The sequence below is a fragment of the Marmota marmota genome, unplaced genomic scaffold (genome assembly GCF_001458135.2).
Source record: "Marmota marmota marmota unplaced genomic scaffold, marMar, whole genome shotgun sequence".
Classification (NCBI taxonomy): domain Eukaryota; kingdom Metazoa; phylum Chordata; class Mammalia; order Rodentia; family Sciuridae; genus Marmota; species Marmota marmota.
This window is the reverse complement of record NW_026000000.1, coordinates 7,698,336-7,770,424: the sequence shown is the minus strand read 5'-3', so window position 1 is coordinate 7,770,424 and position 72,089 is coordinate 7,698,336. Positions and strand designations below refer to the sequence as shown.

At 44.9% G+C, this 72,089-nt stretch overlaps 1 protein-coding gene and 1 pseudogene across 1 annotated transcript; one reads left to right on the top strand and one right to left on the bottom strand.

Annotated features, from left to right (window-relative positions):
• Window positions 1-14,988: 14,988 nt before the first annotated feature.
• Drgx (dorsal root ganglia homeobox) lies at window positions 14,989-44,601 on the bottom strand. Its single transcript, XM_048807591.1, has 6 exons — window positions 44,523-44,601; window positions 40,873-40,970; window positions 39,866-39,967; window positions 36,777-36,955; window positions 36,582-36,694; window positions 14,989-17,277 (listed from the first exon to the last, which is right to left on the bottom strand). Exons 1-6 carry the CDS (start codon window positions 44,599-44,601, stop codon window positions 17,012-17,014), a joined length of 837 nt encoding a protein of 278 aa, XP_048663548.1. The 3' UTR covers window positions 14,989-17,011.
• A 26,224-nt stretch (window positions 44,602-70,825) lies between these two features.
• The window catches only part of LOC107153427, a 2,200-nt pseudogene continuing 936 nt past the window's right edge, over window positions 70,826-72,089 (top strand).

The window sequence follows — 72,089 nt, the reverse complement described above, 5'->3', positions numbered from 1 at the left end:
ATCTTGTTGGGTTGTATTATAGTAGAAATACGGGATCAGAAATTAGTAAAAAACAAACTGAAAGAGTGTTAAGTAAATTGTTAGAGGAAGGAGGCATCTCAGTAAAATCAAGAACAATCAGGGCATACGTTGATACAATACAAAAATGTAGCCCATGGCTTTTTAAGGAGGAGTTGTTAAATATATCACAATGGAACCATCATGGTGAAGATTTAAAAAGAATAGAAAAGAAAAGCCCAGGGACTCTGCCAGTTGGCACATTGCCATTGTGGACGTTCATATCTTGTTTGCTTAGTCCAAAGCCTTCAGTTCAGACAATGGTAGAGGAAGAAGAAGACATAATGATTCAAGTAAAAGAGAAGGTCTCTCAAGTTAGTCAGACAGAGGAAAAGATTCAAGTAAAAGAGAAGGCCTCTCAAGCTAGTCAGACAGAGAAAGAAAGTGTAAAACAGAAAAAGCCATCAGGGGGAAAGTTACAACAGGAGACTGCTACTAACACCTTTCTATCACCAGAGGACGTAAGTGTCCAACTAACAAGGCCACCTCCATATGCTGGGAGGTCCCCAACCCCCGCAGTTGATAGTTGGGATCCTGAGACAAGATCTCAAATATTAACATGCCCTGTATTTGAGGCAGGAGGGCAGCGATTTTACCAAGTTTTAAATTTCAAAACAGTGAAGCAGCTAAAAGAGGCTGTAACAACCTATGGTCCTCAAGCACCCTTCACTGTAAGCATGGTCGAATCCATTAACAACTTGAACATGACGCCAGCAGATTGGGCTAATATGTGTAAAGCTGTGCTAAATGGAGGACAATACCTGTTATGGAAGGTTGCCAATGAGGAATTTTGCAAGGAGACGGCTAGGCGAAATGCAGCAGCTGGTTATCCTCAGAGAAATCTAGATATGTTGTTAGGAAAGGGACCTTATGAGGATCAGCAGCAACAAATTGCATATGATCCTGGTGTATACGCACAAATTGCTGCAGATGCAATTAAGGCATGGAAGACTTTACAAGGACATGGAGGTTTACAAGGTCAATTATCTAAGGTAATACAAGGAGCTAATGAACCTTATGCTGAATTTGTAGATAGGCTTATTCAAACAGCTACCAGAGTTTTTGGGAATACAGAACAAGCAATGCCATTACTAAAACACCTGGCTTATGAGCAAGCGAATCGTTGGTGCAGAGATATCATTAGACCATGGAAACATGAAGATTTAAACACATATATTAAATTATGTAGAGACATTAATGAACAAGAGCAAGTCGTGGCAGCTGCAGTAAAACAGGCTTTAGATGCCAGAGACATTAATGAACAAGGGCAAATTGTGGCAGCTGCAGTAAAACAGGCTTTAGATGCCAGGCCAAGAACATGCTACAATTGTGAACAAACAGGACATTTTAAAAGGAATTGCCCCATTGGAGGAGGGTTTAACAAAACTAGGTATCAAAGGAGTAGAATACCAGGTATTTGCCCACGATGCCGTAGAGGGAGACATTGGGCTAATGAATGCCGTTCTCAAACCACCATAGAGGGTACTCCATTATCAAAAAACGAACAAGGACCAGGTGTTTATCCACGATATCGTGGAGAAAGGCATCGGGCTCCATTGCCAAAAAATGGACAGGGGGGCCCAATGCTCCGGGGCCCAAAACCACAAATATACGGAGCACTGGAGGAACCCAGCAACCCCATCAGGGTAGTGCCCAGGACACATTGTCCATCAGATCCCTCATCAGACAAACCAGAGGGAGCGCAGGGTTGGACATCTGCGCCTCCGCCAGAGCAGTACTAACTCCAGAGATGGGAGTTCAAATCATTCCCACAGGGGTGAAAGGACCTCTTCCCAAAGGAACAGTAGGCTTATTATTGGGACGCAGCTCTTCTACTCTAAAAGGACTTATGATAAGTCCTGGGGTAATTGATCCCGATTATGAAGGTGAAATAAAAATTATAGCCAGTTCTCCAAAGGGTATATCAGTAATTTCACCAGGAGATAGAATAGCACAGTTACTAATAATACCCAGCCTACATGATAAATTTTCCAGTCGTACTGTAGAAAGAGGTTCCAAGGGATTAGGCTCCACAGGTGTAGATTGGGCTATGCTTTCTTTAAATTTAGATTCTCGCCCCATGCTAAAACTAAATATTCAAGGACATGAATTTAATGGGCTACTGGATACAGGTGCAGACCTTAGCATCATCTCTCGTCAAGAATGGCCAAAACATTGGCCATTACAACAAGCCACTCAAACGCTTCGAGGCCTAGGAGTGGCGACTAATCCCCATAGAAGTGCAATGGTATTAGATTGGAAGGATCCTGAAGGATGTGAAGGAACTATACAGCCATATGTATTGGATCATCTTCCCGTAAATTTATGGGGACGAGATGTCCTAGATCAATTAGGTTTGACATTAACAAATAACATCAACCAAAATGCACCCACTATTATGACTAGACAAGGTTTTAGGAAAGGAAAAAGATTAGAAAAACAAGAACAAGGTATAGCAGCACCAATACAAATAGATCAAGGAACAGACAGACATGGGTTGGATTTTCAGAAAGGGCCACTGAGACAATAAAAATTACTTGGAAATCAGAAAGACCAGTATGGGTTCCTCAGTGGCCCCTGACTAAAGAAAAGATACAAGCAGCCCATGACCTGGTCAAACAACAATTAGCAGAAGGACATATACAACCTTCTGTATCTCCCCATAATACTCCCATTTTTGTCATCAAAAAGAAATCTGGTAAATGGAGATTATTGCAAGATTTAAGAGCCATTAATAATGAGATGGTTATTATGGGACCTGCTCAATCAGGGATTCCTCAATTGTCTGCTTTGCCAAAAACCTGGTATGTTTTAGTTATAGATATTAAAGATTGTTTTTTTTCAATTCCAATTCATCCTGAGGATAGTCCACGTTTTGCATTTACTATCCCTGCACTGAATCATGAAGGTCCTGATCAGAGATATGAATGGAAAGTACTCCCTCAAGGGATGGCTAACAGCCCAACTATGTGTCAAATTTATGTTAACAAAGTAATCCAGCCACTTAGAAATCAAAATCCTGAACTACAAATATTTCACTATATGGATGATGTATTATTAGCACACAAAGATAAAAACACATTGCTAGAATGTTATGCCACACTTACAAACTTATTAAAAAATTATAATCTAGAGATAGCAATAGATAAAGTACAATTAAATTTTCCAATTAATTATTTAGGAGTTCTATTATCCTCAACCATGGTCCGTCCACCAAAAATTCAAATACGAGTAGATCAACTCAAATCACTTAATGACTTTCAAAAGTTATTAGGAGACATAAATTGGATAAGGCCTTATTTAGGTATACCAACAGGAGAGTTGGGACCTTTATTTGATATCCTAAAAGGTCCATCAGATCCAAATTCACCCCGAATGTTAACGCCTGAAGCAAGAAAGGCATTAAAAATCATTGAAACATATATGGAAAATATGCATTTGGATAGAATTGATATAAGTTTGCCTTTATTATTTATTGTACTACCAACAAAAAATATTCCTACAGGAGTATTTTGGCAAGAAGGTCCATTATTATGGATACATTTATCTTATTCTCCTAACACTATTCTTACTAGGTATCCTGAGGCTGTAGGACAATTAATACTCAAAGGAATAAAAGCAGCAAAGGGAGTGTTTGGAATTTCTCCCAATAAAATTATTACTCCATATACTATGAATCAAATTGATGAGTTAGCTAATGAGTTAAATACTTGGGCAATAATCATGTGCAAATCTAATGTTTCATTTGATAACCACTTACCATCTAATCCTTTATTGTCTTTTTGGTCATTGCATCCTGTAATTTTTCCAAAAATGACAAGAAAAACACCTATCATGAATGCTCCAAATATATTCACTGATGGGTCAAATAATGGTACAGCAGCAGTAGTTACCCCTGATCAAACTTTTACATTTTTAGTACCCAAACAATCAGCTCAAAAGGTAGAGCTTAATGCAGTTTTACAAGCTTTTGTGATGTTTAAAGATTCTGTATTTAATTTATTTTCTGATAGTCAGTATGTAGTTAATGCTATAGTATCTCTTGAAGATGCTGGTAGGATTTCCCCTTCTTCTACTGTTTTCTCTTTGCTTTCCACTATACAAAGTCTAATCTGGGACAGAAAAGATCCATTCTTTATAGGACATATCAGGGCACATACAGGATTGCCTGGAGCCCTTAGTTTGGGCAATGATTTAGCAGATAAAACTACACATGACATACATATTTTCTCTACACTAGAAGAAGCTATAAATTTTCATAAAAAGTTCCATGTCAATGCTAATACTTTACAAAAGCGTTTTAAAATAACTAAGGAACAAGCTAGACAAATAATAAAACAATGTCAAAATTGTGTGACCTTTTTACCACAAGTTAATCTTGGAGTCAATCCTAGAGGATTGATACCTAACCATATTTGGCAGATGGACGTCACACACTTGCCAGAATTTGGAAAATTAAAATATTTGCATGTTACAGTTGATACTTCTTCTGGATTTTTGATGGGCTCCCTTCATGCCGGAGAAAAAACTAAAGATGTTATAGCTCATTGCTTACAAAATTTTGCCACTGTGGGTGTTCCAAAACAGTTAAAAACAGATAATGCCCCTGGTTATACTTCTACCTCTTTTAAACAATTTTGCTCAACATTTGGCATTACTCATATAACAGGAATCCCATACAATCCACAGGGACAAGGCATAGTTGAAAGAGCTCATCAAACTATTAAAATGTACTTATTAAAGCAAAAAGAAGGAATTGGGAAGGGGTATATATTCCCCAAAGATAAACTTAAAATAACCCTTTTTACTCTAAACTTTTTAAATTTGGATTCATCAGGACTTAGTGCTGCGGAAAGGCATATGTGTCCAAAAAATGTACATAAGCCCAAGGTACTTTGGAAGGATATTCTAACAGGACAATGGAAAGGTCCTGACCCAGTAATTGTCTGGAGTCGGGGGTCTGTTTGTGTGTTTCCACAGGGAGAACAGCAGCCGATTTGGATTCCAGAGAGATTAACCAAGGTCCTGACCCAGTGATTGTCTGGAGTCGGGGGTCTGTTTATGTGTTTCCACAGGGAGAACAGCAGCCGATTTGGATTCCAGAAAGATTAACTAAAGCGATTTCTACAGACCAAAAAGAAGATGATTTGGCTCAAATCCATAACAACTGATATCCAAAACTCCAGTTTGGCTATTCTTACATCTGCAACAGAACCAGGATGCTTTTTTCAATATCTATTTTATTATTGCCCTTTGCCATATCATGAAGTTCTATTTTGTTTTTTGAGCTCATACAGACCTAGGTTAATGTTTTGCTGATCAGTTCTATTTTTTGACTATAGAGTTTTTAAACATTGCAATGGAGATTTCACCTGTAAAAAGTTATAAGGCCTTTACTATAATGTTATGTGTTGTATGTATTATATTATGTGTGCACACTTGTGTTTTGTGTTATATGTTTGAATGTATGTATGTCCATATATCATATATGATGAGCGCTCATGATAAAATGGATCCAAATATTTTTTTTTAATTCACGTGATTTAAATGGTTTAATTTAATTGGGTAAACAGCTGTTAAAGATTGTTTTAATATGTGAACACAAAAGAAGGTTAACAGATCTGTTTGTTTACTTTCACCTTTCCTTTTCATTATATTTAATAATTCTCTTAAAGATAATGTAAATTGTTAAGAAAATTGTTTTCTTTTAGTGCCTTCTGTAATGTTACATAATTTTTTCTTTAGCCATTATTGCCAGAATTCCTATCTTCATCCCAGTGCTGGTGAAGTCAAAGATAAAACCAATCTACAGCTTCTACAATAGCCATCACTGAACTGCTTGCAGAACTTGCCTGGACACATTGTGAGCTCACCTGTATGCATTGTGAACTATCTGTTGGTGCAGCGACTTGTGGTAGTGTTGGGGTATTTTTGCTGATGATGTCATCGGTGGTACAATTTTTCCAAAAGGAGCCGTCAATTGGCTTGGTGTATCTTCCTCCCTTCTGCTTGTCATGATCGTCCAGCTAAAATTTGGGGGCCAACAGAGGTGAGGCAAAGAACCTCACCCCCCCGCTGGTACAAAGACCTCTCCACAGGTGTGGCTGTATACTGGACCGGTAGTCAGTGACGGGTAAGATCCAATTGCAATGGTACCAACCTAACGGGTAAGGACCATATGTACTATTGGACAACCTAAGGCAGGCACGGTCCCTAAGCCACATGCTTTTTGTTTAAACAGAGAGGGGGAGATGTTGAGAGCCACAGCCGAAGGGGCCCCAGCAAACTTCCAGCTGCCGGCTGATGATTGGCTCACAGCGGCCCCAGCAACATCTAGCTGATTGGCTCCTCTGCGGTGATGCTCATTGGGCTGTTTCCCTGCCCTTTCAGACCACAGAGCTGCTCATTGGGGGACTTTTTTGGCTCCGCCCACGTGACCCAGCCAATCGGCCTCAAGAGCAGGAGGATTGTGGGTGGGAGAGAGAGGCTTGTGGAAAGCTGGTGGTGGCAGTTGGGGCTCTGAGGGTTTTTCCTGAGAGGCTGTTTTGTTTGGTGTGTGTGGTTCTAAAAATAAAGTTAGTTTCTTTTGACAAGTGGCTCCTGATTGTGCCCAGCCAGACTGCGGCAACAGTACTTGTGTTATATAAGACTAATGGAACTTACATTATTTTTTGAAAAAAAAAGAAAAGTAGAAAGAGGGATGTTAAGTTCCTAACTAAACTAAAGCAGAAAAAAAATGAAAAATCATTAAGTACAGTGCTACCATGAATCTCTGCTTTCACTGTATGTTCACTGGACAGCCTGGGCACTGGGTGTTCATCGTATGTGGAATGAACCAACTGAAGAGCACCGGTCAAATGCTGGGAGGAAAGAGGAAGTTTCTAGAAGCTAGGTGCATTGACAGAGGGAGGGGAGACACAAGCATTGAGAATGAGCTTCAAAAGGACATTACAGAAGCATATCCATATGCCCTGAGAAGGAAAGCTCCCCAAAATATTATTTAAGAGGAAAACAGAAAAGACCAAACAGCGTGCGTGGCTTGCTACCATCTGTTTGAAAGAGAGATATGACTACGTGTGCATCACAGAACCCTGTAGCAGTGAGTGGGCAATGAGAGAGAGAGAGAGAGAGAGAGGCCAGAGGAGGGAGGGTCAACAATGTTTTTTCTTACCATGTGGGAAGGTTGTAGTACAAGGATCCAAGTGAGGAGAACATTGACGAGCCCATATGTTATGCTCATGTCTTGCCACAGATTCCTTTGCCCAGACAAGCCGGCTGGCATCCCATCGCCTCTTGATAAATTGTTTCAAAAAGTTAATAAGACATCACCAAAGTCAATTTTGCATTATCCTTCTCATCTCTGGCAGAATCCCCATCAGCAAAGCTTTTTCCACATTGAAAATAATTTCCTCTAATAAGCACATGAAAAGATGCTTGGCATCACTAATCATTAGGGAAATACAAATCAAAGCCACAATGAGACACCGCCTCACACCCATTAGAACGGTCACTTAAAAAACAAACAGAAACGTTGGTGAGGATGCAGAGAAACTGGAAATTGTGCACTACTGGAGAGAATGAAAAATGGTGTCGCCAATATGGAAAATGGTATAAAGATTCCTCAAAACAATAAAAATAGAACTGCCATATGGTCTAGTATTCCCACATCTGGGTATATATACCAAACAACTGAAGCAGAGACTTGAACAGGTATTTGCACACCCCTGCTCATATTAGCACTGTCCACAGTAGCCAAAAGGTATAAGCAACCATGTCCCTTGAAAGGTAAGTATATAAACAAAATGAGGTAGATAGGTACAACTGAATTTTATTCATCCTTTAAAAGGAAGGAAATTCCAACACATGCAATCACATGAATTTACTTTAAAGTAAATTATACTAAGTGAAATAAGCCAGTTTATACTAAGTGAAATAAGCCACATTGTACTAAGTGAAATAAGCCAGTTACAAGGGCCAAGTACTATATGTTTCCACTTTCATGAGGTACCTCAAGCAGACAAATGTGTGGAAACAAAGTAAGAACGGTAGTTTCCGAGAATACAGAGAGAAAAAAATGGAGGGTCATAGATTAATAGGCATAGAGTTTCGGTTTTATAACATGGAAAGTCCTGGAGATGGGTAGTGGTGATAGATGCACAACATGGATATATGGAACACTGCTAAACTGTACACTCAGAATTAATTAAAATCACAAATTTTATGTTATATGCATTATACCACAATGTTTAAAGTTCAAAAATAAACAATTTCCTCTGTCTCCTAATCTTCATTGTATGTTATCCAACAGAACTAGATTCAGGGGTAAGAAAAAGATACATTGCGTCATGTTGAGGTTGAGGTTTAGACTGTGGTGAAATCTTTCAGGTTAAGCTAACTTTCGTGTGCCCCCAAAGTTCTCATGTGCAATCCCTAACCCCCAGAATAGCTCTATTTAAAGCTGACACCTCTACAGAAGAAATTAACATCAAATGAGGTCATAAAGGTGGGATGCTGATCCGACAGGATTAGTGTTCTTATAAGATGACACAGTGGAGGTATTTCTCTCTCCTCACACGCTCCCCTCCCCTCACCCATGCCTCTGTGCACACAGGAGGAAAGGCTATGGGAGGACATAAAAAGAAGACAGCTACCAGCAAGCTACAAAGAGAGCCCTCACCAGGAACCAACCCTGCCGGCACACTAATCTTAAACTTCACGACTCCAAACCAAGAAAAGATAAATTTCTCTTGTTTAAGTCATGCAGCCTGTGGTACTCTGTAATGTCAGTCTGAGCTGAATAATACACACTGTACATAGTTGGTGCTTACTCTCTGTATTTAATTTNAGCAAATCAGGGAGACCCTGTCTTAAAATAAACACTGTGGCTCAGTGGTTAAGAATCCCTGGGGCGGGCGTTGTATAGTTGTTTGGTTCTGTGATTTGAACCCAGCCCAGGGATTCTTAACCACTGAGCCACAGTGTTTATTTTAAGACAGGGTCTCCCTGATTTGCTTAGGGCCTCGAGAAGTTGCTAAAACTGGCCTTGAACTTGTGACCCTCCTGCCTCAGCCTTCTAAATCACTAGGATTACAGGCGTGCACCATCGTGCCCAGCTGTATTTAATGTTTTAAACGATCACAAATAACAAATCATGTTTAACACTCTTAAAAAAAAAAAAAAAAGTCTATAGCCCCTGCATGGTCCCATGTAGGGATCCTTAATTGTCTTAAAACAATTCATTTTTAATCATAGTGATGGAGAACAGATCTGTTAGGGTCAAGGTAGGCTATGACTATACAGGGGAGCATAAGAGTCTCCTGGGACAGAGAGGGTAGGGTGAGACATTCTGGACCCTGACTGAGGGATGGTTTGGGGCACAACGATGCTCACCATCTCATCCCACCTAATCCTCATTGCTTCCACCTTATTGAAGCTGAGGATCAGAGAGGGTAGGGGCCTTGCCAAGATCCTACAGCCATGGGGTGGAACAGGATCCCAGAATCAAGGCCAGGTCTGGTGCCGCCCCAGCTGAGCTCCTGTTCTTTCCCTGTGGGGCACCTTGGGCTGCCACCTGCAGGCTGGCCCCTGGAAGCAGGTGTGAGGCAAGCCAATGGGGACACGGTGCCAACTCCAGGCCGCAGGCAGAGCAGCTGTTCTCTGAGTGCCAGCAGCCTGGGGCCTTGTTACTCTTCTGTTCCCGGGTAAATAAAGTGCCCCACTTAGGGAAGCTCTCTCCAGGCTGCAGGGCCATTAGCTCACAGGCTCCTGGAAAAACCATTTGGCCAGTACTGACAGATGTGGCCATTACACAATCACTTAGCCCTGCTCCCTGCCTCGTCCAGACCTTGGGAGGGGAGGATCCATGAGGCTCACAAAGCCTGGGGGAGGGCCTACACCACTCACTTCCCGGTGCTGCCTCCTCTCCAACCTTAGGCTGCATTTTTCAAGGCCACACTGAAGCAACAGGAGGCAGTTTCAGACAGCAACGATGTGCTGCCACGACCTTGCTCTTGAGAGTTGTTCACAAACTGCCCTTACTTGCACCATCTCCTTTGCTCATCACAACAACCCTATGCCCTCAAAATTAAGATTATTAGATCCACTATACAGATAAAGAAGAGGCACAGAGAGGTTAAGTGGCTCGCTAGAGGTTACACAGCTAATACCATCAAACTTCTGATTTTCCAGACTTGTGCTCCTTCCCCAGAACCATGCAATCATGTTGGGGTGTTACCATGTGTGGAGAATGCAATCTCAAAGCAAGGACAAGAGCAAGAGCTCCTCTCTCCTGAATAAAGGCATAAAGCTACCAAAAGCTACAGCCTTCCCCTGAAGAAACACCTGGTCTGTCCATTGGCAGCTGCCGGGTAATCCTTGAACTGGCAGGCCACTGCCAGGTCATTTCCTCCTACAGCCCTCCCTGTGTTCTCTGGTTCCTTTGCTCAGGTGGATCAGCACTCCCAGCCATGTGGTAAGACAGGGTTCTAGGCCATCTGGCAAGTCTCTCCCATCCTAAGATGGGGCACTATGGCACCTGGACACCCTGCTGCTCCAGGTCAGGACTTGGCAGCCACAGCCCTCGCCTAGATCTGAACAAAATTCCCAGGGCCTTGTCCCCGCACCAGAGCCCTGTTGCACCCAGCACAGAGGGAGGGACCATGCCCCAGTCCTAAGAGAAATAGCCTGTCCCCCACACACAGCCAGGCTCAAAATGAAGCAGATGAACCCAGTAGAGGCTGTCCTCTCAGCTGAGCAGCCTGAGAGCAGAGGGCAGGCAGCAAGAAGAGAAGGCTTAACTTCCAGGCCCAGTCTCCTTCTGTCCGTCAGAGTAAAAAAGAAGACCTTGGATATTTCTCGCATGCCCCAGTAAGTACATTCTGCTTTCCACCAAGATGCCTTGCTTTGACTTGAGGTGACTCTGAAAGAGGTGGTTTAAGAGTCCATGTTTGAGATAGAGTTGGAGAACATCATGCTAAGATAATGTAAGCCAATCCCAAAAAACCAAAGGCCAAATGTTTTCTCTGGTAAGGTGGGGGGGGGGCGGCATTGGATTGGGCAGAGGAGAGGGACATTATTACCCTCTGTATGGGTATGATTGCACAAATGGTGTGACTCTACATCTTATTCAACCAGAGAAATGACAAGTTGTGCGCCATTTGTATAAAAAATAAAAATTTTAAAAGTCCGTGGTTGTGTAGGGCACAGCCCCTTCTTTTTAATGGCCTTTGGGAGTGAGGAGGATGGATCCTGGTTTACCCAAACCCATCATTCTGTCTCCTGCCAGGAGACTTGAGAGAGCCAGCGGGGCTGGCTTTGCAGCCACCCCTAATCTTGGACAGAGATGGCAAACCCTCAATGCTTGAAGGCCCAGCACGTTGTACATTGTCCCCCTCAGACAGCGTTGGTAGTGCTGGGACCCCGTGAGTCCAAACTCAGCATCAAGAACTTTTTTTGTTGTCATTGAATGGGCAACTAATGATAGCTCAGGGGTATTACCCAGCCCTGGGGTTCAAAAGCCAACTGAGTGCAGGGCTTGGGCTGCTCACATTTCATGCTTGTACACTGGTTCATAGGAGTTGCTATAGAAAGTGTTTGGCTAACTCTGAAGAGCAAAAAAAAAAAAAAAGGATGAGTTTTCCAGAAGTAGATTGACTGTATCCTGGAATAGAGCTCAGAATAGAGCTGTACTGCCATTTTTTTCATTACAAGTTCTTTTCAGTCTCTGTCCTTAAGAAACACAGCATCCTTGATCTTGGCCTGCCCCAGCAGGACCTAGCTCTTCGGCATCTCTGCCCCTCTCGGTCTCTGGTGCAGCCTTCCACGAGTGGGCGTACTCTGGGTGTCTGCCCACATCCTTGAGGAAGACATCTGTTTTCGTCAGCTTTTGCATTGCTGTGACCAATATACCTGACAAGAACAATGTCGAGAAGGAAAAGTTTATTTTGGCTCAGGGTTTCAGAGGCTCCATCCATGACTGGCCAACTCCATAGCTCTGGGCCTGGGGTAAGGCAGAGCATCACTATGGAAGGGCAAAGCAGAGGAAAGCCGCTCAGGACATGGCCACCGGGCAGAAAAGACAGAGCTCCACTTACCGAGGACAAAATATAAACCCCAAAGGCACCCCCCCACCTGCTTCCTCCAACCACACCCTACCTGCCTACAATTAATCCATATTGGTGGTTACACCTTTCATCATCTAATCATTTCACCTCTGAAATTTTTACATTGTTTCAACACATGAGCTCTTGGAGGACCCAGGCAGGGCAGAGCCAGAGGAGCCATGATTGGACACACCCTGTTGGACCAGAGATGTTTACCCGACCCAAGGTGGGACCAACCACATTCACTGTAGTAGGAGTGTGGCAGGGGCTCCAAACCACAGCGAACCAACCAAGGTCTGGGCTAAAACTGAGTGAAGCTCTGGAGAGATAAAGGGGAGGGGACACCCCTGCAGGGGAACAAACAGAGGGGAGGGCCAGAGAGCACTGGGAAGGAGGCAGAGTGTCAACCTCCTTCGTGATGCCTGTCCCACTAAAGCCCCAGTTACCTGGAGCTCCGTGGGATCATCCAGTATCCTTCTGACTTACACTGGTTTTAATTTTACTTACAACTAAAAGAGCCTTTACTTTCTTTTCCCTGCCAGCACCCCTCCCTCCACCCTTACACCCGCCTCTGGGTTCCACAGGTTCCCATTCAAGTTCTCAGGTGCTGTCTACATCCTTGGAGCCTGGGCACACACCCGCTCCTGGAAGTCTTGCCCTTCTGAGCCCAGTGACTTGCTTAGGGACTGGGTGTGGCCATTCCAACTCCCTCTGGAAGCCCACCCATCCTGTTGCCTTCTTGAGAACATTAAGGTTTTTCACCAGAAAAACATCTTCAAGCCTTTGATATGTGTGGGACTTGGTAGGACAAGAGCTAGGCTTCATATTGCACTTCCTCTGTGCCAGGCACCATGAGCTTCTGACTCATTTAATCTTCAAAGAACCCTAGGAGGTTGCTGCCATTATTAGTAAGAGAATCAAAGCACAGAGAGGTTCCAAGACTTGCCCAGAGTCACACATCCTTAAGAGCTGGGGTTTCACACAGGCAGAATGTGCCCTTCACTGCTTCAGCCAAGCTCTGGGTTTGTCAGTTTCATTTTGGGGGCTGAAAATGTAGCTCAGTGGTAGAGGGCTTGCCAAGTATGAGCAAGGACCTAGATTCCATCCCCAGCACTGCAAGAAGAACAAACCCCAAAACAACAAATGTTTCACTTTTTCTGGTGAAGTTAGAAATTTAAGAAGAGTGTCCATTATGTGGATTGATTCAGTCTCCAGCCGCTTCTTGGTGACCTCTTTAGAAAACCACTGGAGAGGCCCATGAGTTCTGGGCACCATCCACATTGGGAATCCCCACTGGGCCTGCTCTGGGACAGACTGAAACACACGGTAAGGTCAGATACACTGGTCCAGAGGCAGATCAAATGGGGGAAGCTGAGCTCTGCCCCTGCCAAGCCAGACTAAGAGATGTTGAGTGGGGTCTGACAAGGCCCTGGGGTGGGCCATCCTTCCTTTCCACAAACCCACTCAGGACAGAACCCACAAACAGCAAGCAAAAGCAAAGAAAGTTACCCACTATTCACAGTCTGTCAAACATGCCTGATTCAACAGGCCTTCATAAGTTTCCATTATCCTTTGGAGCTTTAAAGACTCCACCTAGTTAATTTCATCAATTCATCTATTAAGCACTCACTGTGTGACAGGGAAAGGGACTGAGCTCTCCCTCTTCCTTATTGGAGGCTACCACCCATTTCACTTTGGAGAAGTTGCCCAACCCTCCTGTGCCTTGGTTTCTGTATCTATGAAATGGGAAGAGTAATCTTATCCAAAATACTTGGAACCAGAAGTGTTTCAGATTTTTGCTTTGGGCTTTTTTCCTTCAAATTTTGAAATATTTGCATAAACATGACAGTTATCTTGGGGAGAGGACCCAAGTCTAACCACAAAATTTATATGTTTAATATACTCTTTACACAAAGAGACTGAAAGTAATTTCATACAATATTTTTAATAATTTTGTGCATGAAACAAAGTTTCATGTAGTGAAATTTTCCAATTATGGTGTCATGTTGGTACCCAAAAAGCCTTAGGTTTTGGAGAATTTTGGACTTTGGATTTTCAGATTAGTGATGCTCCCAGGCAAAGTTCCCAGGCAATGAGGCAGTAGCAGAGTCTAGGGAAGCTCTTTCCACCCAGTAGAGAAGCCAAGTGCTGGCTATTCCTAAATAAAGCACCAACCAAGGAATGCAGAAGGGATCCCGCGAGTCCTGCAGTGTCCTGTGTCACGACCACTCACCCTCGCACCCTGTCACCCCCACCTTTGTGTCTCCTCTCAGAGCCATCATCCTGCAGGAGGAAGCTGCTGCCCCTGTCGTGACTTCAGTGGTTTCTAGGCTCCATTCCCATAACCTGGAGTGCATTAAGGCATGCTCTTCAGAGTGTTTCAACCAATAAATGAATAATAATAATTAATCAATCAGTCAATCCCTGGGGCCTGCACCTCCTTCCCAGACTGAAGCCTGACTGCCTTTTTATGGTCACATTATGAACTTTTGCAGACAGGGTGAACTACTGAGGCTCCAGAGATGACTGTCCAAAAGGTTACTTCACCAAGGACAACCATAAAGGGGATCCGGCAGGCTATGTCCACCCATCCTGGGACAGAAGGACTGACTTCTGCATGCTTGGGCACCTGGGGAGTGCTCTTGGCTTTCACTGAGACCTCTGTCTTGTGGCTGCATCTGCTAAAGCTTTCAGCGAAGGCCTCAAAGCTCTCCTGGAAGTTTCTAAAAGGTTTCCATTTGCACAACGACCAAAGTGGAGAATTGGAAAGAAAAGACTCCACCCATCCCTGCAGCCCCAGGGCCAGGAGGAACAAAGAGAGGACCTGAGTTTTTCGGTTTTTCTTTTAACTCTTCTAAATTTATTTCGGTATTTAAACAAACAGAAACTACATCATGCATCGGTTACTTTTTTGCCTCTGTACAACAAAACTAAGTACTCAATATCTCTGCAGAGGTTTGGCGCTTGCTTCTTTCCTTTCTTTCCGTAACGTCAGGCAGACTTTTCGATGTTATCCAGTTTTGCACAGTCACTAGAGTGTCTCGTCATGAATTATTAAATCAGTGCTTCGTGGTAATACATAATTTCTTATCAATTATTCATGCTAATGTGTGTGTAGTTTACTTAATTGTGTTATTGACGATCAAAAGTAATTTCCTGAAAGTCCTCAAGGACACAAAATTTAATCAGCGTAACTACTTTTCGGATGCAATGCTGTTAAGTATTCTTAATTTGCCCAACAGTTCACTTATTTATGTACCTTTCTGGAGGAAATACGAGTTTAATCAAACAATTAGATTGAAGAGTTAGTGTGCGTAAGGGCTTGAGCTTACATCGCTCAACCCAACATTCGTAATTACAGGGAAACGGAAGCGACTTTGCCGCTTTTTGGCAAATCGTTTCATTTTTGTACTCAACAAGCAAAATACAGCAGGAAGAAGGATTTGATTTTTTTTTTCTTTAAAGGAGACAGTATGTTTTGTCAAATGCTTTGCAGTAATCATAGACAGGCACGATACACTCAGGGTTTGGGGGTTCCGGGGGAGGCTAAAAAGGGGGGATCTGAAAGTATAACGTTTTGATTACAACTGAAATGAAAGTAATCATCATAAAAACAATGACAGTTTGCATGGGAACACCATCAGCAAAAGCCACCAAAAACCCATAACCTTTCAGGTATGGGGCAAGGGGCGGGGCTCATGCTATTGCACAATTCCCCTTCAATCTCTTCGAGGTTACCATCCACACGAGAGAAATGGCCACTCTGGACAGAAACAGAAATCTCCATGATATTTGGCCCTTTGGAATTAATTCTCTTCACACCACAAGGAAGCCGTCTTCCCCAAGCTTCATCTCAGCACATGTGCCATTTCTGTCTCATTTCCTACATTTGATTTCCCCAGTTTAAAAGAAAAAAACAAAAAAAAGCATCACCACTGGAGATCCCCTCCAGGTGCCAGGGATTTGAGGAAGGTGGTTCATCCAGATATGTAGTATTTTTTTCAGAGGTGTTCCTAGGGGCTTCTTCCCCTCCAAGGGCTCTCACCTTTTCCTGGGCAAGAGAGCTGCCTTCCAGTTGATCAACTTCTCCACCAACCTCCAGGTCTTTCCAGGAGAGAGGCAGAACCCGCAGGTAGATGATTCAGTTGTGGGGACCCCCACTTGCTCCCAGTGTCAAGATGGTGGCCCCCAGTTCATGGAACCCATGGCCAGCCTGATTAGCCCAGCCAGATGTGCCCAAGTGAGATCTGCTAGGAGAGAGCACCATGTACCCCTGGAGCAGGCTATGTCCTATCAGCCCTTTCCCACCCCACGTGTTCTCCCCTTCTAACCAAGCCTACAACCAATACCCCCCCAATAAGAGAAAAGGGTTTACTGCTAGTCTAGCCTGAGCCAAGAGTTGTTTGAGATTCTACCAGTTCTGTGGTTCTTAACCAATGCCATGGGGACAGTCCCATTTCATATCATAAGACGTCAGCCCTGGATGTCTCTCAAGGATGACCCTGCCATAGTTCTTGGGGTTGAGAAGACCTGCAACGGTGGCCCTGGAATGGGACAGGAAAGGTGATGGGCAAGCAAATCTGCCTCCCCTCCAAGACTTGTAGGTCTGGATGAGAACTCAGGGGTCTCATCACAGAAGGGACTCCGATGCTACAAGTGCCATCAGGACCTGTCACCCAAGAAGCCAGCCCCACTGTCAGACTCCCCAGGCACCAAGGGAGCTTGATAGCCTTTCCTGGGTCCACGAGCCCCAGGCAGCAGGCTTCTCCTTGCTATCAGAGTTTGCAGGGCTGAGGCTGGGAGAAGCAGGAGGGCAGGGAGGAGGACACGGCAGGCGGGGGCACTCTGGACCCTCATACACTCTTCTCTCCCTCGCTCTGTTCCTTGGTGGGAGGGGTCTTGTCCTGGCTGCTGTCGGAGGGAGCTGGCTTGGCAGCAGGGCTGGGACTGCTGCTGGTGGATGGCAGGAGGTTGGCCGACTGCAGGACGGCTTCCGAGTGCTCACGGGCTTTCATGCGCAGGGCAGCCACACTGGCTGTGCGGTTACTCTGGCAGCCATAGGTGGGGAGGAAGGAGAGCCCCATGGGATCTGGGACACAGCAAGAACACAGTGGACCCCCTGGAGGAAGGAAAAACAACAGGCTCATTGTCCAAACTCTGTCTCCTGGGGGGCTTGAAGGGAGGGAAGGGTCTGGGGCCTAAAAGAGGCAAATTGAATCCATTTGGCTTCAGACATCACAGGGAGGACAAGTGCTCAAGGCCCCAAGATGTATAACTCAAGAGATCTGTTAATATTCCAAAGGATTATCAGAGTACCAGAGAGGCCTAGTCTCCCCCAAAATCCAGCTGTGCGGCCTTATGCCAAGATCTTGGCTACTCTGAGCCTTGACTTCTATAAACTGGGATAATACCCACATTACAGATCATTAATCAGATCCAATGCAGATCCACACTCCCAAACTATGTGCCAGGACACCCCTAAGAACTCACTTTAAGGCAGTGCAAGGATGTTTTAAATACCGGAGGGAAACCAGCCACATCGGTCAGCTGCCATTCAAGCAGCTCACACTTCAACATGAGACCATGCTGCATTCCTTTTCAGGGTGTCATATCTTTATGAAATGGGATTTTGCAAGCACCACATGAAATTCCATGCAGAATATAAAATGAGGGCGGTGGCATCCAGTATGACTCCAAGACTAGAGACACTGAATGAAGACCATCAGCTACACAATCCCATTACAAAGGAATGGTAGCTACTTAGAAATGAAAAAGAAATGTTTTTTTCCCTTCAAAAAGTGTACTTTTTAAATGGGCATAAAGTTCTAGGGACATAAATACTTACTGAGGTATTTGGATCTAACGATTCCATCAGCAGAACTGTTAGATATTATTTATCACTCAAAGATATGGAGAACTGGGCTTTAAAAGTCTCTGAGGCAGTTGGTTTGCAGAGCACCTAGTGTAGGTCCAGGCCCAGGTTTGTCCCTCTCACCCATGGTTGCCTCTTGGCTGATGGTGGTGGCAGACATGGCATGCTGTGCTAGAATTTCTGAAGGAATCTCAAGCAAGAGCTGAGGGCCACACCAAGAAGAGTACCCCTGTGTCCCCAATTCCCCTGCTGTCTTGGGCATGCCTGCAGGTTGCAGATGAGCTTTGTGCTGTCATCCTGCCATTCTAGCATGGTCTGGAATCCTTCCACAGGCCACCTGGGGACAGTGATCATGAGAGACGAGGTCCATGCCCACCAGGGCCTTCAAAGTCCCTCAGACTTGGCACCCACCTAGAGATCAGCTTTCAGAACATCAGCTATGCTGACTGGAATGTCCCCACCCTCATTCTCCAGGGCCAGGCTTCCCAGTGCCAGGGTCAGGCCTCTTTTTGACCTCTCAAGCACATTTGAGGGTCTTTCCCCTCCTTGACCATCTTTCTCAGAGACAAAAAGAAGCTCACCTTGACCATGACCCACCAACACCTGTCTTTACCATTATGGCCCCCCTGAGGGGTGGGCATTACTCATCTCCACCCTCCACATCAAGAAACTGAGCTCCAAATTTGCACAGTTCATTGCAGAAGTAGGACCAGCCTTAGTACAAGGGAAGGTTTAAATGCAGCCATCCTTCCTGCTTCCGTTTTGACAGAGCAGCTCATACAGCAGGTAAGCAGATCTAAGATGAATGTAAGATACATCACCAAGGCCAAGTGTACAAGGAATTTTGAAAACCACTTCCCCTGCCCTGTGAACTGTCTGGCTTCTAGCCTACTGTGCATTCAGTGGAATCTCAAATTCTGACTGTTCCACTGCTCCTAGTGGCTCCTTCACAGACATGCACTGACACCAGGCACAGAGAGAGGCCCCTATGGGGAGTCACAATTTTGCTAGGAAGGATGGTTGTGCTGGCACCATGAGCGAAGAGTCTTCCTGAGGACCTGGCCCCACATTTCTGGAAAGGCCTATCCCCCTCGCCCCCGCCGCCCTAGTATTCCTCCCCAAAGGGCACTCACTGACAAAGAGAACCTAAGGTGTGACAAGACCAAAATTAAGAATGATGGTCCCTTTTTGGAGGAGGATGCTAATGATTTGTATTTTTCTGCCTGTTTCAGATTTTGCTCACTTTTCTACAATAGACATGAATTTCTTTTAAACTCGGAAATGCAAGTTTAATTTTAAATGAAAATTAGAAAGAAGACTGGAGAAAGTGCCTGACATGTCTGACAAGGGTGTTACCAATGGCTGGGAGCTGAGAACCACACATGTTGAAGATCCCAGGGAAGAGTGGCCAGGGACAGGTTTGATAGAAACCTGGAAGGGGACATGGCCTCAGGCTCAGCCCTGGACAGGATGCCTAAGATAGGTTTTGCTCTCAGCCTAGGTCTTGCTCCAATGTAAGCATCAAATGGTATAAGTTAAATGCTCTGTGACTCAGTAGTGACAATGACTGAGGTGGCAAGATGCACAGGTGACAGAGCTCCTTTCCCTGGACCACGGTCTACACCTGCTAGGTCATACCTGTGGTGGCTACCAAGAAAGTCACTGATAACTCTACTCCTGGTCCTTAAAACCCAGATTTGGAGGTTAAGATAAACAAATTAATTCACAGAACCAAAGCTGTGGCCAAAAGAAAGGTCTCTACACATGGCCTGGTTCATTTCCTACCTCTAAACACTAGACAGATGGGAAAAACAAAGACCAAAAGAAGCAAGGATTCTGTCGTTAAAAACTCAGTGGCACAGTGGTGCATGCTTATAATCTCAGCCTCTCGGGAGGCTGAGGCAGGAGGATTGTGAGTTCAAAGCCAGCCTCAGAAAAAGTGAGGTGCTAAGCAACTCAGTGAGACCCTGTCTCTAAATAATACAAAATAGGGCTGGGGATGTGGCTCAGTCCAAAGTCTATGATCTACACCCAAGAACCCACTGTCCAAAGAGAGACATGGCTCAGCAGTGAACATGGAGTCAATATGACTTTATAGGAAGCTCACTATGACCCCACATAGTCACAGATTGCCTTAATAGAAGGAGAATCTGCAGGAAAGGGGAAGATAAAGTCTTCCATTTCTCTGTGGTATTCAGATCATGCCCTAAGTCTCCCATCAACAGACACCTCTGTCACCATCCTAGGGAAAAGGAGGGAAAGTGAACTCTAGTGATCTGGACACATACATATATTAATTTCAATTGTCCAACAAGCAACATCTATCTCCCTTAAATCCTATAAACATTTTTTTTACCATTTTTCACCTTTTTATTGGTGCATTATAATTATAGATAATGGTGGGATTTTTTGTTAAATACATTCACACAATATAACAGTATAATTTGGCCAATATAACTCCCAGCACTTCTTCCCCCTACCCTCCTCCATCCTTGGGCTCTTTCCTCTATTCTATTAATCTCCCTTAGATTTTCATGAATTCCCCCCCCACCCATACACACCTTTCTTTTTCCTCTTTCTTCTCTAGAAAACATAGGACCACTGACCTTCTGGGTTTGGCTTATTTCACTTAGCATAGTAGCTCTAGTTCTATCCATTTTCCTACAAATGACATAATTTTATCTTCTTTATGGCTGAATAAAACTCCATTCATTGTGAATATATACCTCCTTTTCTTTGTCCACCCATTTATTCATGGACACCTAGGCTGATTACATAGTTTGGCTATTGTGAATTGTGCTGCTATAAACATGCATAGTCACCACAGTATGATGACTTTAATTCTTTAGTATTTATTGAGAAGTAGTGTAGCTGGGTCATATGGTGGTTCCATCTATAGTCTTTTGAGGAACCTTCATGCTGATTTCCATAGATGTTGTACTAATTTATAATTTCACCAACAATGTAGAAGTGTTCCTTGTTCTCCATAACCTCTCCAGCCTTTATTATTGTTTGTATTCTTGATGACAGTCATTCTGACTTGTGTGAGATGAGATGTCAGTGTAGGTTTGATTTGCATTTCCCTAAATTGCTAATGATGTTGAACATTTTTTTTCATAGATTTACTTACAACTACTTTTTAACAAAGAAAAACATGACTTCCACAAATAGGATTCTTTTAAAACTAACTTTGATTTCTCTGTAATCTCACAGTACCAATAGCTCACCAGAGAATTTTGAGGAGCGAACCAACTAATTCAATGTCCCATGTCCTAATTACCAGATTTCCAGACTCGGGGATCTAGAAGGGAGTAGCAGGGGATGCTATTTGTTTTTGTTTTATTTTTGGTTTTTGGTTTGGTTTTGGTTTATGTCAAAAATCTATAATCATGAGTGGACTAAAATTAAATTAACTACAAAGGAAGTTATCCCAGAGTAGCATATAGTGATAAAAACTATAAATAGCCTAATGACCCAATAATAGGAAATTGAATAAGTGACCTAGATAGAAGATGCTGTATCTATGACAAAACTATATTGTGGAAGATGTTTAGTGCCATGTAAAAGATACCAATAATACACTAGTTTAAAAAGCAGGGTAAGAAACATAAGTCAACATAATCCAATTTTGATATACATATGTCTGCATATATACATACATACTGTGGACTGAAATGTATGTACCTCCAAAATTCATATGTTGGGTATCTAATCTCAAGGTGATGGTCTGGAGAGGGAAGACTCTGGAGGTCATTAGATTGTGAGGGCAGAGTCCTCATGGATTAGTGCCCTTATAGAGAGTTGCCTTGTCTCTTCCACCAGGTGAGAACACACAAGGAAGAGGCTCCCTGTGAGCCAGGAAGCAGGTCCTCACCAGACACCCAATCTGCCAGCACCTTGATCCTGGAGAACAATGACTCAAGAACTATGAGAAATAAAGCTTTGTTGTTTAAAGCCACTCCATTTACAGTGTTTTGTTATAGTAGCCCAAGATTTTTGTGTGTGGCAGGGGAAAAAGAGCAGATTGGTTCTAGGATCCCCTGAGGATACCCAAATTCGTGGACATTCAAGGACTTATATAAAATGGCATAGTTTGTGCACATTATCCCATATACTTCAGATGCTCTCTATATGACTTATAATATCTAATATAATGTAAATATTATGTAACTAACTATACTGTATTTTTAGGAAGTAATGACAAGAACAAAAGTCTGTTCATGTTCAGTAAATACACAATTTTTTTCAAATATTTTTGATCTACCGTTGCTTGAATCCATGGAGGCAGAAGCCTGATTCATACACACAGTTTGTATGTGTATATATATATATATCCATCCATATACCATGTTAATTTAAAATTATAGATGTATGTACATTTATTTCACATACAAATATATTTTAGAAATAGAAAATATTTGTAAGTTTAAATTTGTTTAATTTATCAGTAAGTTATAAAATATGTTTATCAGAAATATAAATGTGAATACATGTATTTACAAGTAGAATTTTTAAAAAATGTACCAATGCCAAAATATAGTGGTTGATTATGGGTTGTAAGACTATAAGTGATTTTCCATTTGCATCCTACTGTATTTTCTGCCTTTTCTAAAGTGACCAGGAATTTTTTTAATGTTTCATTTTTTAGTTGTAGTTGGACACAATACCTTTATTTATTTATTTATTTATTTTTATGTGGTGCTGAGGATTGAACCCAGGGACTTGCACATGCTAGGCGAGTGCTCTACCGCTGAGCCACAACCTCAGCCCCATGACCAGGTATTTACTCTCACAAAAAGTATGTCCTTTTTGAGGTGTATGATTTCCTGTCTCTCTTCAGATAATGGGGACAGATGTTCTCCTGGGGAACAGAGACTCACCCAGATGCTAGAAATAAAGACTCTATGTCAGCACCCAGCAAAGACTAAGACAACTACAGGCCTCAGGCTGCATTTGAAGTATTAATACCAACACTGAGCTGAAGATCCACCATGAAATCCACCCAAGAGTAATCCATCCTTCTCCCATTCTGTGGGAACTTAAGCCAACTAGTCCCTTTGAATGGAACCCAACAAACAACCCCACTTGTGAACCCCACAAAAGGCCACCACTCCATTTTCCCACCCAGACAACTCATGCCATCACCAAACTTATGCAAGAGCCATCTGATCCTTAAACACAGACTGAGAATTGTTTTGTTTGGAGATCATACTACCTCCTGAACACTAAATTAAAACACACAATTAGATTTCCATTAAGTTACAGAAAATTCTGCTGAATTGATCTAATCGGCCTCCATCCCTCTATGACATCATGCTTTAAAGGCTTGACTTGAACATAAATACTTAATGTAATAAATACAGTCTGAAATATTTGATCTCCTTGGCAGTTTAATTGATCTACTACAGAGACTGACAGGAAAAATTAAGTTAGTTCTGTCTCGTCTCTGCCAATAGCACATTTTCATCATAAAGGTATGTGAGATTTGATGTGGGTGGCAGGCAGGGCTTTGGAGCACTTTTCTTGTTGAATATTCAGGTTAAATGAACAAGAACATGAATATATGGATTTACGGGACATTGAACACCAATATGCAGTTCATGTCTTTTTGCCTTATGATAAAATAAATAAATGAATGTACCTCTTTGGGGAGTCACAATACCAGTTTCTTACAGTTCATAAGGAGAGTTTAAGTGGAACTACTGGCAGATGTCCACCACAGTTAAGCATATTCTTAGTGGTTGTGGCTAACTAAGCATGCTCATAATAATCAAATGCACTACAAGGACAAATCTATACCTGGATGCATTGTCTTCTACCACAGAACCATGGAAGTGCTTTTTCTTGTTCTTATGAACTCCCTTCCCCAACACTATACTCATGCCCCTGATCCCAGAACCAGTCTGGCCCATCTTGGTACAAAGTTAAAATTCAGGGAATTTTGAGCAAGAGAGAAGGGGAAAGAATCTGACCCTTCTGACAAAGCTGGCGTGTTCCAAGCCTCATCAATACCCCATAAAAAGAAAAGTTATGTCAGGACAGAATTCCCCAATCCGATTAATGCCAAAATCCTTGAGCTAATTTGCAGGTTCTTTTGGTGGAATCAATCCTAACTCCGACCCCTGTCTTAATTCCACCTACTACAGATAAGATCACCTTCTCAATATTCCCTTATTAACCCAGCAACCACTCATTGACTGGGAGCCAATTCCACTGACCATCCAGCCACAGCCTTGTGCTATGACATAGTCTCAGGACACAAACAAGTGTCCTATTTCTGTTTGAATGTATTTGCAGGGTCAAACAAGTAATGCAGGCAGCCCCCAGATCCAAGGATCCCTGGAACAGCCACAGAAGCTGCAGTGACACATGTTCTGAGCATTCAGATGCCAGTAAGCATTGCCCTCCCTCCCAGTGACAGCCAGAATATGCAGGGGGCAGGGTATTTCTCCTACTGCATCCTGTGCCACTGGCACTAGCCTAAAGCCTTCTGCTCATCTCCCTGTACTCCAGAGCCCTGTTGATTAACAGGAAGGGCAAACTCATCAGCACACATAAGACATGACTTCCAGAAAATGAACTATAGTTTTTCAAGCCAGAGGATGACAGCAGTGCCTGTCAAAGGAATAGAATCAATATTGGGGGCTCAGAGGGGGCCACCTAGGTCTTGACTTGCCCTGCCTCTGATAGACATGCTATGTGACCTTGGACGTTCCTACATCTTCTCTAGGCTTTAGTGTCCCCCACTGCATCCTGGAGAGACATTCTTCAAGGAGATTCCTTATGAATCCTAAGTGTTTGATTCTCCAGCCTTGCCTTGGTTTAGATTTGGAATGTCTCCCAAGGCCCTGGTACTAAGGCTTGGTCTCTAATTTTGGTGCTGTTGGGAGGTGTTAGAACCTTTAAGAGGTGGGGCCTATTGGGAGGAAGTTAGGTCATTGGGAACATGCCCTTGAAAGGGATATTACAACCCTAGTTCCTCCTCTTCTTCTTTCTTTGTTTCTTAGCTACTATGAGGTGAACAGGCTTCCTCCACCACATGCTCCCACCATGAAGTATTGTCCAGCCACAGGCCCAAAGCAATCGAGCCAAGTGGCCATGGACTGAGACTTCTAAAACCATGGGCCAAAATGAACCTTCCCTCCTTTTGAGTTAAGAATCTCAGGTATTCTGTCACAATAACAGAAACTTGATTAACCTAACCCCTGTCTTCCTAACATCAGATAGGCATAGAGGGGGTTGAGGCTGCGCCATCCACTTTCCCCATGAAGAATGACCATGTTCTGTCCCTCTGAATCTCTGCTTTCCAAAGCACCTGTACCCTCAGAAATAATCCAGGGGGCCCTTGTGTGGTTGTGCTGCTTTCCTGGAACAGTAGGAATGACCCATATACCACAGACCTCAGTCACTGTGTCCTGGATGCTGGAGGGCCCTTCCCTTAGGAAGCAAATGTTTTGCAAGATGCTGGTCCTCTTGCCAAACCCAATTTCTAATCAGAAGGAATGAGTGACCTCTCATCCTTGACTTGACCCTAACAATAACTGTCAGCACTTACTGGACATGTGGATGGACCAGGCAGAGGTACATGTCCTACCACTATACAGGGCCATTATGACCCTCATTTCATAGACAAGGAGTCTGGAAAAGGGCCCTAGGTGACCAGGTGATGAAAGGCAGAAAGCACTACCAGGCTCCATGCTATTCTCATGCCTTCTCTCTCCCAGAGAGCCCCCACCCACTGGGCAACTCCTATGCTTCCTTTTAGCCCAACTCAAGCATCTCTGGAAGGCCTGCCTCATTCTTATGCAGAAAGAATCCCCTCTTCCTCTGGGCTTCCTCACACTTCTCAGGCCCTTGTCTGCCTCCATGAGAGCACATTATTGTGTCACCTGGCAGGATTCATGTTTGACCTGTCTCTGTAAATCCACCCCCAGACTGCCAGTTCCTTAGGGTAGGAACGTGTCTTATCATTAATGGGTGGTGAGTCCTTGGTGCAGTCCATAGATACTCAGTGGATAGTAAATGATAAAAGAAGAGATTAGGCTTCAGGGGTCCAGCAGATGATCAGCTGTGCAGACTCAAGGACAGGGTCTCTTTTTTTGCAGAGGAAGGAGTGGTACCAGGGATTGTACTCAGGGGCACTCAACCACTGAGCCACATCCCCAGTCCTACTTTGTATTTTATTTAGAGATGGTCTCACTGAGTTGCTTAGCACCTCGTTTTTTGCTGAAGCTGGCTTTGAACTCGTGATCCTCCTGCTCAGTCTCCTGAGCCACTGGGATTGCAGGCATGTACCACTGTGCCCGGCTGCCAGGTTCTCTTTTAAGAGACACATTCAAGGGAAAAAAAACATTGCTTCTGTATTGAACATGTACAAATATTTTCTTGTTATTATTCCCTAAACAATACAGTATATCAAATATTTACCTGACATTTACAGTATATTAGGTATTATAAGTAATCAAGAAACTAAGTATACTGAAGGCTGTGCATAGGGTATATGAAAAATCTATACCATTTCATATAAGGGACTCTAGTAATCATGAATTTTGGTGTTCTGATGGGATAAAGGAATCTATCCCCTTTGGATACCAAAGGACAGCTGTATTAATATTTGGATCGATCACAATTAAGTAAAACTATACCAAAATCAGGATTGGAGGTTATAAGAAAAGAAAATCAGAGCCCAATCTCCTCATGATCATAAATGCAAAAATCCTAAAGGAAAATATTAGCCAACCAAATCCAAAAACCTATAAAAAAGATAACATGTCACATCTAATTTGGGTTTATCTTAGGACCATGCACTTGGCTTAACATTTTTTTAAAAAATCAATCAATATAATTCATCATATTAATGTGTTGAGAAAGAAAAATCATGCAGTCATCTCAACAGCTGCAGAAAAAAGTATGTGATGCAAGTCAACATCCATTCATATTCATGATTTTTATCAGGACAAGAAGAAACTATCTTCACTTGATAAAGGGTATCTTAAAAAAATAAATACAACTGTAATACCCTGAGAGTTTCCCCAGGGGAGCAAGCTTAAGGCAAGGACAGGTTGGATCCATGTGTACTGAAGACAGGGTGCTCTATGCTTCCATTCATATAAAATGGCCATGACAGCAAGAGCAAAATGCCCACCATCTAGAGAGACAGGGAGATGATATGTGGTTGCTCAGGACTGAGGAAGTTTGGCAGTAATGAGAAATGACTGTCGATGGGTACAGGGTGATGAAAATATTCTAAAACTGATTGGAGTGATGCTTGCAAAAGTCAGTGAGCCATTGAATTTGTGTAATTTTGAGAATGAATTACAAATGATATACTAATTATACCTCAATAAACTTTTTGAAAAATAAAATAAGGCAAAGATGCCTGTTATCATCATTTATATTCAAGACTAGTTGGGAGGCTGATTCAGGAGAATCCTTTGAGCCCAGGAGATCAAGGCCAGTCTGAGAAACATAAAGAGAGAGAGCCCTGCAATCATTATATATTTTAAACCCTGTTTCAAAAATATAAGATGAATAAATTTTTTTTAAAAAAGTAAGAATAGATGACTACTAGGCATTCAAACCAGCACAGCAAGGCCAATAAAAGAAAAAAAATGGATAAGATGATTTTTAAAAAGGAGCAAACTGTCTTTATTTACAGATAACCTGCTCCCATACATGAAGATAAATCTCACTAACATAATGCCGGGCCAAAGAACCCAGACACAAAAATAAATATACACTGTATGATTCCACTTGTATACAATCATGTATCATTTAGCAACAGGATATGTTCTGAGAAAAGCATCCTCAGGCAAGTTCGTCTTTGTGTGAACATCGTAGGATGTATTTACATAAACTGTCGCTAAGATGCCACCAGGAAATATCATCTTATGGAACCACGGTCCTATATTGGGTCTTTGATCAAAACGTCATTATATGAAGCATGAATGTATAAATATAAATATAGATTTTCTTTTTAAAAAAAGAGTTGAGACTCTAGTGGTTCAGAATGCCCATGGTGAGTGACAAAACCATCTCACCATGAAAATCAGCAGGTTAGTTGCATTTAGATAGCAACAAGGTGACTTGAGTGGAATGAAGCCCATAGAGTCCAGGCCTCTGGTGTGCAAGCAAGGTGGTAACATAGGTAAGATTTCTCATTAAACTCCAGATGCATGCTTTATGAATTTTCCAATGAATATTCTATTTCACAAGAAAACTAGTGCATGTTGGCACACACCTGTAATCCCAGGTGCTCCAGAGGCCAAGGCAGGAGGATCACAAGTTCAAAGCCAGCCTCAGAAACTTAGCAAAACCCTAAGCAACTTGATGTGAACTTATCCCTAAATAAATGGGCTGGGATTTTTATTGTATGTGGCTCAGTGATTAAATACCTCTGGGTTAAATTCCTGCTACCAAAAAAAAAAAAAAAGAAGAAAAGAAAACTACTATAGAAATTGTGAGGTTTTTTTTAAAATCTCGTGATTTTTTTTTTTTTAAATCACAACACAAAGGGAAAAGCAACTGAAGATAAATGGGGGGAAATGTTTTTAGGGGCTCAGAGGAGAAAGAGGCCACCTCTGACTCTGAGTTCAGCCTTCCTGGGCAAATGTTCTCTGACAATACAGTCCTTGCCATCTCAGAAGCTGGGCGCTTTGGCCTGGTCTGGAAGCCAAAGGCAGGGAGGTCATGTTCTTGGCTCTTTGCCCTTGGGGAGGACATGATCTAACCTTTCCTAGGACTGCCCACTGTCTTTCTCACCCTCACATACTCCATCAGGACCAAGACTGTTATTCCAATTGCTAGCATCTGTTGAGTGACCACTGAGAGCAGGCACATTGGAGACACCGTATCTACAGCGTTTCCTCCATCCTCACTGCCTCCCAAGCCTCAGCCAGGAAGTGAGGCCAGATTCCAACTGCAGCCTGTCTGCCTGTAGACTTCTCCCAGCCAGTGGGCCTCTGCTGGGTCAGCTGAGGGCATTTCACCTCTCCAGGAAGGCATGGGGAGTGGTGCAAGAAGGAGTCAGATTAACCCCATTGCTCTGCTGCAGTCCTCTGGCCTCAGGCCTGACTTTGGGGAACCACACCAGAGACTGAGGGCCCCCATCATGTCAGCCTTGCCCAGCAGGCAGCTTCCTCCCTTGGGGGAAGATCAGCTGTGATCCCTCCACCCTGCAGGCTGCTCAGCCCAGTACAGCAGAGTGGGCGTGACTACCGCGGGTGAGCATGCAGTGAGTTATAAAAGCTCTCGCCTGGCAGCTGTAATTATTCTCCAACTCACACCCAGCGCAGAGAATCACAGGTTAGAGTCAGCCTGGCTAAGTGCATGAACCCATGGCTCTCCGGTCCCCAGCCACGCCTGCCGGCCTGTGGCCAGCACTTCCCCAGAACAAACCCAAGCACCTCCTTAGCCATTAATAACCTCCTCTGCATTAATGAATTGTGATCATAAGGCTAGCCATTAAGACTGCACGGGAAAATTCTTTGTGTTGCTTCTCTGGACACCCATTATTGTTGTAAAAACCTTCCCTGTGCCTTTGAATTCTCACAAAACACTCAATCGTGAAACATGCTAATTGGGAGCCCCGCCAGCCTGCCTGGTCAGGGTGAGTCTTCTCTGAGCAACTTACAGTGCAAAGCACATCACCATGTGAAGCCCCAGTCAGCCTCAACAAGGAAATTCTACCAAAAAAAAAAATAATAATAAAGAAGGAACCCAAACATTGCCAAGAGTTGAAATAGTGGGGTATACAAGGAATGAATAAATATCAGGAAAAATAAAGTTCAGGAAAATGGGAGAAGTTTGAGAGGAGCAGACATTTCCACAGGTCCTTAAAAGACGAGTTTGACACAGAGACTGCCACCAGGGTGTTAAAGCAGGCTTCCAGTTAATACTGATGGTTAGGACTCACTGACTATATCCGTGTGCTCAGGTACTTCAAATGTTCTAATTTTCTTTTCGTTCTGTCTTATGAATTGAGTCCTACTGGAATCAAGATGCCCATTTGACAGATGAGCAAGTAAAGGCCCAGAAGAGTGTTAGTATTTGACTCAGGACTTACATGGTTAGAAAATGGAAAAACTAACGTTCCCATCAGGCAAGCTGTCCCAGAGCTCTGGCCTGGAACGACCAGGCTCATAGGCTACTTGCTAATTAAAGAAGGAAGTCCCACAAATGCCTGATTTCCAATTATCAGGCTCTAGTGGGCAGTTTCTTAGCCTGAGGTAGCCAGCAGCCTCCATTCTGATGGGGGCAGCCCCCTCCTTGTCCAGGGGCCTGCCCAATGAGCCTGGAAGCTGGTCTGTCACACCTGCACCTGTGCATGCTCCAGCTGGCTACTGCACTGGAAGGGCCATAATCTCCTGTCCATCAAGGGCTGCAACTCCCCCACCTTCTATCCATCCCCTGCTCCCCATTACCTAAGCTCCCAACTGCCCTGCAGAGTCACATCCTTCCCAAGCGCACACCTTCCAGCACACTCTAACAGCCTCCTATGTAAGGATCCCCAGGAGTACAGCCCCCAAATTGCCTCTCAGCCACTCTTATGAAGCCCAGAAACCTGGCTAGCCACAGAGCAGAACCTCTAGCACAAGACTATGGTGCTGTAACAGAAGGCAAAGCACAGGAAGGTTTGGGCCCTTATTCTCCTGACCTGAGGATGAGTCACGAAGTCAAGCCTCTGTGTGTGCATGGCAATGCTGAGCTGTGGGGATTTTCCAGAGAGAGTAAGAGGTGACCTCCAGCTGGACCTTGGCTTCCCCAGCTCTCAAGCTGCCCTGAACCCCAGACCCTGCCTTTAGTGGGTATTTCCAAGGAATGAAAATCAGTCTAATTTCCTAAGAAAACCACCATCCAGAGTTTTCTGATGACGACTTTCCAGTCTGTGTATCACAGCTCGGCAAGTGACTGAGACATGAGACATGATCACCTTCATATTTTCTGGGACACTCTTCCACCCAGTGATCTAAATGTAAGAGTACAAAGTCTAGATGCTCCATGGAATTTTTCAAAAATATTCATCTTGGATGGAAGAGTCAGCTCACAGGAAAATACTGGGCCACAGACTCTGAGCCGCTGGGGCCTAACCTGTCCACCCCACTCACATTAGAAGTGGGTTTGGTGGTCACCAACCTGTGCTGAGCCCTGAGAGTCCAGTGGGCTGAGGAGGGTGGGCAGAGTGCATCTCTCTGTTCTATTGATGGCCTCTACTTCCCCTTTTCATCACTCTAGTGCCATTTGTTCAGGAAACTGACAGCCAATACCATCAGCCCTTCATATCCTCGGGTTCCACATTCATGGATTCAACTGGGCATGAATGGAAAACATTTGAGGACGAAAATTGCATCTGTTCTGAACATGCACAGACCCTTTTTGTCTTATCATTATTCTCAAGAACAACTACTTATGCAGAATTTACATTGTATTAGGTATCATGAGAAATCTAGAAGTGATTAAAGTATATGCATCAGTTATGTATAAATGCTAAACCATTCTATATAAGGGAAGTGACCTTCTGCAGATTTTGGTATATGAGGGGGTTCTGGAACAAATTCCCTGAAGATACCAAGGGACCACTATAAGATCCAAGAGCATTCTCGTTTTCAGAAGACTTTCAAAGCCAAAGAACTTCTAGGCAAGTGAAGACCCTCAAAACTAACTTAAAATATCTAAGGACTTCAGGGACCACTGCTTAAAGGTACTCGGCAATCTCAGCAAGCACTAAGCTATCTCACAAACACTCCAGGGGGCTTTCTTGATGTTTATAAGGCAAGGACCTCATACCATCACAATGCCTAGAACCAAAAGACGTACCCCCAATCCAGAGTCCGTGGCTCTATAACTATACACAATGATCTTTGGGCAGTTAGCCCTGAGACTATTAGTCCAGGTGCTCCAGGTACTCACTGGAAGAACAGATCTTGTCCTGGGTGTTGGGAGCCCTGTGTTTGCTCTCACTTTGACTAGGGGGCTGATGTAGCCAGGCAGCCGTAGCTCAGATCCTCAATCACAGAAGAGAGCAACACCCAGAGTGGTGTCTACTACTAAGCCAGAATTCAGGTGCCTACCTAGTTACATATGCTTTCTGGGCTATGTGAACCATGTAGGACACATCCTAGGGAAAGACACAGGTACCATTTTTGGTGTAGGAGCTGAAATTAGCTTAGATTCACTGCTTCTGGCTCTGTCGCCAGTTGCCACAGGCCTGGAGAAGCAGGTTGGATCTTTGAACTGGAAAGGGCCAAGGGGCTCCGCTCTCACTGATCCTGATCTCTAGTGGGCCTGAGTCCAGACAACCTTCCTCTAGAGGACTCAGCTGTCCTCATGTGCTGCAAAAACAGGGTAAATGTCAAGGCTTCTCATTACTCCCCCTACAAGCAGGTGCTCACTTAGAGGAACAAAAAAATAAGTGGTGTCTGTAAAAAAAGGGCACATCAGGATGATAAGGAGAGCATCAGTGAGGTCTGAGCAAGTGTATTCCCTGACCTGAACCTCAATTTCTCATGTTTTAAGAGAGCACCAGCCTGCATGATGCTCCACCCATGGAGCTGAAGCAGTTTTCTCACTGGTCAGCAGCTCCTAGAAGCAGAGTTCAGGCCCAAGAAAAGCACAGCTTGACCCAATAGTTCTGCCCAGCATTTGGGGGTACAGGCAGGGTGAGGGAGCCTGGGTTTCAGCTTGGAGCCTGGGTGTCAGCTCCGAGCTCCTGGGACTGAGCCAGGCCCTAGAAAATTGGGCTGACTCCTCTCCTGGGCCCAGGTAGGACTGTTCACTTAATTTCTGGAGCTTGGTGAAAAGAAAAGGACATAGGACATAAGGTGCAAGGGTCAGGAAGCTGTTCTGGTACCAAAGTCCTTAATATGTGACCCTCAAAACAATTAAGCATCAAACCCCGGGGGTGTTCAGAAGCCAAGCAGGTGTACGTCTCTCAGCCTGTGTCCTGTAATTTTCTCCAAACATACCTTCTGAGGCTACAGCACCACCTGGCTTAGAGAGAAGTAGAGCCAACGAGCTGACTCAGACCTAGCTCCAGGATTTCCAGATCAGAACATCTCATTTCCAGAAGGGCCCCCACAGTGGGGTCAGGTGATTTTAGAAAGCAAAGATACCCCAACCCATATCAGCTATCATCTCAGGACTATCTTAGCTCTATTCTCTAGCCATCTGACTATAGGTCCCCTCCTAGCACGATGATGACTGTGTCACCATGAGAATCAAGTGAGTTTAAGACACAAGATTGCCTGGCAGAACAAGAGAGAGTTTTCTGTGATTGTTCTTTTCCCTCCTTTCCATCATGGCTTAGCTGTCTGGAGATGAAAAGCCAGCTGTCCTGGAAAGCCAGGGGACAGAGCCACAGAGTGTCAGGATGAGCCCAGAGAAAAGCTTTGCTGGAGGGAGGAGGTGAGGAGGAGGTAGGTGTGCACAGAGAAGAGCTCAGAAAGCAGAGATGGGAGGGATGGAAGAAATCCCCACCCCCAGCCCAGCCCTGTGCCTCTCAAAAATGGGAAAAGGACCCTGTGTTTCCAGAAAAATGAGCAAGAACTCTTTTGTATTGGGGAAGGCAAAGACCACACCTACACACAAAGACAATGCCTGAGATGTGTGAAGGCCTGGGTTCAATCTGAAAGAAAGAAAGAAAGAGTAGGAGAGAAGCAGGGAGAAAGAAAAAGAAAAGTAAATTTTTGACCCAATTCTCACCTGCCTCCATGGGCAGGAACCAGGGAAAAATGTATACATAGGGAACTGGGAGATAAATGGATGAGTCCAGGTCTCTACCAGCTCATGGCTCACTTTACTCATGGCTTGCCTGGTTCTGGAAACATCTCAGCCCGTTGACAGCCCCAACAAACCTTGTTGTCCCCTGACTGTAGTCAGGAAGGGTGCCTCAATGGGATTCAGCAGGCTGCCCAAACAGGACCCTTAAAAATGCACAAAGATGTGCCCAATTCTGGTGAGCACCCCGTGATTTCTGCCACTTCTGTATGGCCCACACACCCCCAGGCTGGCAGCAACCAAGGAGTGTCCATTTCGAAAGGCAGGCACAGGGCAGGTTCCAGGGTCACAGCCCAGACAAAAGGGCTTCAGGAAGGGAAGCTGGGGAGAAGGGAGAATGGATGGATGTGTAAACGGCTGGTCCAGTTCTGCAGTAGCGCCCCCACTAACCTTGTTTCTGCCCTGTGTTGATGCCGAGCGAGGGGCTCCCACAAGACAGGGGAGACGTAAGTCCCACTCTGTCTCCCTCTCACTTGCTGCCCTTGGCTTCTCCCAACCTCCCTGCCCTGAAGTCTAGCCCTCAAGACCCACCTCCAGACACGATGGGCTTCCACCAGGGCCTCAGTTTGACTTAGCAGAGATGCCCCAAGGGATACCAGGACAAGCAAACATGTGAATCACCTCCTACTTGTGGGGTCAGAGTGGGGCAGGCAAAAACTATGTATTAAAAAGTGTTGCCCTGAGCTGGCCCTCACCAAAGCAGACAGGTTTTGTTGTTTTTTTCATTTTTGGTTTGGAGGATAGCTGGAGACGGTGGACAGTGAAGGTGAAGTGGTAATTGAATCCACGGGCTATTTACCACTGAGCTGCATCCCCAGCCCATTTTATTTTTTATTTTGAGACAAGGCCTCACTAAGTTCCTGAGGTTGGCCGCAAACTTGCAATCCTCCTGTTTCAGCCTCCTGAATAGCTGGTCAGGCAGCTGGGTAAATCCCAGGCATGGGCCACCACGATAAGCTCAGAAAACAAGGTTTGTTAGATGCACAGCTATAGAATTGCTCCTTTGCTAAGACCAGCCCTCAGATAATTCCCAAATCCCACGGGTAATCAATCTCCTTCTGGGACTCCCTTCCAATTGGTCAACCCCACCTCTGCACAGTTTGAGTATTCCTTATCTAAAATGCTTGGCACCAAAAGTGTTTGGATTTAAGATATTTTTCAGATTTTGGAATATTTACATACATATGTATGTATGTAAATGATATATATTGGGGACAGGACAAGACCCAAGTCTAAACACAAAATTCATTTATGTTATACCTCATGCACTTGGCCTAAAGGTAACATTACACAATGTTTTTATTGTGTCTGTGTTTTTACCACAACCCATCATATGAGTCAAGTGTGGAATTTTTTACTTGTGGTGACATGATGACAACGTGTTTCAGATTTGAAAGCATGTGGGATTTCAGATTTTTAAATTAGGGATCTTAACCTATAGTTCCAAAGCAGACTACTGTGTCCTGTGAACATGTTCTGAGGCTGCAGAGGAGGGAGGTTGTGCATAGCCCCAGGAGCAGTGGGCCCTGAAGCAGAAGGAAGTGCTGGCGGGAGGGGTCTGGATTTGAGCTTCAGCCACCCACACCAGTAAACTAAGGGAGGGGATTCACCCAGCTGCCTGACCACTACAAAGTGTCTCCAGGCCTCAGGACTCCACCTCCAAGAACGGAAAGCCCAGACCTAGGGCTGGCATTCAGGGCCTTTGAGCCCTAGCCCTTGCCAGGCACCCTCCACCTTATCTCTGGGCACCCAGGATAGCAGCCATTCTCCAGGCAAGCCTGGTTCTCCTCCCCACACCTGGTAACCTTTGCACATGCTGCTCCCTATGCCTACAATGCCCCTCTCTCCTTCTCACAGACTCCCTAGGGAGATTTCATCACGTTCTCCTTTGGCCTCCATATTGCAATGCAGAATGCCACACTCTGTGGTGTCTGGCAATGAAAAGTCATCTCTAGCACATGACAAGCAGCAGACACCTTAAGGAGGCCTCTCCCACTGCCCATCATCAGGGAAAAACCTAGAGGGAGTCAGGGCTTGTTCGTCACTGGGAATTTAGGAGGTGGGGTGCAGGTACTCATACTCCCCCCAAAAGCCACTGGGGCTCAACATTTTCCTGGACAGTGTAGCTCTCCAGCCTGATCATTGGACAAATAAGTTTGTGACAAGGAATTAAGAGCCACTGATGGGTCTTTTCATCAGGAAAGGTACCCCAAAAATCCCCAAGGGACAGTCCTGCAGGGATTTCTCTCTCTGGGCCTGAAAAACAACCCTAATGATTTTCAGCCTTCATATAACAACAGTCACTGAGAAGAGAGCAAATCTTGGAAAGCCACAAATCCTAAGACTTTGGACCTCTGGTCTCAGGAGTCCCAAGGGAAAGCAAGTGGACTAGCTGCACATATGAGAAAGGGTCCTGAGAAATAGAGATGGTTTCCTTCCCCAGGCTTCCCCCATAAGTTGCAGGCCAGCACCTAAAAATGCTGCCAGAGGGAATGGGGAAGTTATAAATATGAAATGGTCACTTTTGAAGTAATCACCTCTAGGACAAGCCCTCTGTCGTTGACCCTTAACAGCAACATCCACATGCATGTAGAACTCTATGTAGAAACAAGCAAGATAGCAAGTATGGACCTGTGTCTGTGTCCCCAGCTGTGATTGACAGGAGAAGACGGGAGCCCAGTGGGTTTGGGTGTGAGGATAAGCAGAGCCAAAACAATGGGCCAGTCAGACTCCACCCTCCCCATGAGACCATACCCGCCAAGCAGAGCCAAACTCACCCTTCAGGGAGGCCACGTGTGACAAGGCCTGAGCGTAGGTGGCTGTGTTCAGGAGGGTCCCTGGTAAGCAGGAGGGGAAGAAAGGACCAGCAGGACCCACAGTTCGCCCCAGGCTGGCAACGATAGAAATTTTCATTGAGTACCCTCGTGTGTCTGGGCCTGAGCTCCCTGGGCCCCAGGTCCAGCCAGTCTCACCTCTGCTGGGCCTCCAGCGCCTCTTTCTTGTTCCGGCCCTGGTCCCCAGGGGGCGGGGAGTTGATGTTTCTCACAGGTGGTGGCGTCACCTCTGCCATGGGTTCCTTGGCACCTGGTTCCTGGTCGGAGGCCCCTCTCTCTGTTTTCCTCCACTTGGCTCTTCGGTTCTGGAACCAAACCTAAATCAGAATGGGAAACACACACCCAAGGGAAGCATAAAATCAGAAAAGAGGGAGGAGCCAGAACCCCAACGTGAAGGTCTAGACCCCGGGCAGGTGCCCACGGCTCACCCTGCAGCCCCTGCCTACTTTGTACTCTCTGAACTGAGCTTCTGTACCACGGATGGGTTGGATCATCTTCCAAGCTTATGACAGGCATGTTTCAAGAATGAATGTTGAATAATAGAAAGTATTTAAATGCATTGCCCACAGGAAGGGTAAAAGTATTGCCTTGTGGAGATTCTCAGAGCTGCATTGCCCGGAGTCCATTTATTTGATGTGAAACATATTTACTGCTGGGGGATCATTGTCAAAGCAGCTTAGAAAACACCACTCCAGGCCTTCTCATCAAAAAGACTCATTCAGTCATCCAACAGGCTGAGGCCTGGGTGTATCTGGTCTCATACCTGTCGTCTAACTTCGAAATCATCACAAGTTCATGACCAGCTCAGTGCACCTAATAGAATCCCTGACTCTGGAGTCGGCTATGATTTAGAATTCTGGGCCTCGATTTAGACCCACTGCAACCCTATGAGGTAAGTAGTCCTGCTGTCCCCATTTTACAGATAGGGAATTAAACACAGAGAGGTTAATTAACATGCCCAAGGTTGTCCAGATGGCAAATGACAAATCCACAATGTGAAGCCCAATGACGTGGCTCAGGACCATGATTCAAACTATTTCGGGGACAATGATAACAGCAACCCCAAGCATCGTTAGGAAGGTTGACACGCATGTAAAACACTGAACACAGTACCAGGCACATAACAATCAATCACTCAATGAATATTAGCTAGTGTCATCATCTCTATTATCCTCAAGTCAGCAGGAGGCTTGTGATTCACCTTGACTTAAGCACCTTCTTAGAGAGGGGTGTCAGATTTTTTAAGCCTTAAAAACCAAACTACTTTTGCAGAAGGACAGGCTGCATAGAAGCTGGTAAATCCAAACTCAAGGTATACCCTAAGGTACCAAAATCCCACTGTCTTTAGTGCATCAAGCAAAACCTCTGCTCTCCTCTCCTCTCCTGGGAGACAATCCTTGACTTTATTTAAAAAAAAAATGGCTAGGCCTCCCTCTGATTTAGGGCTGGGGTTGGAGGCCTCCTCTCCTTCTGCCCCGGCCAGCACACTGGCCAGGAAGACAGCCTGGGTCCTCAAGGCTGAGCCCTCTGCCAACCCGCCCTATCTCTTCATTTTCATTCTCCTTTAACTGGGTTTCTTTCTTTCTTTTTTTAATCAAGTTGGCTTTTAATTGCACATATCAGCAACCATTGAATAATGATTTTATCTATATTCTAAATTTAGGGCAGTTAAATGCAAAGCAAAATGCAGACACTTTCTTGCGTCTTAATTGAATGAAGGTCACAGCTATAACAACATTTAATTGAGCTATTTTTCATTATCATATTTTAATGACTTTGCACTGACAGTTCGCCTGCTTCTGAGGAAAGAGCATGATGGAGTCGTTTATTTCCCTATTTAGTTATTGTTTGACAACATCAGCTTCGATTAAGACCCTGCTTTATAGAACATTAATCATATTTGAATGAGCAAGGGGTATAAATGTAAACACATCTCCCTTCCCGCCACCAAAGCCCGTGTCCCCACACGGAAGCTCACTAAACAAATGCTTCGCAGCCATTGTCTGGCTGCATAATAGCCAACAACAGCCTGGACAACAATTCCCAGCTTTAATTGTCACCACCCCTATCTTACCCTTGCACCTTTCAGGGAGAAGTTATGATCTTCCACTTCTGAATGTTCAATAATTGTGTCATTTATCTCAATTTGCAGTTCAGTCTTTAGGCAGCTATTGGCAAGCTAGCATTAAAAAAAGAAACGATAGACGGTATCCTGGCCAAAGAAGATTTTCATTTCCAAATAATAATCAGTTTAATTTGCCCGCATATGACCAATGATTCATGTTCAGATTTAATAATCAGGATCACATAATCTGATTATAGGGGAAATAATTTGTTTACAACCCCCAATTTACTGCTCAGAATTCCATTATCTCTCTTCAGCCATTGGTTTTTAAGAGATACTAACATGACCCAGGGGAAACGAAAGCAAACTATTATATTTCCTACAATTAGATCTTTGCATAGTCTTAACCCCAAGCCCCTACATAAAAAAGAACAGAAACAGCATGGAGGAAACCCCATAAATAAAATGAATATATAATTGTGCTCAAAGAATAGCTCGCCCGGAGAGGCGGCACTGTGAATCTGTTCTTCTCGCACTCGGGCACATCTGCTGGGCTCGGCGGGTTTGTGCGCTTAAACATAATCACTGTGTAGCTTCGAAAAAGAAATCCTGCTTAGAGGCGCTTCACGCAGGCTGTGCTCATCTCGGCTCAGCCCTTTCACTGCACTGTTTAAAGATTTTTAAATTGCACGCATTCTTCGGATCCACATTGCTGAAAGAGTCCACGTGCAGGGGAAAAGTTGGATATGATGCAATTTCTGGAAAGCAGATCCTATCCTGCTTCCCATCTGAAAACGCCGGTTCTCTGCAATTGACCGGCCTCACCCCAGAGCGGTCAGATCTGCTTTGAGAATAGCATCTCAGCTTTTTTTTTTTTTTTTCCAAAGCAAGGAAATGGATGTGCATTGATGTAATTTAGTACCTTAGAGACGCGGACAAATTAGTGTAGAACATTATCACTAGTTAATTATGAATGACCGATTAATCAACCTAATCTAATATTCCACATTATGTTGATGTTATTAAAGTGCATCATGAAAATGACAGATAGTCTTCATTTGCTTTCTTTGGCCAAATGTGCACTCTGCAGTCATGATGTCAAAAAAAAAAAAGTTTGCCAGTTTTAATATTAGAGAGTTAAATAATTAAAAAGAAGGTTTACCTGCACTCTGGCTTCTGTGAGGTTTATTTTCATGGCTAGCTCTTCTCTGGTGAAGACATCTGGGTAGTGTGTTTGGGCAAAGACTGCCTCAAGAGCTTCCAGCTGGTAAAAGGGAAAAAATATTTACTGGTGAGAGGCTGCGGCTAGGTGGGGGGAAGCAGATGCACATTTCAAAGCTGCTACGAGCAGTGAGGAAGCAGTTTCACAGATCCAATGAAGGAAGGAGATAGAGAAAAGAGCTCCTTGAATGGATTCCGCAGAATGAGAATTTCAATCCCAGATGACTTAGGAATTCAGACTTAATGACAACCTCAATGCTCTCCCAAGAAGTGGAAATGAGAGAAGTAGGAATATTTCTTGCATTTACATTTAAATATTGTCATAGGAATTAAAAATCCAGGGGTGGCTTTACAAACAGAGTAACTTGCGTAGCTTTCACCATGGGACACAGAGAATGAAATCTATTTGTAGAAGCCCTCCCCGGGCCAATCCCACAGAAACCTCACAGAGGTTTGTGGGTCACCTTCACAACTGCTCCACTTTGTTCAGGAGCAGAACAGAGACCCATCTCAGGGGAAAAACTCAACCCTTGGAAATACAAAACCAAGATTCCGGTGGTAGCCCTCCCACCTGTGGCGACAATACCATCTATGAGACAGTCAACTTCATGGGTCCCAGTTTTTCCATCTGTCTACTTGGGGTCAGAAGGTGTGACCTGCCTTCCTCAAAGGGTTATTGTGTGTTGACCTGGGATATGCCCCACGCCATCAATTTAAGACCAATGGTAGAGATCACTGTGACCTCTTCATTAGGCTTCCTGGAATCACAAGACAAAGTCAGCTACCCTCCCCTGGACATATTTCTTGATTCATAAATTGTTCAAGAAAATAAAAAGATCCATTAACGTAATCAGTTGGCCTTATTTTGAATGACAAGAAGTTGCTCAGCTCTGACTTCACAGAGGCAGGAGGTAACTGACTCTGAGAATTGGGGATGGATCTTGTTACCTGCTGAAGGGTGAAGGTCGTCCGGTTCCTTCGCTGTTTTCTTCGCAGAAACCCATCATCAAAATCCCCTGTAGAGTGGTTGCCAAAGGGTGCAGTGCCTACTGGGAACAAACTGAATCAGCCTGAGCAGAGGGCCCCTTGGTCCTCAGAGAGCCCCCTCTCTCTACAGAGGCCAGCATTGCAAGCTCACTCAGGACACCTGCCCACCCCTTCCAGAAAGGGTCCATCTATCCCAAAGTGTTTTTCTCTGCTTCTCTTAAGAGAATAATATCTCTTTCTACTCTCTTTTCCACTCTCTCCTATTCTCTCTCTCTTCAAAAAACCTTTGACTTTAGGCCCAGCTGTCTCTATTGCATGGGGTGGCAGTGACCTTAATCCCCAAGATGGCCAAGTGCACTCTGGATTCTGATCCAGGAGATGTCATTGGCTTGAGGCAGAGCCTTTATCTGCCCTCCAGCCCCCAGCTGCACCTTGTCCGATGTGCCTTCATCTCACCCGCCCACCTCAGACCCTTTAATAGGAGGCTGTACGTCTGTCTGTCTTTTGCTCGCCTGTTAGTCACTTTCCCCTGTATCTATATCCAACAAGGGTTAAAGGCTGAGGAGGGGGGAAGATGAGGGAAGAAAGAAAGCACCAAGCGCTTTTCACAGCACTTTTCTCCTAGAAGTGCAAAATGCAAGGAGTAAGAAGTTTATAAATGAATATTAATTACCATTCGTCACAGCTCATCAGCACCATAGTGGATCTGTTATATAAGATGTCAGTTAACAAAAGACCTGTACCAATAGTGACTGCTTTGAATGCCAAGCAGACACAAACAGGGCCACTCTCAAAAGACACTCACTCTCCGGTCAGGCCTTATAAAGCACCTACTGCTCTCACTTCCCTAGAAAAGAAAGACATTGTCCTGCCCAGAAGCCTCCGAAGCTCATGATAAAGCCAGAACAGAGTTTGGCCCCAAATGTGCACTCAGATCATTTTCCAAATGTGCGCTATTTACTTGATAGTCCACAATGGCTTCTTAGGAAAACAAATGAGCAAGTTTCCATTAACCAGTGAACACATTACCTGCCACGGGCCCCGTGCTCAGAGTCACTGCACATTCAGCATCAGGAGCTCCCAAGCCCAGACAACATCCCTCAGAAGGACCTCCATCCCGAGGAAGCCAAGTCCCCTGGACTTTTTAAAATTCCATCTACTAAAGGAGGTCCCTCTAGGTATTATTTTACCCTCCAGGGCCACATCCTTTGCCAGAATACATCCTTTCTCTCCCCCACTAAATCTTCCTGCCCAAACTGCATTCTTTCTCAAAACCCTAGTTAGAAATATTTCTTTCCAGCTCATTGGAAATTGAAAGGGGGCAGTCTCAAATCAGTCTTTTTTCCATTACTTTGCAAAAAGCTCAATTGTCTCCTTTTGGAACAAAGCACTTGACTGGGAAAGACAGAATGCAGCCTCTGAGGTCTCCAATTAGAATCTTTCCCAGTCTTCTAATTTATACCTTGTTGTCTATTATTTCACAATTATACATGTAACATCGTATTGTGAAATGTTGCATTGAATCCTAAAAAAAGTACAACTTCATCAATTTAATAATGAAAAATTGACAACCTACTAGAAAAGAAGAAGGGATGTGAACGGGCTTTTTACTTAAAAATACACAGAATGGTTGACAATGTTGTGAAAATGTTAAACCTCACATATACTTAAAATGCAACAAAAAAATGAAATACTATTTTCATGATTTAGGCAAAAAAAATGTAAATAAGGTACATAATAATACCCAATACAGACAAAAAGTAATAAGTTGGTTACACTCACTCATCATTTAGAAACATCAATTGTTTTGGCCTTATTAGAAGGTAATTTGACAAGAGCCATCAAAAGTTTAAGAGTATATACAGGTATTAATCTACTAATATACTTTAAAAGTGTGCCAAAAAAGGACAGACAAGAATGTGCCTGGAAACACTGTAACTGAGAAAAAAAAAGAAAGAAACAGCCAAAGCACCCATCAGTAAACATTTTGTTCACAACATATAATGGAATATTATACAGCTGTCTAAAATAAATCAGTAGATTCACATACATTGGCATGGAAAAATCCTCAACATACATTATGAGGTTAAAAAAACTGCAGTATGCTGCGACAGTATAATCTCAACGCAAATATGGCATAACATATATAGAGAAAAAGACATAAATGAGGAAGAAAGCATGATTTTTCTTGAAGGAATTATAAAAAACCCACAGGAGCAGGTGCCTTTAGGAAAAAACATAGAGGAGGATTTCACAGGCTGAAGTGTAGGTTTCTGTTCTATTCTTACTTGTCATGTAGGTACATACATGTAGTACTTTTAAATTTAATATCAGCAAAAATATCTGAGAAGTGACATTATGGGCCATGTTTTGCTCTCTTTTGAAAGTCTCTGAAAAACAATTTTAAAAAATGAAATTAAAAAGTCGATCGGCTATAAGATGCCACATTCCCAAAGTCTGTCCTCAGCTTTTCCATTTAGAACAGATCATCTTTCCACCAATAACACTAATCTAAACTAAATTGAAACTCCCCTTCCTGCAAAATTTGCATGGAAACACGCCTACAAAGGGAAAGGTGCTTAAAGCCCCATCTCCTTTTCTTCTGGTAATACCAATCAGAATCAGTATCAACAGGGAGTATGCCTAGGGTGTGGGCAGAAAAGGTAAGCTGACTGAGATGAGTTGAGAACTGCAAGCAGGACTCAGAGAAATCTGCAGCCAGCCTATCCCTAAGTCACTTCTGCAGCCCACCCTACAGACAGGGTTTTCCCCTTAGGTCACCCAGAACGTCCACCACTTGCTAAACGTCCAAACCTCTGCCTTTCCCACTTTGACCAGGAAAAGTGGTTGCCAGTGACAATCAGTCAACAGTTCAAGATTCCGAAGCACAGAGAAGGTGCCCCAACCATGGGTATAGGGGGTCTTCTCCAGTCTTGGGGTACAATGTCAAGCAATGGACCTCTCTGACTTTTCCATAAAGCTTACCCAGCATGAGTCATTGGTGGTAAGAGGAGGTGAAATACAGGCAAATGCATGGCCTTCCCTTTTCAGGAATGCTGACAGAGATAACAGTTCTTAAACACTGCTCTGCATTAGCCTTCTCTAGAAAATCCTGCTGGGCACTTTAGAGCTTTGGAGTAGGGAAACAAAAACAAACTTTCTGATATCCCAGGTAAGGCTGGCTAGGTGAGGGAGCATCCTCTGATGTCAGATCTCTCAGTGTCTAACCACATTTTGCCCTGTCCCAATCCCTCCCTTCATTTCTTGGCCTCCAAGCTTGTTCCACAACAAGAATAAATCAAAGAAGTAAGTTGTAAAAGGCCAATCCTGGTATTGCTTCCAGGATTGCAAAAGCCCTAGTATCCCCAGAGTATATCTTTGAAGAAGTCTCTGTTCAAGCCCAGTGCGTGGGGCTGCCCTGATGGATACTAATCTCTACCCTCAGAGGACACACCCTGGGTACCGCTAGGCCCTGCATGAAGGCACCCCAAAGTTCAAGGTGCTCCCTTCCCGCCACCCACCTCCACCCAACAATCAGGTGCAGATGACACTAGGGATCTTGAGGGAAATTTTTTCTAAGGTCTGGAGATCTTCAAAGACCAGATCCCCACCCTGGCCCTGGGGAATGAGAAGTGGAGAGTGGATGGCGTTTGGAGTCAGAAACCCAGTGAATCGCAGAGTATGACCCATGGTAGGGCACGGGGCAGGTGGTAGGCTGGGCAGCTCGGCCTCCAGGGACTGACATTAAGTCGCCCAGAATAGCCGAGCGGGGGGGCTTGGAGCACTCCCGCCCAAACGCCTGTAGTGACAGCAGCCCAGCAATGGGTCCTTCTTTGCTCGCGGTGGGGCCCAGGACGCGGGGGGTCAACTCGCCTTGGCTTTCCGGGATGTTTGCAAAACACCGTGAAAGATTGATGCAGCCCCATGGGCAGAGAAGCCCGGATTAGAGGCGTGACACCAGCATCTGTGCTGGGAGGACCAGCCCTCCCCGCGGCAAGCATAGCCCGGGGCAGCCGGTCCCGGGCGGGGAAGGAGGTGGGAGGCAGGTGGCTATGGGGGACGGGAGACGGGGGATGGAGCACGCTGTGGGAAGGATGCTAAGGGCGCCCCTACTCACTGCCAGGCTACTGCCCCTCTCAGGGTGGGGACCCCACCACCCGCCAGCACTGCTGTCGCTCTGGCCCTTTCTGGCCGGCTTCTGCTTTGGCCTCGCCAAGCAGCCGCGGGTGCGGCGCTTACTCACCCTCTAGTTGTGGCGGACAGTGGAAATAAAACATCGCCGACGGTCTGATGGACTAGGCGGCCGGACTTGGGTGGGTGGCGGCGGGACCGACGGGCGCGCGTAGCTCCGGCCTGGCTGCAAAGCAAACAGCAACAGAGCCTAAGTGTCTTGCCTGCGCTCCGACCCGGCCCAGGGGCGCACGGAGAGCACCACTCTTGAAAAGCCCCCTCCCAGCGCCTTCAGCCCACTTCGGGGACAGGAGGGGAGGTGGCGGCACCTCCGGTCGCAAGCCAGGAACCCGCAAGGTGGGGAGGGTCCACCTCCCGGAGAGCTGAACCCTCACTCAGGCCCAACACCAAACCCGCAGTCTGGTTTCGGGCTGCCAGGGGTCCTGGCCGCAAGCCCTGCACCAGGCCACCGCAGCCGGTCCTGCGAACGCACAAGGCCAGCTGCTCCGGCGGCAGCTACCGCCAGGAAGACAGTCGGCCCCAAGGCCGGGTATGAGGGGCCCGGGGAGTGGGTTGGGAACCCCGAGTACCTCCGCAGGAGGCTGGCGAGAAGGCCAGAGCGTGACCGCCTCCGGTCCGCACGCGGGGTTCAGCTGGCGGCGGGCGGGGCTCGGCGCTGCTGGCGCCCGCAGGACCAGAGAAGTGACTCGGGAAGTGGCCAGATGTCTTGCTGTCTGTCTACAGCGCGCGCCGCCGCTCAGCACTCGCCTTTATAATCTCACGCATAATTGGCCTTAATCTGATTATTTCCAGCGCTGTCTACAGCGAGTAACTTGGATAGGTCTATTGGGCCTTACAAATGGCCCACGTGGTGTAAAAAAAAAAAAAAATCCGTCATTTCTCAGCAAACATCGGGAATGTTTTTCCTCTTTTCTTTTAAAAGAGGCTAGAAACAACCGCCACCAACAACAGCCCCCCCAAAAGAGGTTATGTTTTGAACACTCGGCCACCCCACCCCGTGTCCCCTCAGACTCAAACCTTCTTTCTCCAGGAGAGAATGGATTTGGGTTCGCCCTTGTCAGAGGCCTGGCGACTCCCGGGCTGCAAATTGACAAAGCGCTGCTAATTGTCGCCACCGGATGGGTTTTGGGGGGACTCTTTGCACACGGCTTCCCTTTCCAAGCGATCGTACAAAAGGAAAGTTTGATTTTGTTCTCAGCAAGGGGTCCCTGAATTTATGTTCGCTTCTCCATGCAAATGATATGCGGTGGGACCCTTCGCAATTACTTTTAAAATGCATCGGAGGCAGACACTCAGCGGAGAGAGACCGCCCTTCTCTCTGCCTGGGTGAAAATTAAACTCTAAAGTACCGGGCTGAAATTTTCAAGTCAGGGGCGCGGGATTGGATCAAATCACATAAACTGCAAAAAAAGCAAGTCTAATAGCGCATAATTGGTTCTGTAATAGCATTACACCAGGATAATAGCCCGTTACGGCCCCCTGCACTATTAAGTGCTTCCCTGGCGGAAAGCCTTTATGATATTAAAGGGGGAATATAATGATATTTTGGTTATTAAATGCGTGTAATTAATTTATGCACCACTGAAAATAAAGTTGGTATTATGACCCACTCAAGATGCATCAGAAGATGCAAGTCAGACAACTGTTGATAAGTTCTGGTGTCTGTGTTCCGTCTAGACTGCTGATTTTATTTTTGGGACGATGGCTTCTTGGACAGACTACATAAATTGAATATTTTATAAACATTCTAATGCTGCGTTCGGGAGCTTTGGCGAGGCGGTGGGTCGAGTCCCTGCCCGGGCCCGGAATCCTGCCTCGATCTTAAAGACGCAGCGCGTTGGAAACAAAAGGCCTGGCGGGCCCACTCACGGACATGCGCCCCTGGGCGAGTAGCGTCCAGCTGAAGGGCTGAGTGCTAGGGCCCTGGCTCGCGATGGACATCCCTCCGAAAACAGCCCCCAGGAAGACACCGCACCGCTCCAACTGAGGCAAGTCGTGACCTGTTTCACGGAAGCGGACCCTCCTGGGTTCAGTCATCGGGACACCAGAGTCCCGCCCAGCCGCTAGCAAGGAACCGCTGGAAACTCCGGCTCTGTTCACGGAGACCCCGCGGCGCCAGATTTGCCAGGGCACTGATTCCGGGAGTCCAGGAGGCCAGCCTGGGAGAACGCTGCAGGTCCGGGAGGCGGGTGAGGTAGCTGGCAGGGGCCAGCCGGAGCCGAGCGCGCGGTTTCCCACTACTTGGAGAGGCCTGGAGCCCCGGGAGCAGACCTTTTCTCAGCCCCAAGCCAAGAGGCTGGCTCACGGGTGCTTGTCTCCTTCTCTCTCCCTATCTCCCTCAGAGGCACCCAACTCTGCAACCCTTTAAAGAGCCAGGTCGGATGCCCCTTTTGCGCTCCTGAGCCTGCCAAAAGACCCCTCGGATTCCCTCCTGACCTACGCAGCAACTCCCCGCCGGTGCGCCCGGTGCGCTCCTGTAGTTCAGTGGCTGTGAAGCGAGGTGAGGCCGGGGTCCCGACCATCTCCGCCAACATGTTCCAGGTTCACTTGCGTATCTGTGCGGGGGGAACCTTAGCACAAGCAGCCCAGCTCTGGGAGCTGCATTGGCCCCAGAAACCTATGAGGTCCAACCCACAGACTCAGCTCCCCATCCCCGACATGAACTGACAGAGGTTCCCATCAAAGCTCAGAGGTGGACTAGATGAAGTTTGTCTTGGCAGCGCACTCCCGGCGCTTTTCGGCCGATCAGAACCCTGGACAGCGACGCTGTTTTTCCCCACCCCATCCCTGGACTTCTGCAGGGAAAGAAGCGGGTCCCGAGGGCCTGTCTGGGGCCCTGCGCTACGCGGCTGCGAGATCCGCCCAGCCGGATTCCGGGCATTAACGGACCTCAATCCTCTCCCAATACGAAAATTACTTGGGACGCGCGCGGTCGCAGCAAGGTCCGAACTCCGGATTCCACAGTCGCAGGAGAGGATCCTACTCTGAGGTTCCAACCCGGAAACATCCCACGGTCCCTCGCCTCCTGGCCTCCGCCCTCTCCGCGCCCTTCGACAGGATCCTGGATGCCTCGGTGGCAGGACCACCAGCCGAGCTCCGGGAAAAGACTTACCTTGCACAGGGCTTCAAGTCAGCTCCGGACCCTCGGCCTCGCCTCGCCCGCCGTCCCTCTCCCAGAGCCAATAGTCTGGGTTCGTTTCTTCTGGCAAAACAGCGAACAAACAAACAAACAAATGCAGAAACGAAAAGCTACAGTAAACTTTGATGACGCAAGCCCCCTATTTCCCAAATCGTCTCCATACTCTGGGCCCTGAAGAAGGTGATTAATAGGTATTCGCTATGGTCCCCTTCTCCTTCCCAAAAAGAGCACTAGTAACGAAACGGTTATATATATTTTTTTTCTTAATTCTTGTGCAGTAAAATGTATTTTCCAATTAACCAAATTCGCCGATCTGTCCCGCTTGGACACTCTGATAATTTACAACCTAAAAGTGTACTTTCTTTATCTAAAGACCAAGGTGACTGCTTTTAATTTTCTCTAACCTCTTTACACTTGATGTTCACCAGACTCATAATGTTAATTGGCTTCATATACGGATCATCAGTTTAATGAAGAAATAAATCCTGTGTTGCTTTATGTTTTAACAGTGATTGCTTTAATGAGGAATGTGACGTGTTCCAAAATCAAAGCTGTAGGAGACATTAGAAGGGGTTTCTATTAGGACGGAAATGCTTATTTAAAGTTAAAATCATGGGGTCATATATTTCAACAGATTTTCCTATTGCCCGCCTTCACTTCCATCCTCTGCAAGGAGATAATTCTGTATTCCTCAAGCCTTCTTCTCTATGTATTTAATGCACAGCAGCGGCAGAAGCTGCATCCCCTCTAAGAATCATTTTCTGGTTACTAAATAGGGTGTGCTACCTTACCTCCTGTCCAGCAGGGCAAATAAAAGCCAGAACAGAGTAAGGAGTTTGACTTTCAAGGTTCTTCACTTTTTAAAAAAATAAAGTGGGAAGAAAGTAGCACACTCACACCCCAAGATGTGTGCAGAGGCAGCTCCCCCAATGCTTACATCCCTGGCGCTGAAAATTCAAGGCTGAGTTCCTAAAGGCAGACAGCTCAGCTTAGGCCAAGTAGGCTGCTGATGACCCGGGCTCTGGCCCCTGAAAATATCTGTAGGGGATGTGCTGGACTCCTGCCCAGGTGATGAGATCTTTACATCTCTATATCAATTAATAGCAGAGTAAATCTGTGTTCTCTAATGTGTGTTTGATTTTTCTAATTTTAAGTTGGTTCTATGAAGGGAAAGCTGTCATCACAAAAACACTGAGAGCAGCAATAAAATGTTGGAAATGGGATCATCTATACATGCAAACCCTCAATTGTTTTCAGTTGAATTATGAGTCATTTTAAATTGATTCCTGAAAAGAATTCTAAATCCTTAGAAATGTAGGGATTTGAGACTCTGGATTGAGATCTCTGACACCACACACAGTATTAACTTTTTCCATTTGCTCTGTTTTAGGAAAATTGAGGAAATATTTGAAGACACGTCTATACATATATTTGAGCCCAAATACATATAAGCTGGATTTCATATCTCAATGATATGAAGAGCGGGGGAAAGAGCTTTTTCCAATCTCCCTTTTAAAACTTCCTTAGCAAAAACAATTTCAGTAAACATGACTTAAATCCATAGCAATGAAGGTAGAGCAGATAAAAATACTTCATTTTGGACTGGGACGGTAGCTCAATGGTAGAGCACTTGCCTAGCACACCTGAGGCACTGGGTTCGATCCTCAGCACCGCATTTAAATTAATTAATTAATTAATTAATTAATTAATTAAAAAGGTATTGTGTTCATCTACAACTAAAAAAATTTTTTAAAAATATTTTACTTAGCAGGAAGAGAAATAAAACACATTGACTTGCTATGCATCAAAACATAGATCCTTTCAAAGAGGGGTCCAGATGATTTTTACTTTATTTTGATAGTAATTTTTTTTTAAATTCCCGCATGTAATTTCCAGTGACCACACAGCTCACCTGAGATGGAAGGCACAGTACACGTGTGCTCAGTGTGAATACAACATGCTCTCTACTTATCAGCAAATCTATTGTCATTCTGTAGTTTTGGAGATTGCCAATAAAGCTTGGGTTAGCTAAACATGATAGAATATATTTTTTAAAATAGCAGCTAATTGAAGTTCCACATGAACAGGAGACTTATGAACAGAAATATATATATATTTATAAATACATATATATATACATATACACATACAGGAAAAGGGATAGATATGCATTTATTATCTTGCAAATTCTATATAATTCACTAGTTTTATTGTCATGTAAAAGTAATAACAGCTGCTCAAATGCAAAACAATAACCTCACCTTGTTATTGACCATAGAACAACATGGACTCCCATGTGGTACCCTAGGGTCTCCAGCTTTTGACTCTATGTTTGCTCCTAAACTTAGAAGGGGGCTCCAGTCCTCCAACCTTCACAAGAAGAAAAGGCAGTGTCTGCTGCCTATAGAGTGTGTGCAACCCTATATCCATCCAAGCAGGCTCTGGTCCAGAGGATCTAGGTAAACTTGAGCAGGTCACTTACTCTCACAGGACATCTGTAACTCTTTCCATGAAGTGGGACAATAATGCCTACATGGAGTGCTGGGGAGAGGATTAAAAGACCATTCAAGAACATTTTTAGGACATTCAAACTATTCTGCATAATTCTGTAATTATGAATACATGCCATTTGACTTTTATCCAAACACAGAGAATGTCCAACACCAAGAGTGAGCCCTAATGTAAACTATGGACTCCGTGTGACAATGATGTATCACAGTAGGGTCATTCCTTATTATAAATGTATTTCTCTGGTGTTGGCTGTTGATTGTGGAAGAGTATGCACATCTATGAGAGATGGGACTGTATGAAACTCTCTGTAGTTTCTGCTTGGTGTTGCTATTTGTAGAAAATACCTCTTGGAAATAAAGTCTATTAAAAATAAAGAAAAAAAGTTTTGGAAAGACAGTGCTGAACACAATGTCCATGACCCAACTACTCAGTGAATTCCAACTATACCTATCTTGTTCTTATTTTTATTGTCTTGCTTCTACTATGGTGTATAATTCTCTGGGCTTTCCTGGCCCCATTAGGGAGCTGTGCCTAGGGAGATGTTACAGGACCTGCTTTGGATACTTGTTCCCTCGTTGCCTCCACAATGTATTCCTCATGAGCTAATCCAACACCCACCCTTAGGAGAGATCCATGGTGGCTCCTCATCTTCATCTGCCTATCTGACATCTTGGCTCCCTTACATTTTTCCACTTTTCACACTCAATGGCCTAGTTTGTTGAGTATCACTCAGCACAGCTATTTGACTAGAAAATTTCAACCAAGGTCCTGGATTAAGGGTATTGTATTTGGTCAACAGAAATCTTTTAGAAACTTCAATCAATTGCCATTAACCTCGGCACATCAACTCCACTTCGCCACAGGTCTCACTATTCCACACTGCTTTCTTCCAGACCACCTCTCACATTTGTGTAACCCACCTGGCCCCTGCAGGAATCTGATTCTCTGATCCCTGACAAATTTTTTATGAGTTTACCAATCATCATCCCCAGACTAACGGTCATTGCTTGTCAAGTGTAAGGATAGAAAAGGGGTGTGTTCAGGGAACCCTGGAGGGCAGGGTCCAGCTGAGTTCATTTCAGTCACCACTTATCTACACCTACTTGGTGCTAGGGGAAGAGGACACAGACCTGAGGTCATGGCCTCAGAAGTCAGCCCCTGAATGTTCTGGCTAGGAAAGAAGAAGAGGAATCTACAAGAAAGGATACCAGTATCATTCAGAAATCAAACCAGAAGACACTGGATCCACTAGACCTTCTCCCCACTGCCCTGGAGGAACTTCTAGAAGGTATGCTCTTGGTTGAAGAAGAATTCCGAATTCTCACATTCCCTCCTGCAACTTCAGATGGAGAAAAGCCTGCAGTCACAGTCTCCCCTGGCCCAGGGTTTGCATCAGAGTTAAGGGGCCTCAACTGGGCTCAGCATCTGTTCTCAGCCTCTTTTTTCCCAGTTTTATTCACAGTGAGAATTTCAGGGACTGGTCTTCACATCCATCTGGATACATCTTACAGATGCACCTACAAGATTTGATTTCTAACATCCCAACATGCTGGACTGCTCAGATTGATCTATTAGAGTCACTGAGTTGGAGCAAAAAAAAAAAATTATAATCATTTAGTCAGTAATTCTTGCTATTATTAAGATGCAATAATGAATTGCTAATAAGAAAACTAAATCAATCCAAGGAAATATCAAATCCAATGCAGCCAAAAATAGAAGAAAGATTTCAGTCTCCAAGTCTAAATTATCTAACCAGCCAATAAACCTCCAGAAAAAAATAACTTTCAAGGTCAGCTGCTGGGTACAAAGCAGTTCTCCATAAGACTTAAAAGAATGGCATGGTAGAATGTGAGGGGGTGGCAGGGTGATGATGGCTTTCAAACTAGTGAGCAACAGAAACAGGAGTGGGGTTCAAGCCTCCCTCCCAAACCCAAGCCCAACCCTCCTCACTGAACCCTCTTGAATAAGACATGTTTCCCCTGAAATGAAATCACAGTTGATTGCCCATGCTAAGTGCTCCATAAATGTTCAGAATTTAATTGAAATGACGATTGAATGAATGAAATAAGTTTGCTACATGAATGATTAGTAAACACAATAAAGCCTTCCCATTTCTAACAGACTTAAATTATGTGAACAGCTGCAGAGGGAGAGAAAGGGTTTTCAATTGGGCAGACTTGGGATCAAATCTGGCTTCTTAAACCTCCTTTATTGACAATGTCTACCTTCTAGTATCTGACCAGTCCATTGGTCCATTGGCAGGTTATTCTCTCCCTTTCCCCTCCTCTCTCTCTTCTTCTCTCCTTCATCCCCCATCTATTATCTCCCCCTCCCTTTTTCCTTCCATTCCCTCTTTCATTCTCCATTCTCCTCCACCCCTTCTGTCTGTCTCTCTCCCTCCCCCCACCCCCACACACCCAATAGGTGCTTCATAGCTATGACTTTTCTGCAAAACTCTTGCAAACTTGGATTTGCTAGACCCTCCCTCTTTCCATCTGACCAGCCCATTCCCACAAATAATTAGGCCCCACCCCACCAAGATGCTGTCCTCTCCCAGTGCTCCAGCTCTCTGCTCCCACTGTGCGCCCTCTCTTGGTGATGTAGTTCATGTTGCCATGCCTAGCAGGACCAGGTCAGGGCAGAACTTCTCAGTGCACTCCCAGGAATGGACCACTGCCTCCCTCCCCTCCCAGTGGCCCCAGCCTCACCCAACAGCAGTATCTCTTCTATCTGGATCTCAACATAAATATTTATTGAGTGAGACAGACCAGTATTTGGGCCAGGCTGGTCCAAGCAATTTCCACTTCTTAGTGTCACAATCCCAACAGGGCAGGCTGGTGAGGAGGAAGTTCAGCATGACTTACCATGACCCACTAGGGGGCATTCCTGATTTACCCATCAATGGATTCATCTCTTCATTTATTCCATGAAGAGCTGGGGAACATCAGTTTTATGCAGGTAACATCCAGTATGTTCCAGTAAACAAGACTCTAGGGACTTCAGGTGTGCATCTCAGATCATCTCATCATGGCCGTATTAAGGGATATTGTCAGAGACAGACTCTAGCTTGGCGTTCATGTGTCACATATATATGGCAGTAGGTTGCCAGTACACACCCCCATGGAGGACCTCAGCTGTCTAAGCCTGCCCCATGTTCCCCAGCAGCTTGTGCCCAGGGAGAGTCAGCAAGAGGATAGCTCCAGCGTCCTCACTTTCTAGCCTTCCTGAGCTGGGGAGATGGAGGTCCTGGGACCTGTTTCTTTCAGCAGATGTTTGCTGAGAACCATGTCTGTGCCAGCCTTAGGCTAAGGGCCAGGAGGAAAAAAAGAGCTGTATTCTCTTTCATGTTGCTTAAACCCTTTAATAGTGTGTGTGTGTGTGTGTGTGTGTGTGTGTGTGTGTTTACTAATGTTAGGTCCCAATTATACTATAAATGCTGTGGGGGTAGAGAGCAGGTCTGCTCAAGCTTGTCAGTGCTGGCACCTAGTAGGCATGCAATAAAGATATGTGGAATGCATAAATTAATAAGACAAGAATAAGATAAGATCTATCACAGAGGACAGAGTCGTGAACAAAGCATTTGGCCATAAGTGCCTAAGTGCCTCAGACACAGAACAAAGCAAGTTCCTCCCTGCAGGGCTGGCCTGTGTCCTTCCCTGCTCTCTGGGATAAGTCAGGGCTTAAATAAGCCCATGAATTAAAGAGGGACAATCAATCGTCTCTTCTTTCCCATATCTGTTGCTGAACGCTGCTGAGGGCTTTAGGACAGTTACAGAAAGGCACCTCTGAAGTAGTCATAAAGGACACTGAATTTGCAGAGCCAGCAGATACCCTAACCAGTCCTATAAGGAAGGCCAAATACAGGAGCACCTTCTCCCTGTTCTGTTCCCCCAACTTTACCTAAAACCATTTTAGTTACTTCTCTCCCCCAACTCTGTAAATTGAAGTAGTACAACAGGTTTGGTGTTTCAAGTCTGAAATCCTAGTTGCTACTTTCTAGCTCAGGAATCTCCTTACCCATCTGCAAACAGAAAATGACTCCAATCTAGGAAGGTTCACCCTTTTAACCAGGAAATCATTTGGAGAGAAGGGAGATAGGAGTTGAGAATGAGCAACAGAGAGGAGACCCCCATTTCTTACTTTACACAGAGGTTGATGCCTAACTATCCAGCCAGTGAAGAAGTTTTGGGTTTATTGTTGTTGTTTGGGCCAGAATAGGTGTTGGCTTTGTTTTATATTTATTTTGTGTCTAAAATGTTCCAACAATTGCACCGAACAAGACTGTGCTCCACGCCCAGCCCCATTGTGACGTCTTGTGCCTTCACACAATGATGATTCCTGTCTGAGGTCTGAAGACATCTGAACTTATAATCCTTGAATAGATTTTTTTAAGTGGTGAGTTCATGGCTGACTTCCCTTTCATTGTGTTCTTCAGAAAAAGTTTTCTAAAGGTAAAATCAATCAATCAATGAATTAAAAGTTAAAATGCTGTTTTAGAAAAAACACATACAATAAAAAATTAAAACCATCTATAACCTCACAACCTAAAGATAACCACCACCACCATTTTATCATATAGCTTTCCAATATTTTATATGAATTTATTAGATGCATAACTTTTATAGAAAAAAATGGGATATAGCAACCTGGTTTTGCAGGATTGGTTTGTTTGGGGTTTTTTTCACTTAATAATAGATCCTACTATCTCATTAAATATTCTTGTACAGTGTTATGAGTGGCTCTGTGAGGAGTGAGGCCACATTGCTGTAATAAAGACTCATCGCATTGCCTTAATGTGGGTGTCCCGGAGCACACTCTACCCTGTGAGGATGGTGGGGATCCCTTTAATCTGACTTTTCCACCGTCCCTCAGATGTGGCCTTTACCCACATGGTCCAAGAGGCTGCCTCCTCACCAAACCTTCATTGCTGCCACCAGGGAGGTTAGAAGGAGGAGGAGGAGAGCGCACCCATCCTTAAAGGGCATACCACTTCCAAAGTTGCATTTACCTCCTTGTTCATCCCACTAGCCACAACTATGGCCACACCCAGCTGTTAGGAGGCTTAGAAACAGTTTTCATCTTGGTGTTCATGTGTCATATATATATAGCAGAGTCTGCTATTACAGGAGAAAACAGAATAGATACTGAGGACAACTGTCAGCATCTGTCACAATTGTGTTTTATTTTGAGAGCTACTGGGGACATTTATATATCCATGGCTGTTTTCTTAAGATAGATTTTCAGTATAGAAATTGTTTGATTGAAGAATTATTGTATCTGAGACTCCTGAGAATCACTTGCACCCTTCCCTTTTCTGGGAAAGCCTGTTGGTGAATGATATTCACGTAAATATTTTTCTCTTTGGCTTCGAGCAACTTTCAGCTCTCTATCCTTTAAGATGGGGAGGTAGGTAGATCTCAGTGAATGCAATCCCACACTGAAAACCACATTCAGGATTCCCACTGCCTCCAAGTCAGTCTCCTTTGGTCAGGGGCTGGCAAAACTGGATCCCAGGGCATCAGGGACAGCAGAGTGTCAGGTACTGCTGCTGAGGACCAGAGGTTGGGGACAGTGGTCTGCATGGAAGACCCTGAACCTCCAGGTGGACACCTGGATCAAGAGGTCAATTGGGGCAGGAATTACAAACAAGCAACTCAATGCCAAAGGACACTGGGGTAGGAACAAGAAGACTATAGAGACAGATTCTAGAACCATCAGGCATGAGGTCAATGTCACACACCAAGAGAGTCAGATCCCCAGGCCACTGGCTGACCTCTTCCTCAAGCAGGGCTATCTAGCATGTAGTGTAGCATATAGTATACGGTAGTCCTTGGGAATCTATATGTTAGATGCCCGACCCCACTCAGAGTGCGTCCCGTGGGCCTAAGGAGGCTCTGCCTACCACCTACAGAGAGATTCCTCAGGGTCAATACTTTCTGGGTCTCTAGACAATGCTTTAGACTCCATAAATGTCAGTTCCGAATAGTAACTTCATGGGAGAACAGGGGAAACAGGAAGTAGTAACTTAGGCAAACCCATCTTGGGAAGCAGGGAAGTGGAGGCAGGAAGGGGATCTCGGCAGCCCCAGTGATCTCCCAAATGTCCTTTGATGGGGTTGACAAGATGTCCTAGCCAACTGAGCAACTTCTTAGATGTCTGCTGATGTCCTAAAGTCTCCTGGAACCATCCTATCTAGAATCACCGTCAATTTTTAGCCGGAGCTAACTGCCACCAGGTGGCACCAAACTGCAAAGGGAATTGCTCTTATTCTGTGGTGGAGACAGCTTGGTGTCAAAGGCAGAGAGCCCTGGATGATTTCTCTGGGTGTTCCTGGGTCCTACCTGGGTCTGGGGACGCAGAAAATATGGCAAATGTCTGTTGACCGAAAAATAGATGGTTGGGTGGATGAATAGATGAAGGGACAGGTGGATGAATTTGATTCTTCCCCCAGAGGGACCTGAATACCCCTTCTTTAAGTGGACACTGTAGATGAAGTCAGATATGTTACCCTGAAACTCCAAGAACAGGCCAGAAGCAGGTCTTTATTGCACAAATTTATGGTAGGCTTTGGGCCAGAGGTGTCCATCTGTGTCCTCTGAGGCAATCGTGGAGAAAGCTCCTTCCTGTACCCAGCCCCCAACCTGGCCTAGCCTGTCCCCTTCATCCACCTTCCCACCATATCCTTGCTATTCTTTCTTTCTGGGGAGCTGCTCCTGGATGGTCTTCAAGACTCCTACCCTCACTGCATCCTATTCTCAGTTAAAAGGCATCTTTACAAGAGATTTCACACTCTGACCCTCTCTGACACTTCTGCTTTGGTTTCCTTCTTAACTACCACCTTCTTGTATGTTTTATTGGCACATGCTGAGTGTCTGTCTCCCTGCTGGCAAACCATCTCCACAGTGCACCCCAGCATCTCAATCAGAAGCTGGCACCCAGTACTGTGTCAGCTGAACGAACCCCTGGCTGGACCCTCACTAGGCAGCTCCTGGTCCCCTCAGCCACCACAGTCAGGATTCCCCACTATTCCACTTGTTGGAGGAGTTCATTTCCCCTGAGAAGTGTATGTTCACAGTACAGAGGTAACTCTTCCTAATTTCCTCACAGGTTCCAAGCCTTATTAGTTCTCTACTCTGCACCAACACCATGGCCAACCTGACTACCTTACGAAGTTCAGGATAAATAGATTCAATATATTTTGGTTTTAGTTATGGCTGTTTAATAGGCCATACAGCTATTGCAATGAATCTATAGTGAGAAGACTCAAAAGGAGGTCATTTAGAAAATCTGCCAAGGCCAGGTTGCTGGTGAGTGGGAGGCTGGAGATTCAGGTTTCATTGACTGTAATCCCTATGCCCAGAAAGCCCATCACTTATTCATCTGCTTTTGCTTTTGGCTCTAAGCCTGCCACCCCCACAGAATGTCCTCCCTCCTGTAGAGCAATCCGGAACCCAAGGACTGTGGGACAGTGGAAGTTCCCCACAGTCCAGGTGCCTGGCCCTGCTTACCGTATTCAATAAGACCACAAAAAACTTTGAAAGTAAATTCAGAAAGCCCAATAAGCCACACAAAAAGACTTCTTGTTGGGGGCTGGGGATGTGGCTCAAGTGGTAGCACGCTCGTCTGGCATGTGTGCGGCCCGGGTTCGATCCTCAGCACCACATACCAACAAAGATGTTGTGTCTGCCAATAACTAAAAAAATAAATAAATAAATAAATATGTTTAAAAAAAAAAAAAGACTTCTTGCTTTATCTTGTATTTTCTTCTCATTTGTACAAATTTAGGCAGTTTATTGTATTTATTGACTATATTGTATTTCTTTGGGGTTTTTGTTATTGTTGGGGTTTTTGTTTTTTTTTCAGAAAAAGGGTTATCTATGCCTATGTTCCTTTTGGAGGGGTCATGATTTCTCAGTGCTCCCATGCCATTAAATTTTAATATGTTTGTGTCTGCAATGCAGATGTTTTTCCTGGTTTATTGGGTGGCAGTGGCTGTGTGCCCACTCACATGACAATCTCAATATCTTTAACGTTTCTCCTTGGTAAGAGTGAAAGTTACTGACCCATGGCCCTGGAACCTGAATGAGTTCCCCTCATACCTGCACAAGGTTCCCATGGCAAAAGAATCCTGCTCTAGGCTACAATCTAAAAATTGTGGGAGTTGGTGCTCAAGGGCTGGTTCTCTGACTACCCAAAAAGGAAAATCCCTTCTTGCCCAGCCCCAGGAGGACCCTGATCTCTCCAGCCTCACCCTGTCCCTTCTCCTTCTCCCCACTCCCCTGCATCCCTGGTTTTTTCAGCCTTAAGAACTGGAAAAACTCACTTCATTCTCCTCCTGCATTTAGGCTCCTGGCTCCCTTGAATCTTTTGGTTAGGAGGAGCTTGAGAGGATAAAATCACCCTGGGGCTAAAGGGAAAGGAAAGCATTAGTCCTCTCTATCCACATATTCAACCAACCACAGACTGAAAAAATTGGGGAGGAGGGATTGAATCCTTAATGAACACATACTGACTTTTTTCTTTTCATTATTTCTTAAACAATACATTATAAGCCAAGCACAGTTACACATTCTTGTAATTCTAGTAACTTGAGAGGCTAAGGCAGGAGGATCACAAGTTCAAGGACAGATTTTCCAACTAAGCTGTCAAGACAATACCATATAACAACTTTTTACATAACGCATTGTATTATGTATTATAAGGAATCCAGAGATGTTTTTAAAGTATACAGGAGGCGGTACATGGATTATATGCAAATACTAGACCATTTTATATAAGAGACTTCAACATCTGTGGATTTTAGTATTTGGGGGCATCCTGGAACCAATCCCTGGCAGAAACGGAGGGATAGCAGTATTGGAAGGTGGGGGAGGGGGCACACAGACCATCCTGGAGAGCGTCTAGCAGGGTGGCTTGCCTTCCTTTGCATGCTTTCTCAGAGACTTCTAAACACTGCTGTGGTGGCCTTTTTTCAGTAGGGTGGTCTATAGGTGGGACTTCCCTTCAACATCCATTGTCCTCCAAGAAGTATTTTTATGGTGGGATTTGGGGAAGCTGTGTCAGCCTCAAAGAAGGTGTAAGGACCTTGGAAACAGCCACATCTGTGAGGCTCTGCAGAGACACACCGTGCCACTCACAAATGACCCTGGAGAGCTCAAGTCCCCAGAGAGGATAATAATTTCCTTTCTCTTTGGGATTTTCCACCTCAGCCTGGAACTGGCCCTGGGCTCTTGAAAACTCAGAGGGAATTGTCTGGCTCATAATTATGGCCAGCAGATTATTTGAAGAAAGTAGTTATGCATATGCTTCCATCTGTTCTATCAGCAAGCCCTAGCCAGGCCAGAGAGGTCTAAATGTGCCCCAGGTGTCCTGCCATGAGGGTACCTGCACAGCCAGTGGCATCAGGAAACAGGTCCACTAAAGAATCTGTCCTCATTTTACTGCTGTTGACAGCTAGTGCCATAGGCTCCTTCCTTTGAAGTTGGGTTTTCACAGCAAAATAAACAAGCTTCTCTTTGGGGTGGGACTCAGAGACAATGGTGGTTGGGAGCTGTGGGACTTGCAAATCAGAGCCTCTGAGTGCCATTCAGCTCTGCAGATTCCCCCACAGAAGGTGAGTGAGGCAGGTCAAACCACAAAGCCATAGAAGAACAAGGCAAAGTCAGGGGTCAGGCACATCAGTCTTCCCCCCGGCACCCCTCGATAGACTAATGGGAACAGTGAGGTAGTACTGGAACCCAGTCCTGCCATCTAAGGAGTTGTGCTGTCAGAAGGGCTCAGCAGGATTCTGAAAGTAAGAGTGATTGGGAAGGAGGGGAGATCCAAGCCCAGGGAAGGGTGACAAAGACTCAGGACCAGGGCTAGCACAGCCATACCACCATCCTGCTCCCACAGGTGCACAGCCGCACACACTCTGCACCACCCTGTCTTCTCCCTCACCTAGGAGGATTGCTAACTCACCCTTCTAGACCAGTATCCCAAACAGCACGATTTTCATCCTCAGTAGGTCTTTGGCAATCTTTGAAGATGGTTTTGTTGCCACAACTGGAGAAGGGGCTGGAGAACACTATTGGCATCTCATATACCAAGGCCAAGGATATCTAACAATGCAGAGGACAACCCCACCCCCAAAAAGGAATCATCCTATCAGTCCCAAATGTTGATCGTTCTGAGACTGAGAAGCCCTGCCCTAGAGCCAGCTTGTCCACTCAGCCACCCGTTCATTCCGCACCTGAGCACCAGCTCTCATGTCTCCTCGGCTGCCTGCCTCCCCTACACCAGGCACACACAGGTCTCTCCTCTTGGTTCCATTATCTCCCCCACAACTTCATCAAGTAGTGGTTATGTTCCAAACACCAGCTCTCTGCCAAGCCTGGGCACTTCAGAAGGTCTGGCAAAATTCACCCCAGCTTCACAACGTCTTTTTGGACACCTTTCCTGTTAATTAATGTTGACTTCATTTCCCTCACTAGAGGTGAGTGTCCTTTTCTTTTCTACTTACTTACTGGTCTCTTACTCTTCCATAATCCTCATGCTCTACCCCACCCACACACAGAGCTCTAAAGAGTGGTATTCCCCACTCTTTACAAATCAGGAGACTGCCACCCAGAGAGGTGAGAGAGTTTTCCAAAGGTCCTACAGGTAGCTGGAAGAGGTAGAGCTAGACTTTATCCTAGACAAGGTCGTAGGACCTGATTGCCTTCATTCTGGGTCTGGAGGGTCCAAGAAACAGTCTTTGAATGGCATCTTAGGTTGGTCTGGGAACCCCAGGTTGGAAGAGGCCTTGGAGGTTACTAGAACTTCATCTGTACGAAGCAGAAGGCCACCATAGCCTGACAGGGGGTTCTGAAGATATGTCTGACTGGCCTTCCCTGCTTCCCCATTGCCCAGACACACGGCTCTCCTATTCAGTGTTCTATGCTGCCTAAATCAAAGAGTATGTAGAACACATTTGCTTTCTTTTGAAAATAGCTTTAATTGTATTTTTTAATATACCTTCACTTCAGAAAATGCAGGAAACATAGCTAAGTAAGAAGAAAATAAAAACCACATTTGATCACACTAAGCAGAGAAAAACTAGTGTTGGTTATAGCATATTTCCTTCTGGAGTTTTTCTATGCTAATTGTTAAAAAAAAATACAGGAGGGCTGGGGATATAACTCAGTTGGTAGAGTGCTTGCCTCGCAAGCACAAGGCCCTGGGTTCAATCCCCACCATAACCAAAAAAAAAAAAAAAACCAATCATATTGTAAAGACTTCTGTGACCCGTTTTTTTTTTTTTCATCTAATAATGTTGCCTATATGGCTATGAAATCTTCTTCCATGTCTTCTCCATAACTTGGATGGAAGACAGATGAATGGATGGATGGATGAGTAGGTAGCTGGATAGGTGGGTGGATGGATGGCTAGATGATCCTTCATTCACCAATAAGTTCTCTCTATATGGACAATTCAGGTCACATCGATTCTAACATTTTCAAATAAGTGATTTCTCACTCATGACATTAAAGGATTTGCTGGCAGTGGTCTCTGCTTTCTCTAAACTAGTAGGAGTTACACAGGATGGCCCTACAGTCACACTGCTTAGATTTGAACTCTGGCTAGGGCTCTACTAGCTGAGTAGCCTCTTATGTCTCAGTTTCCCTAATCATTAAAACAGCAAGAAAATAGTTTAAGCCTCATGGGCTTGCTGAGGATATTCAGTTCAGATGACTTGATGAGCTTAAATCATCAACCCTTGTTTTAGTAAGCTTTTTCATTGCTGTGACCAAAAGACCTCTCAAGAACAATTTTAGAGAAGGAAAAGTTTATTTCAGGGCTCATGGTTTTAGAGATCTCAGTCCACAGATGACTGTGTCCATTGCTCTGGGCCCCAGGTGAGGCAGAACATTATGGCAGAAGTATGTGGCAGAGGAAAGCAGCTGAGGACATGACACCAGGAAGCAGCTCCCCTCATTACAGACACTCCCCTAGTGACCCATCTCCTCTAGCCATGCCCTACCCACCTGTGGTTACCACCCAGTTAATCCCAATCAGTGGATTAATGCACTGATTCGGTTAAGGCTTTCATAACCCAATGATTTCACCTCTAAACTTTCTTGCATCGTTTCACAGATGAGCTTTGGGAACATTTTGTATTTCCCTATAAGAGAGAAAACAAATTGACCTCAGCTTACAAAAAAGGACACAAAAGCTTGAAGAGGTTGGTAGATCAATCAATTTAGCAGGCAGTGAATGGCAGAGCCAGGATTTGAAACTAGGAAATCTGGTTTTAAAGTGCATGGTAACCACTACATGGTACTGACTTCAACTGTCCTCGCTATACCTTGGTGTTATGGTTTGGACATGAGGTGTCCCTCCAGAAAAATTCATGTTATTCAATGTAGCAATGTTCAGAGGTGACATGATTAGATTATGAGAGCTGTAGCCTAATCCCTAGATTGGTTCATTGGATGGATTGATACTTTGAAAGAACTACTGGACTGGGTGGTAACTACAGGCAGGAAGGACATGGAGGATGTAGGTCACTGGGGGTGTACCCTTGGGGATTATATTCTGTCCCTCTGGATCCTCCCTCTCTCTGTTTCCTGGCTATTGTGAAATGAGTGGGTTTCCTCCTCGATACCCTTCCACCATGCTGCTCCCCCTCACCTCAAGCCCAGAGTAAACTGGGCAATCATGAACTGAAACTCTAAAACCATGGGCTCAAAATAAACTTTTCCTCCTCTAAGTTGTTCTGGTCAGGTATTTTTATTACAGTGATGCAAAGCTGACTAACACAATTAGTTTTTCTCACTTGTAAAATGCAGATGGCACATCTGATTGACAAGGTTCCATGCTCATATGATCAGAGAAGGAGCCTTATGTATGAAGAATCCTGCTTGTCAACTGTGGCCTGGCACTGTGTCAGGAGCCCAGGAATCCCACTCTGGCCAGGCTCCCTTCCTAGCCCACTGAGACAACCTTCTATCTGATGCCTCCTCTGCCTACAGAGAGGCCTGTGACACCTGCCACATGGTCACAAAGCTCTCGCCATCCCAAGGGTCATCCTCATTTAGGTTAAGCCTGGGGTCAGCTCACCCATGGGTAGGGCAGAGTCGTTACTTTAGAGGATGCTTGTTGGTGGTGAAGATGACCACCAACAATTTCTGAACGCCCTCCCATCCCACTTCCAATCAGTCTTGCTATAGCTGTGCAACTTGGGTTGCCCAAATTCTTGGTGGTCAGGACCAGAAAGCTCCTAGCTGAGAACTTCCTCTGGATCTAGGCAGTCAGCTGGGCACAACAGCCAAAGGCCTGAATACAAATGGGTAGGAGTTAAACAGAGTGGCCATGCAGCCATACCACCTGGATTCAAACTCATGCTCTGACTAGTTGAGGGACACTCTAAAAAACAGTTAACATTTATTGAGAATTTTCTATGTGCCAGGCATTCAATATTGCCAGTACATTTTCTCAAACCAATCTTCACAATAGCCTCATAAAGTAGGTTCTGTATTGAACCCTATGCTACATACAAAGAAGATGAGACTTAGAAATAAGATGCTTAGACAATGGAATATGATTCAGCCATGAAAATAATAAAATCCTGTTATTTGCAGTAACATGGATGGAACCAGAGGACATTATGTTAAGTGAAATAAGCCAGGCACAGAAAGATAAATACTGAATATCCTCATTCATATATGATAGCTAAAAAATGTTGATTTCATGAAAGTAGAGAGTAGAAGAGTGGTCACGAGAGACTAGAAAGGGGAGAGAGTAAGGGTGCCAGAGAGGCTGGATAAAAGATATCAAAATACAGTTAAACAGGAGAAATGAGTTTTAAGGCTCTACAGTACATAGGCTGTCTTTAATTCACAATTATTTATTTTATTTTTATTAAAAACTAGAAGAATTTGAAGCTTCTCAACACAATAAATGATACATGTTAAAGGAGATAGAGGTGCTAATTACCCTAATTTGATCCTTGTACATGTATCAAATTATCACACTCTATCCTATAAATATATTTTGTGTCAAAATTTTTGTGTTAAATTGTGTTTTAACACAATTTTTATGTCTCAAATGTTTATAACTTTATAAAATAAGATGTATAAAGATAAACCAAAAGTCTTTGGTACCTACCAATTCCTCTTAAGACAAACTGAAAGAGCAATACATTGCTTCCTTCCTCAAAGGACCCAAGCCAGTGTATGTATGTAGTGGAAAAACAGTTCCCAACAAACATCTTATCTATGAATATTAACAATGCAAAATACCTTCACTTTTATGCATTCAACATCCCACACTCCAAAGCAGGACCCCAGAGGTCATTGTTTTTGATCAACATTATAGACTTGAGTTCCTGCAGCACCAGCTCTGCCTCACTGTGTGACCTTCTATGCCTCAGTTTCCCCATTTATACAATAGCAGTAATAACAGAATAAGCCTTATAGGCTTGCTGAGAGCGTGAAACTCATATAATTTGATGTGGATGAGCTTAATCTCTTAACCAAGTCAATTTTCTCAAGATATGGGCATTCAGTATTTTGGGAAGTTGTCAAAGTGCTCCTCAGTATTGAAACCTATGCCCAGCACAATATGGCCCCAGGGCTTCCCTGATTTGGTCTGTTCACATTCTCTATTTTCATTCATTCCCATTCCATCTTCATAGTGCTTAGTATGCCCAGAGATTACTACTGACTACATCTCATTTTTATAAATTGCTTTTTTGGTAATCAAGATTTTATTTTATTTTATTTTATTTTTTTAAAATATTTATTTATTTTTTTTTTAGTTATCGGCGGGCACAACATCTTTGTTTGTATGTGGTGCTGAGGATCGAACCCGGGCCGCACGCATGCCAGGCGAGCGCGCTACCGCTTGAGCCACATCCCCACCCAAGATTTTATTTTAAATGGGCACTTTTTAATGTCATTATAAATCCATATTCGTATGTTCATAGGATAAATATAAAAATAATAAGTAAGTTATGAGCACACATAGCAATGAAGACACATAGAGCTAGACTTCTAAATACCATTCCCTACTGAAACAGAAGCCAAGCTTGAAGGTATTTCAGAATAAAGAGTTCAAAGGGGAGGAGGGAGGGAGGGAGGAAAGGACAAGACTTCTCAAAGAAATGGCTGGTTCCAGCGAGAGCAGGGAAATTACCCAGGGAGCCTAAACTACCACCAGGAGGTGAGGAACTGGTCTCAGAGAGCCCTAACCAAGACTGGGAATATATAAGCATCAAAATACAAGATGATATTAATGGATTATAATCTACCAAATAAAATAGAATTTCATGAGCCCATTCTGACGTAAATAAATAAACAAGGGACAGCTTTTCCTTCCAGTAAATGGCCATAATAAATGGAGAAGGAGTGATGGAGTCATAAAATACTTCGGCAGCCACCGCTGTTATTAATGGATTCCGGCAAAAATCATCGATAAAGGTTAAATCGGAGGGCAAAGGTTGGATAAAGAACAAGATATTCACATAATCCCGAAAGGATTTCCCCACAAATTATTTACTAATCTCAAAGAGGGCAAGAGAGCTGATGACAAAGGATCCTACCTTACCCAGGGGTCAAGGTCAGCATCACTAACCCTAGAATGGACTTGTGTCACACACTGCCATGAGGAGGCCCCACATCACATCCTAAACATGCTCAGCCTAATCCTAAACTCAAGGAAGCATCAGACAGCTCCTAATTGAGAAGGATTCTGCACATTCCAAATTGTGAACGGCATGAGGGCTCTGTCCCAGTTACAGGCCACTGCAAAGATGGATGACCAAGCACAGTGTGATCCTGAACAGACTGGCTGGACAACTACAGAGGACAGCTGAGATAGCTGGAAAAATCTGAGCATGGACCATGTCTCACATAGTATTGTGTCAATGTGAAATGTTCTGGTTTGGTGACTGTACTGTGATCCTCTAACACATTGCCCTTGTTCTTAGGAAAAATACATAGAAATATTTAGGGGCAAAGAGACATGCTGTCTGCAACTTGCTCTCTAATGTTCAGGGGAAGTGTGTGTCTGTGTGTGTGTGTGTATGTGTGTGTGTGTGTAAAGAGAAGAAGATGGAGAAATAACAAAAAAAGAGGAGAGGGAAAGGAAGAAAGAGTAAATGAGAGAAAGAGATAAGAGGCAGAGCCCCTGAGCAAGTGGCAAAGCAAAAGCAATAAAAACGTACCCACTGGCACGTCTTGATCAAGGGCACGTGAGAGTTCTCTGCCCTTCTCATAATGTTTGTAAAAGTCTGAAGTTATTTCAAAATAAAAACAAATTGTGAGTGTATGCTTGTTTTGGGTATCACAGGAAGAGTGGAAAGTGGGTGTGACTGATGCACCTACTGCCCTACACTTCTATAAAGTGTCTGCCTTGCCATGCCCCATCCCGGCCTATCCCCATCTGGATACTGGAGCCAGATAAACTGGGCTTCAGGCTGTGGAGGGATGGAGGGGGCTCACCTAAGACAAGGCCTGTTTCAGGAGTAAGGTCTGGCTGCAGAAGGTGTCAACATGGCTGCTTCCCTCCTGCCCCAGGAGTGGAGGTCCTCTTACTCTTACTGTGTGGGTAACATCAAATAACAGCTTGCCATTAGGAGGCTTTCTCTGTTGGACTCTGAGCTAGATCACCAGGAGACAGCAGTCCAGTCATGAGCTCAACATACACTCCTAGAAGAGGAGGGCGGGAAGTCTTGCTTACTCACAGGAAGCACCCACCCTGTGCCACATCCTGCCCACTGCTGAGGAGACCACATCTCTTTTGAAAGCAGTTGCTCTCACATCTCCTGGAGCAGTTGCTCTCCATAGCTTCTCTCCCTGCAGGACTCCCTGATCAACCTAAGGGCCTTCCCTCCGTTCAGTCTTGAGGCCATGAAAAGTGGAACTTGTCTTCTGCGCCTCAGAAGTGAAGGGTAGGAGCATGAGTGTGGGTGGAAAGCTGGTGGGTCCTTGCTCTCACCTTCATGTGGGCATGGGGACAAGAATGATCAGGCCAAGGAAGGCTGGGCCAGTGAAGGAGAAGTGATAGGCCCCCTCACTTGAGGCCTCTTTCCTCACTACCTTTCCCTGTGCTCAGCTCCCCTCTGGCTTCCCCAGCTACCCTGACCAGAGGCTTTCCCTCCTCATTCCCATCCACCCCACCAGACAGATCAGCTCATTCCTCTCCATGTTGCCTGTGAGGGTGTAGGGGTCCCTGGTGGCCCCACGGGGTGGACACCTTCAGGAAGATGTACAGCATGAAGCCAGCTGGAGAGTGAGACGGGGCCCAAACATGGTCAAAGTCCTCCAAAGTGAACAGGTACGCCCTCTCAATTGGCCTTACATTCTCTGAGCCTAGGATGGGCTGCCTGTTGGGCAGGCACTCTCTACTCTAGGAATTCCCATGACAAAGGTGGAGGATGGTAACTAGGGACTGCAAAGAGTCCCCCCTGGGAAGAAGTTCTTCTGAAGGGATGAAGAGGCACCTTCTGTGGCCTTGGACCACCAGTTTCTCCATTAGTAAGGAGCTCCTGATGGAGGGGGTTATTAACACAGGGGGTTATTCAGTGGGCAGTCTGAGGCTGTGAGTAGAGCAGCAGCAAAGCCCACACACAAAACAGTAACTAATTTAATGATTTCACATTGTGTACTTCAATTAAAAAAAAAAAAAGCAAATACAAGAAGTGAACAAGAGGCAAATCAGCAATTTGTTTGGGGACTCCTCACACTTCAGTTTAGTATGATTTACATTTTGAATTTGCTTATAGGAAAGGGGCATAATATTATGTTCAGGGTTTGGCAGCACCAAAGGTCCTTAGGGCCCTGCCTGAAAATCCCCATCTACCTCACCTCCCAGGGGGCCCCCCACGGGAACCTCTCCTATGGCAGAATGTGGGCCCCACTTTGCCTGCCTTGCCACCCACAGTTGTGGGTAAATCATCTGCTCTGCCCAGTCTGGGTTTCGCCATTCAAAAACGAGGGATTAATACCTCACTTACCCTCACTTACGGAGCTGCAATGAATGATAAAAGAATCTCTGCTCACCCTGTGGTTCTTTCAATTTCCTGACTTACAAAAGAAAAGACTGAAAAATCTGGCTGACTTCCAATCTTTTTTGAATGTAAAGTCTAAGAATCACTGTTTGAGGAGAAATACAAGCAAGTCTTGTGTTGTTTTGGTTTGGCAACAAGGGCCAGGTCTGGAGTCAGAGGCACCAGACTTTGTTCTCTCCCTCCATCACTTGCAAACCAGCTTTTTCATCTACAAAAGAGGCAAAACTGTCCCTCCAAGAGTTGTTGTGAGGATCAATGATCAAAATTACTTCACTCATCTCTGTGGGAAGGGCATGGGCTGCACCCACTACTGCTATCCACAGTCACCCACAGTCAGGAGAAAACATCCAGGGAGGATGGCAGGTTCTGGAAGCTCTTCCAAACCCAGCAGGAATTCTTGGAGCCCTCTATTCTCTCCATGCAAGGAATTCAAAGTAAAAAACTATACTGCACAGTGAAAGAATCCAGAGATTCAGAGTTTTCTTTCACAACACTTTATTGCTTATTTAGAACATTAAAATCACTCTAACTCTGTTTCTCATGTAGGAGCTTAATTGACTGACAGGAAAGAGGGGTTCTAGGTCTCCCTTCCAGGCAGCTTGGATTCAGACTTAATGGCTGGGGTCTGTTGGTGCCTTTAGCAGGTGACTTCATTCAGGAAAGCTTCCTGGCTCATTAGAGCCTTCTTTCCTCTCACTTGCTGGTTACTCTGGGAGAAACCATTAGCCCCATGCCCAACTGCTCAGCCCTACCCAACACAGCCACTTCCCAGTGGGATGAACAAATATCTTGGCATGTGTGGGGATGTCTGGAAACTATCTCCTGACTTGAGACAGGTTTCTCCTTGCACCAGTGGTGGGTGAACCAGCCCCCAGCTCCCTGTACTTGTTAATTCCTGGCAGCTCTGTGCCATCTGCATTACTTGGGGCTGGCAGTCACTGTGAGGTCTCTGCTGGTGGGGAAACTTAGTGACTCTGGAACAAGACACAATTTGACCCCAAATCATTTGAGAGGTAGTTGCTGGTCTGATGGATTACCTTTAACCCTCAATACTTTAGGGTACACTTCCTAGGAACAAGGATGCAGTCCAGTTGCTAAATTCAGAAAGTTCACAGTAACTTACAGAATAAAATATGAGGTGTAGTATAGTTTACAAGAATTTATCATATATTTTAAAATAAAGATTTTAAATTTTCCAACCAAAGAAATGATAAATGTTTCCAGCGATGGAAATGCTAACTATCCTGATTTGATTTTGCACATTGTATGCACACATGGAAATATCACCGTGTCCCATAAATATGTACATTATGTGTCAATTGAAAATAAAAAAATACACAGTTCACATTCAAATGTTAAGTTGTTCTATAATGAGAGTTGTCTGCCAATGCCTTTAATCCTTGCATCTTTTGTTTCCCCTTATCTAGAATAGCCTTTTGGAATTTTTTATGACATTGACATTTCTAAAGAATGTAGCTCAGATTTTTTTTAATAAAAGGGCTTTTTAAAAACAGAAAAAATATCATATTCTATGCAGTTTCACAAAAAGCTTTTCACATGCACGTGCTTGTGCACGCACACACACACATACAATTTGTGAGTTTTTCTGCATCAGTAAATAAGGTCTTTCATGCTCTTTTTAAACTTCATCTCAGTATATAAATAAATACAGCACTCAGTGCTGTACCACACCACCTGCACCCCTAATCACAGCAGGCCACTGCAATTTGAAAGTAAACACTTGTCATGAGGGCCTGGGTTCAATTCCTGACATCTCAGAAAGAGGGAAAGGGGAGGAAAGAAGGAAGGAAGGGAGGGGGAGGAGGGAGAAAAGGGTAGGGAAGGGAAGAAGGGAGGGATCTCCTGTAACCTTCTTTGTCAATAATTGACAAGAATAGAAACCTAGACTTGCGATTTAAGTAAACATAGCAAGCTAACCATTACAAGTGCAGCGTCAGCTTACAGGTCCTTTAACGGAAAGTCCCCCTTTACCACATGGGACATCCTTCATTTTTCATTGTTTTTCCCCTAGAACGGTTAGCACACGCGGGTCCCTTGTGGCCATTATAGATCATCTGGCTCCGATGGCTGCCAGGAGTGTTCATTAGTTCGTGCTGCTGCCCAGGTGAGCGGTCCGGTCCTCATTAAACCTTTTCTCCAGGAAGTGCTCGCTGCAGCTCCGCGCAGCGACCCGAAGGGGGAGCCGGTGGGCGGTTGGGCCGCACACCCCGGGGACACGAGGGCGGGAATGTGTCTGTGTTGCCCAGCCTCACAAAAGGGACTCCTCTGTTGCGAGCCGGTCCTGGGCTGCAGCCTTTGAATACAAGGAACGGTCGGAGACGCCTTCCGGAGGAGTCTTATTTCACAAAGAAGGAGAACCACAGGGACTTGCAGGGAGTCTGAAGGGGCCTGAGTTTAGGGGACAGGATAAGATGACGCGTGCCCAACCTGTCATCGACACCAAGGAGGCCGCGTGGCAGAAGGTCCTCTAGAGCGGCAGCCCTTCCCCGGTAACTACGTGGACCCACGGTTCCTGGAAGAGCTCCGGAAGAACATCTGTGCCTGGAAATACCAATCCTGGGCAGTGGTGTTCGAGTCCAGTGTGGGGATCCAACAGCTGTGCAGCGTCTGCGTCTTTGGGGTCATCTGGTGGTATATGGATGAGGGTCTCCTAGCCCCCCACTGGCTTTTTGGAACTGGCCTGGCATCTTCATTGATGGGATATGTTTTGTTTGATCTCATTGATGGTGGTGAAGGGCGGAAGAAGAGCCGGCGGACCCGGTGGGCTGACCTGAAGAGCGCCCTGGTCTTCACTGCTCTCACCTACGGGTTTTCACCAGTGCTGAAGACAGAGTCCGTCAGCACTGACACCATCTATGCCATGTCAGTCTTCATGCTGTTGGGCCACCTCATCTTCTTTGACTATGGGGCCAATGCTGCCATTGTATCCAGCACACTGTCCTTGAACATGGCCACCTTCGCTTCTGTCTGCCTGGCCTCGCGTCTTCCTCGGTCCCTGCATGCCTTCATCATGGTGTCGTTTGCCACCCAGATTTTTGCACTGTGGCCCATGTTACAGAAGAAACTGAAGGCCTGCACTCCCGGCAGCTATGTGGGGGTCACGCTGCTTTTTGCCTTCTCAGCCTTGGGAGGCCTGCTGTCCATTAGTGCCGTGGGAGCCATACTCTTGGCTCTTCTGCTGGTTTCCATCTCCTGTCTCTGCCCTTTCTACCTCATTCGCCTGCAGCTTTTTAAAATTTTTAAAATTTTTAAAAATTCATGGGCCTTGGGATGAAGCTGAAATCA

Bases quoted from the DNA above. Each gene is read 5' to 3' on its own strand.
- Drgx (XM_048807591.1), bottom strand. From the start codon at position 44,601: ATGGGTCATACTCTGCGATTCACTGGGTTTCTGACTCCAAACGCCATC. The intron at 36,695-36,776 runs GTGAGACTGGCT...TATCGTTGCCAG, and splicing joins GCGCTGGAGGCCCAGCAGAG to CCTGGGGCGAACTGTGGGTC. The intron at 17,278-36,581 runs GTGAGTTTGGCT...TCCTTCCTCCAG, and splicing joins ACACGTGGCCTCCCTGAAGG to GGGGTCCACTGTGTTCTTGC.